The 72,089-nt window shown below is 36.3% G+C and overlaps 2 protein-coding genes and 1 pseudogene across 2 annotated transcripts; all 3 read left to right on the top strand.

Annotated features, from left to right (window-relative positions):
• The first annotated feature begins 21,620 nt into the window (after positions 1–21,620).
• LOC124236778 (olfactory receptor 2T6-like) lies at positions 21,621–22,543 on the top strand (annotated as a pseudogene).
• Positions 22,544–31,594: 9,051 nt separating this feature from the next.
• On the top strand, positions 31,595–32,550 carry LOC124237482 (olfactory receptor 2T1-like). The gene is given in 3 exon segments (XM_046657154.1): positions 31,595–32,041; positions 32,043–32,167; positions 32,169–32,550. Coding segments are annotated over 3 exon segments (954 nt in total).
• Positions 32,551–51,915: 19,365 nt separating this feature from the next.
• On the top strand, positions 51,916–52,844 carry LOC124237483 (olfactory receptor 2T7-like). Its single transcript, XM_046657155.1, is given in 2 exon segments — positions 51,916–51,969; positions 51,972–52,844. Coding segments are annotated over 2 exon segments (927 nt in total).
• The last annotated feature ends 19,245 nt before the right edge of the window (positions 52,845–72,089 follow it).

Consider the following 72,089-nt stretch of genomic DNA (forward strand, 5'->3'; position numbering starts at 1 on the left):
TGAAGAATGTCATTGGGATTTTGATTGGGATTGCATTGAATCTGTAGATTTTTTTTTAGGTAGAATGGACATTTTAACTATGTTTAGTCTCCCAATCTACGTACATGGAATATCTTTCATTTCTTTATGTCATTTTTTATTTCTTTCAATCATGTCTTATAATTTTCCTTGTATATGTATTTCATCTCCTTGGTTAAATTTATTCCTAGATATTTTATTTTTTTCATTGTGATTATAAATGGGGTTATATTCTTGAGTTCTTGTCCTGTTAGTTTGTTATTAGAGTATGGAAATGCGGCAGATTTGTAAGTTGACTTTGTATCCTGCAACTTTGTTGTAGTCGTTGACTATTTCTAATGGATTCTTAGGGGTTTTCTATATATAAAATCATGTTGTCTACAAACAGCGAGAGTTTCAATTCTTCACTGCCTATTTGGATTCCTTTTATTTCTTTCTCCTGTATAATTGCCCTGGCCAAAACCTCCAGTACTATGTTGAATAAGAGTGGTGAGAGGGGCCAGCCTGGTGGCACAGCAGTTAGGTTTGCACATTCTGCTTCGGCAGCATTGGGTCCACTAGTTTGCATCCCAGGTGCAGACCTACGCACCAGTTGCCAAGCCAAGCTTTGGGCAGGCGTCCCACATATAAATTAGAGGAGGGTGGGCATGGATGTTAGCTCAGGGCCAGTCTTCCTGAGCAAAAAAGAGGAAGATTGGTGGTGGATGTTAACTCAGGGCTAATCGTCCTCAAAAAAAAAAAAAAAAAAAACTAGCGGTGAGAATAAGCACCCTTGTCTTCTTCCTTTTCTCAGAGGGGTGGCTTTCAGTTTTTCCCCATTGAATATGATGTTGGCAGTAGGTTTGTCATATAAGGCCTTTATTTTGTTGACGCATTTTCCTTCTATACCCATTTTCTTGAGAGTTTTTGTCATGAACGGGTGTTGGATCTTGTCAAATGCTTTCACTGCATCTATGCAGATGACCATGTGGTTTTTATTCCTCAATTTCTTGATGTGGTCTATCACGTTGATTTCTGGATGTTGAACCATCCCTGGGTCCCTGGTATGATTCCCACTTGATCATGATGTATGATCCTTTTAATGAATTGCTGAATTCAGGTTGCCAATAGTTTATTGAGGATTTTTGCATCTATGTTCATCAGTGATATTGGCCTATAATTTTCCTTCTTTGTGTTGTCCTTATCTGGTTTTGGGATCAGGATGATGTTGGCCTCGTAGGATGTGTTAGGAATATCGCTGTCTTCCTCACTTTTTTGGACTAGTTTGAGGAGAATAGGTAATTAATTATCTTTGAATGTTTCATAGAATTCTCCAGAGAAGCTATCTGGTCCTAGACTTTAATTTTTGGAGGTGTTTTTGATTACTGTTTCAATCTCTCTACTTGTGATTGGTCTATTCAGATTCTCTAATTCTTCTTGATTCTGTTTTGGGAGGTTGTAGAGTCTAAGAATTTATCCATTTCTTCTAGATTCTCTAGTTTGTTGACATATAGTTTTTCATAATATTCTCTTATAATCTTTTGTATTTCTGTGGTATCAATTGTAATTTCTCCCCTTTCATTTCTAATTTTGTTTATTTGAGCCTTCTCTCTTTTTTACTTAGTGAGTCTGGCTAAGGGTTTGTCAATTTTGTTTATCCTCTCAAAGCATCAGCTCCTTGTTTCACTGATCCTTGTAACAGTCTATGTTTCAATTTCATTTATTTCTGCTCAAATTTTTATTATTTCCCACATTATGCTGCGTGTGGGCTTTGTTTTCTCTTCTTTTTCCAATTCGGTTAGGTGTATTTTAAGATTGTTTATTTGAGCTTTTTCTTGTTTGTTAATGTGGTCTGTATTACTATAATTTCCTTCATAGGACCACTTCTGCTGCATCCCATAAGTTGGTATGGTGTCTTTTCATTCTCATTTGTCTCCAAACATTTTGTGATTTCTCCCTTTATTGCTTTGATGACTCATTGGTTGTTTAGTAGCATGTTGTTGAGTCTCCACAGTTTTGTTCTTTTTCCATGTTTTGCTTATAGTTGATTTCTAGTTTCATGGCATTATGGTTGGAAAAGATAGTGGATATGATTTCGATCTTCTTAAATTTATTGAGGTTTGCCTTGTTTCCCAAACCATGGTCTATCGTTGAGAATGTTCCATGTGCACTTGAGAAGAATGTAAAATATGCTGTTCTTGGATCGAGTGCTCTCTATATATCTATTAAGTTCATTTGGGCTAGTTTTTCATTTAATTCCTCTATCTCCTTGACGTTTTTGTCTGGATGATCTATGTATTGATGGCAGTGGGGTGTTGAGGTGCCCTACTATTACCATCTCATCATTGAGATTTCATTTTACGTCTGGTAAAAGTTGCTTTATATACTTTGGTGTTGTTTTGGGTGCATACATGTTTATAAATGTTACGTCTTCTTGGTGGAGAGTCCCTTTTTCCATTATATTCTTCCCCCTATGTTTCTCTTTATCAGTTTTATAGTGAAGTCTACTTTGTCTGATGTAAGTATGGTGACACCTTCTTTCTTTTGTTTGCCATTAGCTTCTATTCCTTCACTCTGAGCCTATGTTTGTCTCTAGAGGGGACATGTGTTTCCTGGAGGCCATATATTGTTGGATCTTTTTTTTTTTGAGGAAGATTAGCCCTGAGCTAACTGCTGCCAATCCTCCTCTTTTTGCTGAGGAAGACTGGCCTTGAGCTAACATCCATGCCTGTCTTCCTCTACTTTATTATTTGTGGGACACCTACATAGCATAGCTTGCTACACAGCATAGCTTGCCAAGCAATGCCATGTCCACACCTAGGATCCAAATGGCAAGCCCCAGGCTGCCAAAGCAGAACGTGTGAACTTAACTGCTGCACCCCTGGGCCTTTGTAAGTTATTTTCTACTGCCTTGCTGCCCTTAGTATATTTTCTTTGTCCCTGACTTTTGCCAATTTCACTACTATATGCCTTGGAGTGGGTCTCCTTACATTGGCAAAGTTAGGGAGTCTGGAGGACTCTTTCACATGGATTTCCAGCTCCCTCCCCAGGCTTGGGAAGTTCTCAGATATTATTTCTTTGAACAAGCTCCATTCTCCTGCTCTTCTCCCTCTGGAATACCTATAATCCTTATGTTGCACTTTCTGATTGAGTCAGATATTTTGCTCAGAGCTTCTTCATTTCTTTTTGGTTTTAGTTCTCACTTCTCCTCCCTCTGAAGCATTTCTGTAGTACTATCCTCTAACTGGAGGATTTTCCTTAATATTGTCTGCTCTGTTGTTTAGGTAATCAGAATTTTTTTTTCCATCCATCATGGTTTTCATCTCAAGCAATTCTGATTGGTTCTCCCTTATGGTTTCAATATCCTTTGTTTTGTTTTGAGGAAGATTAGCCCTGAGCTAACATATGCTGCCAATCCTCCCATTTTTGCTGAGGAAGACTGACCCTGAGCTAACATCCATGCCCATCTTCCTCTACTTTATACGTGGGGTGCCTGCCACAGCATGGCTTGCCAAGTGGTGCCATGTCCACACGCAGGATCCAAATTGGTGAACCCCAGGCAGGCAAAGCAGAATGTATGCACTTAACTGCTGCATCAGCAGGCCGGCCCCTCAATCTCTTTTGTGAAGAAGCTCCTGAATTGGTTTATTTGTCTTTCTGTGTTTGCTTGTAACTCATTGAGTTTTTTTATGATATCTGTTTTGAATTGTCATTTAGGATATGGATTTCTGTTCCTTCAGGGTGGGTTTCTGGGTACTTGTCACTTTCCTGCTGGTCTGCAGATTTAGTGTACCTACTCATACTGCTTGATGGAGTAGGTTTTTGCTTCCTCATGCTGCGCTTATATAGTCACAGCTGCCATGTATTGCTACTAGTTGGGGCTCAGGTAGTTTGTATTCTGAGCCTGGCACAAGCAGGTGCTGCCCAGCTCTGGTCAATGACTGTTTTTCTCTCTGAGCAACTGATTGATGGCAGATCTGCAGCACCAGGTAGGGGAACAATACTCTCCTTCCCAATCACTTCCCCAAGGTCTCCCACTCTCTCTCTGTATGTACCTCTGGGCAATTTCAGGGCAGTGCACTTTCTTTTTCCCCCAGCCAGTGATCCCTCACTTACCACTGTGTGCTCCAGGGAATAGAGGGGCTGGAGCACCAGGTGGGGTTGTGTACCTCTCCTCACCTTCACACTTTCCAGGCTGCCACTGCCAAATGTTCTCTGCACTGTGCTTCAGATGACTCTGTGGCCACAGTGCCAGGCAGGGATGGGTAACTCTCCTCACCTTCACAATTTCCCCACCACCACTGACAAGCTCTCTGCATCTTGTTCCAGGTGATTCTGCAGCTGGAGTTCCCGATGGGGATGGGGTACTTTCCTCACTTGCATACTTTCCCTGCCACTACTGACACACGCTGTGCACCATGCTCCAGATGATTCTGGGGCTGGCATAGCAGGCGGGGGCTGGGAGCTCTTTTCACCTGCCACAGTTCCTACTACCATGGCCTGTCTCTCTCCATGGAGCTCCTGTGGATCAGTTTACACTTCCTCTGGAGGATTCAGCCCCACCACCACCATAAGGCATATGGCTGTGTGATTATCTCAGATGTCTTTTGTGATGTGTATATGTCCTCTGTTGGTGTAGGAATGTCTTTTTGGTTGTATCTTAGAGGGCAAAGTACAAGGGAAGAGCTCACTTTGCCATGATGCTGACATCACTTCCCAGGGTCATCTTTTCTTAATCACCAGACAAAATACTCTATTCAAAAAATAGATGAGAAATATATCAGGGAAGAAACAGTAAGAAAATATACCTGTAGTCCTGGAGGAATTCCCTATAAACAGGCGATTTAACATGGGGTGGGTAATATAATGGCAACTAAACTCAGCCAATGGAGGGAAAAGGTGTTCTCTCAAATAGCAGGGACTTAATATTTTAGTCAAATAATGAGGCTGAAACCATAATTTTCTTAGTTCTTATTTTGTGGACATAGATTTCACTTTCCAGATGGATTGCAATATTATTTTTAAGTACATATATATTTTAGATTATTATTTATTTGGGACTTCATTTGCAATTTCCAAGTATTTAAACTCATTTAATTGCATATAATATTATTTAAATAGTTACTTCACCTATTTTTTGATAAACAGTGGCACTTGTAAGAGACTCCGTATTTGATTTATTAAGATTTCCTTTGAAGCACTAACAACTTTGCTAAATGTTTGAAAATTCATAAACCTATTCTATTCTGAAGTGATTCTCAACATATACATTTAGTCACACAACCACTCATTAAAGTATGAAATTTTTAAATATCCTTGCTCAGTTCACAGAGAACAAGTGGAAAGAATACAAAAAATAAATAGAAGATCAATGACTTGGGTCTCTATGAGACCAAACACAAGCATCTTCATTTGCTCAATGCACACAGAAAGGCTAGATACGGTGGCAACAGTCTTTTGAAGAAAGAAATGGCTTTATTACAGCATGGCCAAGCCAGGAGACAGGATTCAAAGGTCAGATCTGTCTGCAAAATTGGCTTTTGAGTGGGATCTTTATCCTGGGAGTAAGAACTCGGAGTATATGGGGGCTGAGACATGATTGGGAGAAGGGTAAAAGGAAGTTTCAAGATTCCCCTGTGCTGGTGTGTCTCTCTTTCATGTCTCTTCATGGGTTGCATGTGCAAGGTCAAGGAGTGCTGTGTGTTACATGCAGTGGATTTTCAGCCTGTGATGGACAGAGTTCACTGAGCAGTGATTGTAGTCCTTCAATGCACCTGTGCAATGTTTAGTTGAAGGTGGCTGACAGCAAACTCTTTCCTCACATGTAGTTTTCCCGTTCTACAAGATAAGCTCAGAAGTCTTAGTCAATCACCTATTGTTTTAACCTTATTTACTATGGATCTGGGGTATGGTTTCATCAATAGAGTGATTTTGGAGTGGGGAGTGTAACGTACCAAATCAAGATAAGGGGTATAATTTTTTTATTGAGTTCATAATAGTTTGCATCAATGTGAGATTTCAGTTGTACATTATTTCTTGACTGTCACCACATAAGTGCTCCCTTTAACCCCCTGTGCTCAACCCCCACCTTCTTCCCCTGGTAACCACTGAACTGTTTGCTTTGTCCAAGTACTTGTTCATATTCCACTCAGAGAAGTCATCTGGTGTTTGTCTTTCTCAGACTGGATTATTTCACTAGCATAACTCACTTTAGGTCCTTCCATGTTATTGCAGATGGGATGAACTTGTCTTTTTTTCTGGCTGAATATTATTCCACTGTATATATACTCCACCTCTTCTTTATCCAATCATCGGTCAATGGGCACTTAGGTTGCTACCACGTCTTGGCTATTGTGAATATTGCTGCAATGAACATAGGGGTGCATAGGTTACTTTGGATTGTTGATTTCAAATTGTTTGGGTAGATACCCAGTAGTGGAATGGCTGGGTTATATGGTAGTTCTATTTTTAGGTTTTTGAGGAGTCTCCATGCTGTTTACCATAGTGGCTGCACCAGTTTGCATTCCCACCAGCAGTGTATGAGGGTTCCCTTCTCTCCACACCCTCTCCAACATTTGTTTTTTTAGTCTTAGTGATTATATCCACTTTAACAGGCGTAAGGTGTATCTTAGTGAAGTTTTGATTTGCATTTCCATGATGACTAGTGATGTTGAGCATCTTTTCATGTGTTTATTGGCTGTCTGTATATCTTCTTTGGAAAAAATGTCTGTTCGTCTCCTCTGCCCACATTTTGATCAGGTTGTTTGCTTTCTTATTGCTCTGCTGTGTGAGTTCCTTATATGTTATGGAGATTAACCCCTTGTCAGATACAAGATTTGCAAATATTTTCTCCCGGTTGATGGGTTGTCTCTTTGTATTGATCCTAGTTTCTTTTGCCTTGCAGAAGCTCTTTAGTCTGATGAATTCCCACTTGTTTATTTTTTCTTTTGTTTCCCTTGTCTGAGATGACATGGTGTTTGAAAAGATCCTTTTTAGTTCAATGTCAAAGAGTGTACTACCAATATTATCTTCCAGGAGTTTTATAGTTACAGGATGTATCTTCAAGACTTTGATCCATTTAGAGTTTATTTTTGTGTATGGTGTGAGATAGTGGTCAACCTTCATTTTTTTGCATGTGGCTGTCCAGTTTTCCCAACACCATTTATTGAAGAGACTATCTTTTCTCCATTGTATGTTCTTGGCACCTTTGTCGAAGATTAGCTGACCATAGATGTGTGGTTTTATTTCTCGGCTTTCAATTCTGTTCCTTTGATCTGTGTGCCTGTTTTTGTACCAGTACCATGCCATTTTGGTCACTATGGCTTTCTAGTACATTTTAAAGTCAGGGATTGTGATACCTCCAGTGTTGTTCTTTTTTCTCAGGATTGCCTTAGCAATTCGGTGTCTTAGCTTGCCCCATATGAATTTTAGTATTCTTTGCTCTATTTCCATGAAGAATGTCATTGGGATTCTGATAGCAATTGCATTGAATCAGTAGATTGCCTTGGGTAGTATGGACATTTTAACTATGTTTATTTTTCCAAGCCATGAGCAAGGAATCTGTTTCCATCTCTTTAATTCATTATCAGTTTCTCTAATTAGTGTCTTAGAGTCTCCTTTGTATAAGTCTTTCACCTCCTTGGCTAAATTTACTCCGTGGTACTTTAACTTTTTAGTTGTGATTGCACATGGAATTATATTTTTGAGTTCTCTTTCTGTAAGTTCATTGTTGGAGTATAGAAAAGCAACTGATTTTTGTAAGCTGACTCTGTACCCTGAAACTTTACTTTAGTTTTTAATTATTTATCTTAGTTTTCCATCGGATTTTTTGGGGTTTTCTACATATAAGATCATGTAGTCTGCAAACCATGAGAGTTTGAATTCTTCACTCCCTATTTGGATTCTTTTTATTCCTTTCTCTTGCCTAATTGCTCTGGCAAAAACCTCTAGTACTATGTTGAATAAGAGTGGGTGATAGTGGGCATGCTTGTCTCATTCCTGTTCTCAGGGGGATGGCATTCAGTTTTTGCCCATTGAGTATGATAATGGCTGTGGGTTTGTCATATATGGCCTTTATTATGTTGAGATAATTTCCTTCTAGCCCCATTTTGTTCAGAGTTTTTATCAAAAATGGCTGTTGGGTCTTGTCAATGCTTCCTCTGTATCTATTGAGATGATCATGTTGTTTTTATCCCTCAATTTTTTGATGTGGTGTATCACGTTGATTGATTTGCAGATGTTGAACCATCCCTGTGTCCCTGATATGAACCCCACTTGATTGTGATGTATGATCCTTTTGATGTATTGCTGAATTCAAGTTGCCAAAATTTTGTTGATAATTTTTGCATCTATGTTCATCAGTGATATTGGCCTGTAGTTCTCCTTTTTCGTACTGTCCTTGTCAGCATTTTGTATCAGAGTGATGCTAGCCACGTAGAATGTGTTAGTAAGTGTTCCATTCTCCCTAATTTTTTGGAATAGCTTGGAAAGTATAGGTATTAAATCCTCTCTGAATGTTTGGTAGAATTCCACAGGACAGCCATCTGGTCCTGGGGTTTTATTCTTTTGGATGCTCTTGATTGTTGTTTCAATACCTTTCCTTGTGCTTGGTCTCTTCAGATTTTCTGTTTCTTCTTGACTCAAATTTGTGAGCTACTAAGAGTCTAAGAATTCGTCCATTTCCTCCAGGTTATCCATTTTGTTGGCATATAGTTTTTCATAATATTCTCTTATAATCCGTTATATTTCTGAGGAGTCTTTTATTATTTCTCCTCTTTCACTTCTGAGTTTGTTTATTTGAGCTTTCTCTCTTCTTTTCTATGTAAGTCTGGCTAGAGGTTTGTAAATTTTCTGTATCTTCTCAAAGAACCAGATCTTTTTTCATTCATACTTTCTACTTTCTACTGCCTTTTTTGTTTCAATAGCACTTATTTCTTCTCTGATTTTTATTATTTATCTCCTTCTGCTGACTTTGGGCTTTGTTTGTCCTTCTTTTTCTAATTCAGTAAGGTGTAATTTGAGATTGCTTATTTGGGATTTTTCTTGTTTGTTAAAGTGTACCTGTATTGTGATGAATTTCCCTCTTTATACAGCTTTTGCTGCATCCCATATGAATTGGCATGGCATGTTATCATTTTCATTTGTCTCCAGATATTTTTTGATTTCTTCTTTAATTTCATTAATAGATAATTCTGAAGTCTTAACCAGTCATTTTTCAGCCCAAGTATGTATTTAATATGTGGCCTGAAGCCCATTCTTTGAGACTTTGATGAGAGAAACTATTTATTTTTGAAACCAGCAAATCCTGAGTTCTCAGATTAACATCTTTTTCTTTAGCCTATCTCACCCTCTCACATTCTATCACAGGCCATGAAAAGAAAGGTGGAATTTTCGATGTTCCCTCTGAAAATCATCTTAGCAAGGTCATTGACTTTTTTAGATTCCTTTAATTTCTTACATATTACCACAGACTTTCTTTCACTAGATAAACATGGTTCCCTTTGATGCAGATTCCAATGATACTTTTCTAACTTCCCTCTAAGCCCTCAGCAAGTCTTCTCAAGGCCTTAGGTTTTCAATTAACACTATCTTTGAGGTCCTTTTTTGCTTGGTCTGGCACCTGAATCTATGAAAACATTACATGATTGTAGTATCAGTTTGGGATGCATCCCTCCTCCAACTACCAAAATACATCCGAGTTACTGCTGTTTCATAGCAAGCCACTCCAAATCTTCATGGTTTAAAACAAAAATACCAATTTATTTTGCTCAGGAAACTGCTGTTTTGGTAGGGTTTATTGGACTGTTCATTTTTGCTCTACATGATATCAATTGGGCAGCTCAACTGAGAACTGGAGATTTACTTCCAAGATGGCTCATGTACATGGCAGTGAGATGGTGCTAGCTGCTTTCTGAGAGCTCACCTCTCTGTAGAGCTTAATTGTTCTCCATGTTGGCCTTTCCACAAGCTGCTTGAGCTTCCTCATAATGTGGTCAATGGGTCTGAGGGTAACCAAGCTAGAAGATAAGGAGACAGTCAACAACATTTAATTATGGAAGTCACATACAGTCATTTCTTCCATACATTAAAGGTAAAGGGAGTCATAAAGTGCTTCCCAGGTTCTGAGGGAGGGACTGCATACTTCATTTCTTAGTAGATTAGTTGCTGTGTTCTAGAATTTGTGGAATGGTAGATTTTGCCACCTTCTTTGGAAAATGCAATGTATCACAACTACCCTATAGCACTGTGCTTTTATATAATAGAAATTATGTCACATTTTTCTCTTAACTCTCAATAGTGCCTAAAACAGCATTTAAAATGTATGCTGTGCCTCTAAATAAGCAATTCTAACCATCCATTGCAAATAAAGTATGTGAAAATTATGTCCATTATTTCTGCTATACAATTAGTATATTTTTAATATACTGCAATTTGGACTTTGTGTTTTCATGAAGTAATATATATCGATATTTTATATATTACGTATTTAAATATAAATGCATTATATATGCAAAATCTTATATATTTATATCATATATATGTAAACATTTATAAGCTTAGTTAGATATATGTAATTATATATACATATATATTTACATATTATATTATGTATATAAATTGTAAATATAAAAAATTACATACATAAATATATGTAATCATTTATCAGCATAGTTGTCGTTAGGGCTGTTGAGTCAATTCAGACACCTCGTGACATTTCTGTACAGCAGAGCAGAATCCTACCTCACCCTTTTGCATCATCCTCTCATCTTCCAACTCTGTATTAGACAAGACTGCTGGCATTCATTGGGTTTTAATGGCCAATTTTATTGGAAGAGGGTGTCCAGTTCCTTCTGTTTAGTCCGTCTTAGTCTGGAAGCTCCACTAAAGACTGTCTACCATGGGTGACCTTGCTTGAACTTGAAATATGGCTGGCATAGTTTTCAGCATCACAGCAACACAGCCATCACAGTGTGACGATCATCTGACAGGTGGTGTTGTTCTCTGACATGATGGACACAAATCTGAGCCATGGCAGTGAGATAATTAGATCTTAATCACCAGATCACCAGGGCTGGCTATCAGCACAGAATACTTCATAAATACATAGATTCCAATCTGTTTATCACTCAAAGTACACTCTCACAAATAATTATCAAATGACTCAAGTCTAAAGCATACAGTTTCACATGACCTGGAATATAGTGTCAATTCCGATGTGTATGTATTTAGAATTAACTATGTTTAAGACTGATGTGTAAAGTCATAATTTGGCATCCTGCCTCTAGTTTTATTCTAATTTTTCATTAAATTTAAAGAAGAGAAATATGAGCAAATAAAAAATTTCATTCCTACATTTCTGTTTCAAGGATCTGACATTCTTTTAGCAGCAAAATCTTACAATTATTGAAACTATGGAAGAGCATGTTTTCTTCACTCCTTGAAGACCTGCAGATACGGTGCTTTATTTTAAGTTGATGCATGACAGTTAAATAAACTAGCTGTGGTAGCTTGTTCACACATCACCAAAACTCAGATTTTAAGAATTTTTGACAAGACTATTTTAATTTGTTTTTCTCATTTCTAAACTGATGTTTCTTTCAAATAAAAATATGTATATCATAAGTCTTTTTTCCTTTTTTTTGAAAAATAAATTACCCTAAATCAAAGTTGCAGAGAATTTATGTATTAAGACTTCTCCAAAACCGTTAGATACACTCCTTTCAGTTAATCCCCAAAAAGCTAAAACCTTCAGCCCTTGGCTTTCTTTGTGCTTTAAAATCACTTTTAAACTGCATAATATTTAATAATAAGTAGATATTTATTCATTTTAACGTGTGAAAAATACTTGGACTTTTTTCATCTTAATTAGTACGGTGAATAAATATACAATCTGTATTAACTTATGTGGTAAATTTTACCACATGTGAATATTTTACTTAGTTTTGTTTCACCAATAAAAATTTTGACCACTTCCTTTCATGGTTAACACATATTTTAATAATATTTAAATGTGTATAGTCCAATCTGTTAATCTTTTTATTTGGGAATTTTTTAATCACATATATTGACAGAAAATCTTCCCCTAGAAATCATTTTGCCAAATATTTACTGCAACTTTCTTATAAGTGTTCTGCTTTATATTCATGCTGCTTATTTATTAATTTGATATTTGTTGGATCAAAGTTATACGAAGTTAGAACTGCATTGCTTTTTTCAAAATAAAAATGCACTTTTTAAACAATTCATTCTATCATAATTAGTTATTTTCATTATATATGCAAATAATATACATCGCATTATTGATATCTAGCATGTCTTGTGCTACAGTGCCTCAATCAGTTACTCTTATTAATGAGATCCAAATTTCAGAATAAAAATAATGAAACACAGTATAAAAGTGAGACAAATATAATTTTTAGTTAATTTACCAAATGTAAAATAATAATGAAGAAAAAAACAATGCAAACTAGCAAAGTGAGAGCAAAATATAGCTACAATATAAATTTTATTAGCTAATTCCAATTTGGGTGATACTATATTGGCGAATTATGCTCAGTATTGAAATCACAGAAAATATCTCTCCAGTCACTTTCTCAAGGCCCTCTTGACTTCTTTATTCCTCACACTGTAAATAAGGAGGTTCAACAAAGGTGTGAAGATGCTGTAAAAAGCAGAAACCCCATTTTCATGAGCCACCGAATGGTAGGACTTGGGCTGCTTGTAGATGAATATGAGGGTGCCATAGAAGAGACCTACAAGAGCCAGGTGAGAGGAGCAGGTGTCAAAGGCTTTCTTTCAGGCAGCAGTGACCTGCACATGGAGCACAGCAGCCAGAAAGAGATTGTAGGATGCCAAAGTGAGAAATACAGGGATCAAGAGCATCAGGATGCAGCACATACACATGAAAAACTCAAAAAGCTTATAGTCTGCACAGGCAAGATGCATGGGTGATGATGCCTCACAAAAAAAGTGTTTGATTTCCCAAGAGTCATAGTAAGGGAAGCTCAGAGTGGCACCAGTCTGCATCAGCCCATCCACCCCTCCCAGCAGTCTCGGAACCTGAAGTCATGTGCAAGCAGAGCTTCTGATTCATGAGGATGTATTGCAGGGCATGACATATGGTCATGTAGTGATCATAGTCCATGACCACTAGGATAAAGCACTCCCTCCTTCCCAGAGTGAGAAACAGAAAGATCTGAGCTCCACAGCCAATGGGAGAAATGGTTTTTTGTCCATCAGATAGTTGGCTGCCATTCTGGGGACAATAGTGGAGACCAGCATCATGTCCATGAGGGAGAGCTGGCTAAGCAGGAAGTACATGGGCATGTGCAGCCCGTGATCCTCATGGATGAGCATGATCATGAGGGCATTGCCCATCAGAAAGGTGAGAATGATCATGAGCACCATGGGAAAGAGGAAAAGATGGGTCTGTGTGTGTGTGGTTAAAGAGCCCGAGAAGAATGAAGTTTATCCCTGTGGTTTCATTTGCATTTTCCATGGCTCCAGTCATGACTGGAAGACAGTGAATGAATAGGAAATGAGAACTGCTTAAAAGTAAGCTTGAGCATTTCTTTAAGAAAACTTGGTCAAATGACATAGAAACAACTGAAACTTGTAGGAATGAGCATGACTTTAATCTTTCAATTCACAATAACATCCCGTCATCCATCTCTTTGGAATTACATATTATTTTTGATCAAAATAAACTGGAAAATGTATGTGTGTATATATATATACATTTACATATATATATACACATTTATATTTGTATTTATATATATATATATATATATATATAGTACCAATTATATTTCTATCATTTTTGTATATTTTTTCAGTATTCCACACATCATTTACTCACAATGTTGGGAAATATTGTTGTGCAATCCCAATTTTCTCTAATTTGGCTACTTCTATCTTGAAAGAGCTTCAGATTTACACATTTTGGTTAGTATTGATGTGATATATCTCATACGACTTTTGTATATTTTTTGCCTATTTGTTTGACTATTTCACAAGATATCCTTCAATGTAATGATGAGCCAAATTTTAAAATTAAAAAGTATACACAAAAATAAATATAGAATTGCTACAGCTCAGTTTCCTGGTGAGGGAAACAAAAACGGCTAAGTTTCTCTATTTCACACCTGCAGGCAGCCTGTGATCTCATTTCACCGAAGTTTCAGCTACCATAGATGTAGCTCTGGGGCAGCTACCGCCACATGACACCATGACCTATCTTCCTGCATACAGAGACTTTTCTCGGTTTAGAATCCTCTAAACAGTTAACATTTATACTGGACATGGACTCACACAATGTGTCTGAATCTATTCAAATATGTGCACTAGAAAAAGTTAATAATTTTATGCATGAATTAAAGGAATATAAAGAAACTGCTTTTACTTGCAGCTTTCACACTTTACCAGTAATCACACATTCTTAAATGTAGGCAAAAGATTAACTGATTAACCAGTTTTATTATTAATTAAAAGATTAATTATCATACTTAATTATTGGTTAATTATGTATTCAGTTAATTAAGATTCACCCAAATTAATTTGTTGCACAAAATTAATCTGAGGTATAGCATCAACTAAAAATACAATATGGAGCATTTCTGTTACTTCCAGGGATTAATTCTTTTTTCACTAAAGACTTTAGCTTCCATTTTTCCTTCCTGTAAGTATATAGGGTAGTAGAAGTTGATGTATATGCAATAAATTCCTTCTTATACTTATGTGACATTCGCCGTGTCTTTACAAATCAAACTTTCAAAGAGATTAATAGATTGATTATTTCCAAGAGGGTTAAGTTTGGGCATTATTCATAATCTATGATGTAGCACATCCTTTTTTGGTCTCTTTGTTAATTGATAAGCAGTGCAAATTATGTCAGTGGGCACCATATCTTTTTTTTTTTTAAGATTTTTAAATTTTTTCCCTGTTTCTCCCCAAAGCCCCCTGGTACATAGTTGCATATTCTTCATTGTGGGTCCTTCTAGCTGTGGCATGTGCGTTGCTGCCTCAGCATGGTTTGATGAGCAGTGCCATGTCTGCGCCCAGGATTCGAACCAACGAAACACCGGGCCACCTACAGCGGAGAACATGAACTTAACCACTCGGCCACGGGGCCAGCCCCAGTGGGCACCATATCTTTAATAAATATTTCCATTGTTTATAGTGCCTAGTTTATACCCCCAATGTCTATTATATAATTCAAAGATTATAGACACTTTGTTCATCCAAATAACTAAAAATAAGATATAATAATGAGCATATCATTATCATGCTCTATTACTTCAATAATATGTATATTATATATATCTAGCTTAGTAAATTGTTAATTACTACTCCATTTTATTACATCCTATATAGATAGCATAAATAATTATGAATATTTAGGCTCTTTTAAATTTTCTAATATTATAGTCCATGGCCATGAGCATGTGATGAGTTTCTCTAGTAAGGAACCTGAAAGTAGCAATTTTGTATTTTGGATAACTGAATTCTTAACATTTCATTCCCATCAACTGTTGATTTTTGTGTCAATTCCTCCAGGTGTGGAACTTTTAGATATTTTTAGTGCAACAACAATGAACAATCATAGAAAAGTGAAAATTAATCTTGTTTTAATTTATAAGTTCCTTAATGATATTGAGCAGAAACTCTTGAGCAGTGATTCATGTAATATCTTTGCATATAATCACGTCTTCATGCTATGTGTTTCCTTAAAATAAATTCATAAAGGTAGCTAAAGTGTAGATGTTTCTTAAAGACATCTGATAAATATTGCCAAATACTTCCAGGAAAATTGTTTTAATTTGCACTCACACCAGCAGCGCATAAGAATGCACGGACCCACTCCCTCACATTGAAAACCCTAAATGATATCATCCTTTAAACAATTATTTTCTTGCATAATAATATACTTCTTTGTTAAAAATATTCAAACACTACATAAAAGTTTTATTTTAGAAATGGATTTATTCCTTTTATTTAAGCTTTTTAACCAGCTAGTCTAAAAATTGTGAATTGGAAAGAAAACTCTTATTCTTTACCTCTAAATTGCAATTTTGTCTCTGTAGAGGAGGCAGAACTTTACTTCTACCGATGTTAGGTTTTCAGCTGAGACTCTCTAAGAAAAATTCAGGTTAACCAAAGAAAAACAGTTTACTACTGCATGCAGGGTACACGCAGCATACAACATTCAGGATAAACCTCAACAAAAAAGCAACAAAGCAGGGGCTTAGAACTGTAGCTTATGCAGCATCTTCAAAAAAACCAATATGTATATTAAAAAATGACAGGACAAATGCAACCTTTTTTTTTTTTTTTGAGGAAGATTAGCGCGAGCTAACTACTGCCAGTCCTCCTCTATTTTACTGAGGAAGCCTGGCCCTAGGCTAACATCCGTGCCTATCTTCCTCCACTTTATATGTGGGACGCCTACCACAGCATGGCATGCCAAGCGGTGCCATGTCCACAACTGGGATCCCAACCTGGGAACCCTGGGCCGCAGAGAAGGGGAATGTGTGCACTTAACCACTGTGCCACCAGGCTGGCCCCTAAATGCAAGCAGTTTGAAGCTTCCATTAGCAAACTATGGGAAGGTAAATATGTGGGAGGGAACTAACGGAGTAAAGTTATTTTGCAGATTCCTCTAGTGCTGTCTTGGGGTTGATAAGAGTCTGGCTCCAGTAAAAGGAGGATGGGATCCTCCTTTTAGGATGAAAAAGGGGAACTTTTCCTGAGTTTGTTGCTTCTTAATTGCTTTTAGCTCAAAATAACTTTTATGTCAAAGAGGTATATTTTGGGGTGACATATTCTGTTTTCCTTCATCTCCATCTACACATTGTGAATTCCATCTTTCCATTTCATTGAATTCTTATGTAAAACATTCACTTACATCCTATGATTTTTGACTGTGTTTTTTTTGGGGGGGGCGGGATGTTTATTTCTAAACACTCTTCTCTGTCCAGTTATTCAGTCTCTGTATTTTACACTGATCCCACAGAGGTTTAATAGTTAACATTTTTCTGTCAATACTTACAATTTTTCTCCCCTGGACAATTAACACATGCTCATTCTTTAAGATTAAATTTAGAACCACTTTGCCAAGTTTCTCCAGAAAAAATCTCTATTCGAATTTTAATCAGAATTGCATTTTATTAGTTTTACATTCTTCTCCAAGTTTAATACATTACCAGCTGTGTCGTCATTTTTGTTGGTAATATATAGAAGTATTTTGTTGATATTTTTGTAGATATTATGAACAAATATGTTAGCATGTAATGAGGGCATTTTACACTATTACTAACAATATAGGGGCTCCCCCCTCTGAGAGAACTATATGCAAGCTGAGACCTGGGGCTGCAGAAACCAGATGAAGATGGGAGGATTGTGCTCCAGGCAGCCGGAGCTCCTGAGTTGGGCTACTTTACAGAAGGCAAGTGCCAAGAACTGAGAGAGCACTGGAGAGCACAGGACTGAATAGCCAAGCCATGGAGGGCCGCACAAACCACACATGGGACGTTTATCTTTAGTTCACAACCAGTACAGAGCCTTGGAGAGTGTTAAGAAGGAGAGGGAGTGGGTTTACATGAACAGGTTTGCATATATGTTATCCTCAATTTACTGCTGGATTTAATAACATATTAATTTAGGCAATTTTAATCTATATTTATAAATGAGATTGGTTTATTCTTATGAGAGTTGTTTTGGAAGTTACACAGGTTTATAAAATAAATGAGGATTAATGTACACACTACAATAATTTTGAAATTATCTGTTCTTAGAAGATATTCACAGAATGCTTTCTGAACTAGAAATTTGGGGGAGAAACCTGTATTAAAATCTTAATTTTTCCAAATTTTAGGGGTCTTCTCATTATTTTCCCTTAGTAATTTCGCTATACATATATATACATACATATGTATGTATCGTATTTATTTGTAGTTATACATGTATATTATGTATATAGATACAGATGTAACATATATTTTGAAATAATCTTTTTCATTGAAATTTCCAACTATATTAATATAGTGTTAAAATAACATCTTAGACTATAAGTATTTTGCTATTCTTCTCATATTTGTGGTTAGATCATTTCTGTTTTATTCTTAATGATGTTCCGTGTCTTTTTTTCCCCCAAGTTTCATAGCAATAACCAGGAGTCGGTCCATTTGTTTGAATTTCAAGGAATCACCTCTTTATATATCTGGTCTACTTATTTCAGAATTCATGGATATCTATTTATGTGTGTTATATTCTCTTCCTCTTACTTAAATTTATTCTGTTGATATTTTTCTAAATTCTTGGGTTAAATCTTTATTTGCACCACATTTTCTATATAAAAATTATATTTTGAGTGCTATAAAATTTTGCCTAAGTACCACTTTGGCTATGTCACATAAGTTTCTATGTGTGATATATTTTTTCCAAGTACAAGTTTGTGCTTCCTTTTATCCTGAGTAGTGTTTTAGGCATATGTTTAAATATTTCAATTTCTCTAAATTAGAAGTAAATCTGTTATTATTATTTCAGAGTTCTAATATATTTTACAAAAAAAGATTGTTCTTTGGAAGCTAACTGAATCTCTTAAGTACAGAAAGGACTTCCATTTAAAATTTGAATGATAGAATTATTTACATGCTTCATTTATAATATTACCATAAATTATATTCTATATATAGTTAACTCACTATTTTTTTTTGCATCTTTTAAGTCTACCTTTTCTGTTTTGTACCTTTTCTGATTTGCTTTCTTAAGGAGTGAACCTTCACTTTAAAAGGGATGGTGTTGTTACTAAATTAATGTTGTCACTAAATTAACATAGTTGTTTTCTATCTAATCTCATTACATGCTTTTTTTTCTCTTTACCCCCTGCACTTTTATATGATGCATTTTTTCCTTTCATATTTTTCAGTGTTTTAGAAAATACATGCACACCAGTAAATTCTGGCTCTGGAGACCTTAGTTTGTAACTCCAATATTATATGTCTTCTGTTTAGACATTTATTCACTTTTATTTGGATTTTATCAATATCAAGAAAATGTTTGTGGCCAGCGTGAATTTTATTCTATCGTAGGTGCCATTTTTTCCTTTTTTTAATTCTGTCTGTATGCTTCTAGATGTTTTTTCTTCTTCACTGTCATTCTCTTTCCTCTCTTTCTCCTTTCCTTGCTTCTTTCTTTCCTTTCTTTCATATTGCTTTTACTTTAAAAATTTTCCAGGACATACTTAAGAGCAGGTATCACTTTACTAAATGAAACTTATTCATATATTAAGATTTTTTGTTCTTTTCACAGAAGTTTTCTTCTCCTAAATTTGTTATTAATAGTTGTCTTATACTGGAATCCCTATTTTAAAAGCCACCAATTATTTATAGCTTGCTTTGGTATTGTTATTATTCCTCATCTATCACTTTCTTTCTTCTCATTTAATCTCTCTCCTTCTGCATTCCTGGAGAGCTACTCAAGTTTTATTCTCCACACTTGTGAGACAATTTCACATCATTTGCACTGTTCTTTCTTGGCTTTCCTGTGACTTTCCATCCTGGTACCATGTTATTTAATTGCCATGGGTAACCTCCTCTTTCTCTTCCATGCAGTAGTGCACTGATCTAGCAGCATGTTTGTCCTTTCCTGAAGAGTCCCCTAGCATCATAGGCTTCCCTTGGCTTCACTGCAGGCCCCTTCTGATTCTGCAGATCATCACTAGGAACTCATTAGACCAGGTGGTATACCTTTCTGGAAGAGCCTCACCATGGATGAAAAGGGTCAAATAAGCCAACACTTGTTCCCTTCTCCTCATCACTCAATCGATTCAACCTTCCCCAAGCTGGCAAGCAAGATCATAGAGTTATGTTTTGATTTTTGTTGAAAGATCAGAATAAACTTAGAATGATAGAGATTCGATTTCTAGTTTGCTTGCATTTTCCCTTAAGTCTGCATATTTTCCACTTTCCTAAATTGCGTCTCCAATTCACTGTGCTGACATCCTTAAATATATATAACTGGCATCATACAGAACCCCTACTCCAAAATGCTGTTCCTAAAACAGAAAAATGGCTGTCAATTCCATGCACTTATGGCCACATCACCTGTTTCTTTCAGTGCATGCAGTGGTTAATGTGATATCCATAATTCAAAATGTATATTTAGCCTTTGAAGAATGGTAAAACTGATGAGGAATTTTTGGAAAATATTATCTTATTTTTATATATATTCAAGATGCAAATGCATCACCTACAGTGTGGACACCCTCCATGTCCTAAGACCTTGCAGAATTTCCTGTTGCCCTCTTACCTACGTGTCCTTCAGACATTTTATTCAGGCACCATGTCTAGGTTTATGATGAACCAAATCAGGATGCTATTGAGAGTGAAAGGAGATGGAAGAAATGCTAAACCAGATGAGATCCTGGACAGAAGATGCAAACTGGAGTTCCCCAAACTAACCTGGATGGAAGTCCCTTCTTGTAAAGCCTTCAAAACCCACAACAATGCAGGATCAAGGGAAAAGAATTATTGGCTCAAATGACCAAAAGAGAAACTAAAAAAAATCAGAATGAACACATATTTAAATGTTAAACCATTACAAGTTGTCAACTACACCTCAATTCTACTGATAATATTTAGAAAATAATTTTGACCTTGTTACCTTTGTTAACATGTCTTAAAATCAGATCTCTGATGCCTCACTATACCTTTCATTCACAATGCTCTCCATGAGCTATCTTGAACATAACAAGTTCATTTCTTCTTTAAGGATATTAAATTTGCTATTCATTCTGCAAGAATACCCTTCCCCAAATTTTCACATGGCTACTCTTTGTCATCCTTCACTAGCCATGTTGCACTTTTCCTCACAGCAGTTATTGGTATTATCCAGAACCATCATCATTATTTACTTGTTTACTTTGTTTCTCCCACAACTAGAGCCATAAGTCACAAGATGTCTCCTTTTGTCTACAACAGTATTCCTAAAGCTTAGAACACTGTGCTGATAGCATCCCATAAATAAAAGTCGGTATGTGAATGATTGAGAAATCAGCAAATGAGTGAAGGAACAAATAAGATGATCAAGGATCAGAAGAATGATACTGTGATCTAATTCACTACAGTTCATTATAGTTTTCAACTATATCTACAACTTAATTATTATTCATAGATAAGGTTGATTAGTTTTAAAGTTGTCACAAAAATTACGAATTCAATAAAACATCTTACTGAATTATTTGGTTATTTGAACTGATTGAATCAATTCTTTTGCAGTTGTTTGCATATTTGAAATAAATGGAGCTAACTCCAGGTGAAGAATCCTCTCTCTTGGGCCCAAATGTTCTCCCATAATAATTAAACTCCCTTAAACTAATCATCTACTGCCAAATGTCCATTTATCTTCAAACCATGGAGATCTAGATTTAGAGTTACTCTTTAACAGCCAAGAAGGAAGATGCTGCAAATCCACACCCACACAAAAAATACTTGATATTAGTTATATAAATGATTTTAATTTAGCAGTACATAACAGACATCTTTAAATAGTTCATTTCATCTACTGCAATTTTCATAAACCCCACACTTTTCTTCTTAGGCCTCTGGGTATAACTCAATGCCATGGATGGAGATACAAAGAACTTTTCCAGTGATTTCACCCTCTCAGGGCTCTTTACTCACAATAAAGCCTCAGGTTTCCTTTTCAGCATCATTTGTGCCATATTCCTTATGGTCATGATAGCTAATGGAGTCATTAGCTTTCTGATCCACACAGACCCTCACTTCCACACTCCTATGTCCTTCCTGCTCAGTACTTCTCTTTCAGCAACATGATGTATATTTCAACTTTTGTACGCAAGATGCTGGTTGATTATCTCATGGACCATCTCCTTTGTCTCCTGAACAGTCCAGCACTTTCTCTGCATGGGGTTTGTGGGGGCTGAATTCTTCTTGCTGGGACTTACAGCTATGTGGCCACCTGCAACCCGTGCTGCTATCCCATCCTTTTGAGTCACCATGTCTGTTGGATGATCTTGGCCAGCTCTTGGTTTGGTGGTACTTTTGACAGCTTTCTCCTCACCCCTAACACCATGAGTCTCCCATTTTGTGCTTCCCACAAGATCAACCACTTCTTCTGTGAGGCTCCCACCATGCTGAGGCTGGCCTGTGGCAACGAAATGAAATAGTGATGTTCCTTTGCTGTGTCATAATGCTACCAATCACTTTCTCTATGGAGATTGCTTGATATGCCAAGATTCTCATCATGGTGTACCATATGAGGTCAGCAGAAAGGAAGAAGAAGTCCTTTGACACCTGCTCATCACACATAATTGTGGTGCCCTTTTTGTACAGGGCTTCCCTTTACACATATATACTTCCCCAATCTTACCACACTCCAGTCAAAGACAAGGTTTTCTCTTACTATTATACCATCCTCACCCCATTGTTAACACAGTATGAGATACACAGATGTCACAGGGGCTTTGAAGAGGGTTTTGGCAAGATGCCAAGGGACCTGTGGCATGACAAGGGAAGAATTCTGACAGTTTAAATCCTCTCAGAGTAGTATGGGTGATGTTATATACATATTATCATGCGTTATATGGATGACACCTGCATCAACTGCCAATGCCAGCTATCTTAGAAGGTTATCAGCAGTACTTTTGTCAAAAATGCGAAGTCATGGTAACATCCACATGTGAATAAGGCTGTAAACACCACTGGTGTTTATTCCTTCTCTGTGTCCACTCATTCCAATTCTTCTCTCATACCACTTCTCAGATAGTGATTCATGTATATAAATGCCCCAAAATGTCTATTTAACATTACATGCTCTGACCATCTTCAGTGGCCTCATATGATCCAGTGATTTGATGACATTATTTAAATGATCCATTGATGGAGTTTGCAGAAGGGCTAGATGTGTGGACATTTGAAAGAATTTGAAAGAGACTAAACGACCATAAAGCTTCAAAGAGAAGAGTTACATGGACTCAGATTAGGATTTAGAAAATCCAGATATCCTTTCTTTGAGTAACAATTGAAAACATGCTTCCTTTATCTAAATTTGGAACTGGAAAAAATGAATTGTGTTTTTTAAGAAATGCAAAGACTCATTCTCTATGGGCAAAGACCCTATGATGTTGTACTTGTTGTGTGGTAGATAGTTGTTACATCAGAAGACACAGAGGTAGATGAGGAAGAAGTGCTCTATTAGTTCATAAATTCAATAATCACTTTGCAACTTCTTCTCCAATTCGTTAGGATTGTTAGATTTATGGAAAACTTCTCTAGATTGTAGCAGTGGTATGGATCTTTCTATCGACCATTTTCTTCCAAAGAAATAGTGGACAGTCCCTTTTGTCCTTCTCTAGAACACTGGATTTTACAGTAGAGAACATTGCTAAATGGAAAGGAAAGAATTAGTTTTTCATTTGAGAATTGGAACTGGAAAATTCTTTGGAAATGACTTAGTATAATTTCTTTTTAGGAACCTGATAAGCAGAGAATGTAAATGTTTAGCCTAAATCATATACCCAGTTGTAAAAGCCTGGACCATATCCCAGGCCTCTTGGACCACCTCTAAATGGTGCTCTACCAGGCTTTGGGCTCCCACCAATTTGATGAAACCCTGGCTGGGTTCAGCACTGTTTTACTGTGGATAGACACTGGCAGTGGTGGGTGAGGTGCCTCCAATGCCCTGAAAAAGCTGCCGGGTGGTAGACAAAATATTTGACCAAATGAAACAATTCACATTGAAACACAGTGGGTTGAACTGACCAGCTAATCAGGAAAGTAGACTTGCTCCCTTCTCAGTCAGCTGGCTTATCAATTGCAAACCAGGTGCAGCCTTCCTCTGGTTCTCTATGTCAGACTAGCTTGGAAAGCATCGCATACAGGGTGATAGGAGGGGGCATTTCCAACCAAGAAGGTGATGGGGTACAAGAAACACAGTAAACAAGACAGAATAGAAAGAGATGGCTGACCCTGATAACTTGGGATCCATTTCAGCTCCACTTCTCAAGAACTTCTGTCCGTCTTGTAAGATAAATGAGGCCCAATTTCCTATTATGTGAAATTTGAGTTAATATATTTTTTCCTAAATTAAATATAAGGATGTTCATCATCACATGATTTACTACTGCCACAATTAAAACAATGTGTGCATTGAAAATGAAACATTGATTAAATAAAATAAATTATAGCCACAGGGTAGAATACCCTATGAATATTGTAAGTTGCATTTGGAAGAATATTTCACATCTACTTCTTAATAAGTAGTTCATGAAAAATAAAAATTGTCAAATTATACATAAATACACACACATATGCCCATATATATGTTGGTATGTAAATGATATATATGTAAGTATATATGTTGTATAAATGTATGTATGTATGTATACATGCAGTGGGAATGTAATTTTGTAAGGATAACCATCTATATGATTTTTTTTGTGACTATCTCTGAGTATTATGGATTCTTCTAAATTTTTAAACTTTTTCCTATTTTCATCAGATTATGTATTGACTTAATGCTCAGGTAAAATAATTATTATTAGATTATCAATAAAATGCTAAAATAAATAAAACAGCAATTGGGCTACTTTTCATTTTTTATGACTTTTCACATTTGTTCCCACATTTCTCCAGGAGCAATAGCTGCTAGAGGAAATTTCTGTTGAAATGCTAAGAAAACCAGGGTCTTGCACTTTGGAGCCCAGTGGTGGAAACACTATTCTCAAAGCTCATGTGACTTTAGGGCTCCCTCTCCTACACCTTAGGAATATACTTTTAATTAGCTGCGACAAATCTGTCTCACTGAAGTCTATTGAGATCTGTAGGGGGAGACCTGCTCTTTCCAAGAGCACTTTACTTCATGACCTTCTCTGAAAACTATTTAAACTCCTCCCTCTTCTCACTCAGAGACCTCCCATCGTGCCAAGGAACCCAAATGCAGAGCAACCAGAGATAATTCATTGTTCTTTAGTAGTCTACCGCTTTCTTCCTGTATTTTTACTTTTTCATAATTGCCCCTCTTTGGTTTCTAAATATTTTCTTGCAAAGAGAGGAAGCAAGAGTTAACATACTTTTCTAGAAGGCTGGAGAATTTGTATGGTATATCCTGTCAATGTAAAATGTGTCATGGATTTTGGGGTGGAAATTTTTTAATTTTTAATTTTTAAAAATAATACTTCATTCTGCAGATATTAAGAGCAATATTACCAAATTGTTCTTAATAACTTGCTGCATGTCTGTCTGTGCTAATTCTATCGTCAGTCAATATCACAGTCCAAGTAAAAACCCTCTGCATGCTGGATCTTAAGGGGTAAGATGCAAAGCACACAGGCACACGGGTGGGCTTGAAAGTTTTCTTGTTATGGATACCCATGACTGTGAATCAATTTGTGTTCTTTTCTGTCTCAACATAAACTGAAGAAATTAAATCTACTAAAGAACCATTTTCTCTTCTACTAAGAGATCATCTTCTTTCTGAAAAGCCTCTGTTCATTCCCAATCTCTTTCTTAGTTACATAAAGTTCTTATAGTTTGCTGGTGAGTTTTTTTTTTTTACTAAATTTTGTATGACTAGCTCTACCTTTGGATAATGCACTCTACTCTGAATGACTATCTGGAGAGGATTCAGCTATAAGTAAGTGACAATGAGGATCTTCTTTATTTGGAACAAAGTTTAGGATAAAATTAGGCATTTGGGTGATTTTTTTTTTAACGATTGGCACCTGAGGTAACAACTGTCGCCAATTTTGTTTTTCTCCTTTATCTCCCCAAATTACCCTTGGTACATAGTTGTATATCTTAGTTGTAGGTTCTTCTAGTTGTGGCATATGGGACGCCTCCTCAACGTGGCCTGAGGAGCGGTGCCATGTCTGCACCCAGGATCCGAACCAGTGAAACCCCAGGCTGCCACAGCAGGGTGTGAAAGCTTAACCACTCAACCACAGGGCTGGCCCCCTTGGGTGATTTTTTAATATAAATGATATGTATTCCATTCCTTTATGCATACCAAGAGATGTGTAATATGCTGCTTTTACTATGCAGTATTCAGATTTCATGGATAAGAAAAGCCTTTGAGGAAATGAGGTGATGAGTTAAACAAGGGTGGATATAGGAAAAACAAATCATTTTAAAGATTTTTGAAAATTAAATGATTGGATTTAATAGTTTGAGATTTTGTCTAAACAAGGCAAAATCCTTAATTAAATTTAAGCAATTCAGTGAATCATCTACAAGCTTCTGCAATATTTAGACCAACTCTGTATGTTCTTCTCTCTCTCTTATTTTAATGAAAATCCAGGTCTTTTGAAATTAAGGAAGATCCCAGGTTATAGATCAAATGCTAATGAGCACCTAGCTTGGCTCATCTTAATGACACTTTAACTATTTCATGAATAAGGAAATCACTGAGTTTCTACAGCATTTCCCAGTGGTCTGAATCATCTTTCTTTATATGATGTAAACAAGACTTATGCAAGCTAAATCTAAGGAAATGGAGGCACGGTGTCTACAACTGATGGGTTGCAAATCTCAAGTGCAAGTTCAATGGGAGAAGACTGCCCCATACCACCCCCTCAACTGCAAGTGCACCAAGAAGCAGATTGCCTGATTATTTCCGGGAATTTGCTGGAGTATGCTTTGCAAATCTCCTGCTGTAAGGGTGCTGTTGAGTGAAACAGTACAAAGAATCTTCTTTATAAAACACCTTTTTATGTCTGTGTGTGCAATTTTAACAAAACCTTTCCTCCCTTTTTTTTCTTGTTTGATAATTCAAGCAAAGCTTGACCTTGCGAGTTAGATGGGATAGGGACAACACTATTTGAAAGATACAAAAGGACTAAATGAAAAACTTGCACTTAGTCCCAGTTTATAGGGCACAGACTATGAAGAGGCTTCCTGATTCCCTGCTGGTGCTTCTCTTCTCCCACCAACCACTGGCATGATTGCCTTTTTATCCTTGTCCTTTTTTTTTTTTTTTTTTTACAGATAAGGACACTGAGGGTCTGAGAATTGGATGTGCTTGTCTTAAGGACATACAGGCAAAACAGACAGACTCCTGGAGGCCCTCTAACTTAAAGCCAGGCCTCATGCCTTGCTTTCAGTGATGCACGCATTGTACATATGACTTTTTTATAATGATATTAAAGGATGTGCAGACACCTGCATTCCTCAACCTCACTCTACCAGTGGTTCCAAAACATTTTTTTAGTGCCTGCCATACCATAGAATAAATTCCCATCTGAAATAGTGGGTCTCTCTAGTTGTGGGGCATGTGATCTCTTTAGGGGTCCTGGCAAGAGGGGTATGTGGTGAACAAAGGAATGTGGCCTGAGTGACTCCCTGGAGTGATGTCCCAAACAGTAATGTATGCTTGGTGAAATTGTCTGAGCACATTTGCATTTTTATCATGTTATAAGCTTATGATTCTTATTTGAATTTGATTTTATTCTTAATGATTCCAACTTTTTGAGATACTGGGCATAATTTTGGAATACAGAGAAGATTTAGGGATATATCTAAGGTTTTGTATTTTGTTTCCAAACTGCACAACAATGTATTGAACTGGCTTGAGAAACTCTCATGTGAAAATTCAACTGGGAGAGATTTTTACCCAAGATAAATAATATTTTAATGCAATTTTTTTTTAAAAAAGGCAAAAAATCCATGATAAATGAAATACAAAATTTTAAATAAAGATAGAATCAACAACAGTATCATACAAGATAATGGCAGAAAAACAGATGCTTAGATCAATAAAACAGAATTAGAATAGTTTTAATATGTATATAATGTGCCAACAATGTGATGTGTTTGATATAAAATAGAAAAGTAACATCCCCAGTTATTCTGCACTGAAAAAACTCCATCTAAAGTAATTGTTGAAATAGAGATTGTATTTTAAAATGGGCATGTCCAAAGATTATCTCAAGTTAATACCTAGAACTTGGACATTTTGGCAAAGAGTTCATAGATGAATGCATACAAAAATAGGGAAGCATAACCTGGCACAGAGAAAGATGGAGAAAGACTTTATGGGCATATTCAAATTATGAACAAATGAACATTAAAAAGGGAAGAAACTGCTTCTGAGTGGATCTAGAGGGCAGAGAAGGAGGTTTCACGAGGCAGCTTTTAATCCAAGTGAGCACAGAGCTTCCTAGCAACAGGGCTGTTGCGCCAAAAGACCATGGACTATGCTCTTCATTTGGCAGAAAGTTCACCAGTAGTCAGAGAGAATCAGGGAAAGGAAGCAACTTACAACTTAGAGATACCATTATCACTTGATTTAAAGGATGAGCTTGCTGATCATCCTAGTTCTAGGCAGAAATCACATCCTAACTTCAAGTTAAGTGGGAAGAAGTAATTTTAACCACTCTACTCAACCAAATGTGTACCCCTTACAAAATAAGAGGGAATAATTTCAAATGTCAGAATGGAATAATTGTGTTGCATTCTTTTGATATGTGGTATAGTGTAATAAAAAATTAATTTAAGTAAAACTTAAAGACAATTTTATCCAATAAAGTCATGACAATTTTATGCAATCTTCTGTTTCTTGTGTTCTCATAGTTTGCAGGCCAAGCATATCTATGTGTCTCAAAGATATTTAGATTCTCTTCAGGCTTAAATGTGATTCACCCATATTTCTGAGAATTTATGCTGAAGACCATTTCCTTCAAGTCAAGAGATATTTAGAAAAGAATATAGAATTTGACAGCTGAAATATTTCCACCAGGAGTGCCAAAGTCTATAGACCTGAAGTTCAAGAGGTACTTATAACTCAAATTCACAGATTTTAGGTGAATGTGTAGATTGCTTAAATGAGAGATTGAGGATTCTCACACACTTATAGTTTTGCAATAAACATATATGGGTATAACATTGGTATTTTACCTTGCATTGTATAATATATTTTTCGCTTGTAACTAAGAATTTATTTGATCTATAGAATAGCTCTGATGTCATATCATCTAAAATTAATGTAAATGGGAACCAAGGCTCAGAGAGTTTGGGGAGAGAATACAGGGTAATAGAATTAATTAATATCATGTCAAGGAGAACGCAATTCATTTGATTCTAAATTTGGTGTTACTTTATGTCCACTGCCTCATTTCAGAAGAAAAGTCCTGTATAAAGTCACAGAATTATTCCAGACATTTTATGATAGCTGTCACTTGTACTAAATCATAGGAAAGCAGTACAATCTTTGTTCAGCAGAAATTCAACAAGTATAATTCCTTCTCATTATGATTCAGCATAGTGAGACAGCAGATAATAAATTTAACCAAATGGGGCTTCCTGTCTGACAAATTAGACTTTTTATGTGCAATTGGGAGAGTAATGTCAGACAGCTGCAAAATAGAGAAGACTTTAGAGTTTGCCTTTGTTATTGCAAGGACTATAGAGCTGAGTGGAAAAACTAGGCAAAGGTAGATTTTTAAGAGATTTTGGAATGAGTGTAATGGAAAGCAGAGAATCCTATTTGACTTTGTAAAGCAATACATCATTTTCTCTCTCTTCCTGGCATCATAGGGTGTGATAAAAGTTAGACCCAAAATGTGAGAGGTGTGGAAGCAGTTGAAATACTACTAATATTTAGGCTATTCCAATATCTGGAGAGCATTTTTCCTTCAGATACATATTATAATAGGCTACATTAATCAAAACTAGGAAGATAAAAGAAAAATGAGATCGATTTTAAATGGTGATGAAATGGTACATGGTGTCAGGGAAAAATCTATGAAACCTGCCATCAAAGATTCTGAAATTGGAAAAAAAAAACTAAACATGAGAAACAGCATTTTCTCCCTCAAAAATAAGCAGTCCTGGAGCTGGCCTGATGGCATAGTGGTTAAGTTCATGGATTCTGCTTTGGCAGCCCAGGGTTCTCAGGTTCTGATCCTAGGCATGGACCTAGCACCACTCATCAAGCCATGCTGTGGTGGCATCCCTCATAAAACAGAGGAGCATTCACACAGATGTTAGCTCAACTACAATCTTCCTCAAGGAAAAAGAGGAAGATTGACAACAGATGTTATCTCAGGGCCAATCTTCCTCACAAAAATACAAAAAGTAGTGTTGATTTATACTAATTTATGTCATGTGGTCTTGTTTATGACTAGTTTTCACTAGTCACATTACTAATTACATATATTTAAAAATTTAACAGATTCATGTTGTTGTGACATTTTATTTGACAACTACAATAAATGTCTAGCTGTTTTTCTGTCTATTTTTCTGCAAGTAAGAAAACAGAGAGAATTGAGACTGCGTAGTTCACACACCCCTGCACTAACAGACTGTGTGACCACAAGAATATCACTTTCAATCCACCGTTGGTGAAACGGGGTTTACAGTTCCTCACTGCTTAGCTTTATTGTGAAGCTCAGTGATTCAATAGATGTGAAGAACTAGGCACAGGTAAACTCTTCACAATGTCATTATCATTGCTCTTAATAGTAAGTTTTTTTCAGCTCAGTTGACTGAAGTGTTCATATTTTTAGAATATTTTGAGAATAGACAAGTTTTATCAGTTTAATTCTCAAGCGTATTGGTAAAATATATCTTGCCTTATCTTATTTAATTCTAAAACCCGTGGAAATCATTCTTAACATTCAAAATGTTCTTTGTGGATATTTTTTTCTTCTATCATAACCTGAATTTATATAAAATGCAGCTACTCAATTTGTTTTAATTTACAAATCACATTGAAAAATTTCCAGTTTCTAAAAATAATAGCTGAGTTATAGTTCAGGATGTATGTTCATGTGCTATTTCCCCTGAATCCTAATTGTTAGTGCTGATTGCTAATAGGTAATGCCAATCATAATACCAATGCTAATTACTCATCATCCTAAAATTGAAATTTCTTTCTTAAAAAGAAATAAAAACTAATTCTAGATCAGTGAATGCCTCTTGCAATGGATAACCTTTTCATGTCTGAATTTGCAAGAGTAGTTTCCATTGCCCACTTTATTTCCTCCCATACAATTTTATTTCATCACAGATGAACTGACACCAAAAAAAACACTTATAATGTAGGCAGTGACTCATGGCCCAAATGGGAGATCACACCTATTTGTGGCTAAACGGTAGACATAGACTACCCATAGCCAGACTTAAATATTCTGAAGATGATGGTGATGCTGATTATAATAAACATTTATTTAATAAAAATACTCATTTAAACACATCTAAGGTAGTATGTTCACACACACATGTACACACACACCATGCTAGGGTATGTTTAACTGCCGCATGCCGCATAGCATGCTATACACCTTTAGGTGGTGTTGTGTGTATCACTGTAGTACAATAGCATCAGCTGGTATAATCTTGTCCAATCCATTTAAAGAATTATTGATTTTAAATAATCAATTTTACTTAAAAGCATTCTAGAAAATATTGTTTGCAAGGTGTCAGTGCCAAAGTACCAAGAAACATATTTTTAAAAGTTTTCTTCCAAGTTTTATGAGTTCGCTACATAACAGTTAACCCATATTTTCTTTTCTTAATTGTGCCTGAGTGATCATTTTATTCTGAAAATTTTAGGGCACAGCAGAGCCATCATGGAATCAATGCAAGTGGACAACACATCCTCTACAGACTTCACTTTCATGGGGCTGTTCAACAGAAAGGACATCTCAGTCCTTCTGCTTGTCATCATTTCTATCATCTTTTTCACTGCGCTGATGGCCAATGGGGTCATGATCTTCCTGATCCGCACTGACTCATGTCTCCACACTCCCATGTACTTCCTGCTCAGTCACCTCTCCTTCATTGACATGATGTACATCTCTACCATTGTGCCAAAGATGCTGGTTGACTACCTGTTCGGTCAAAGCACTATCTCCTTTTTGGGATGCACAGCTCAACATTTCCTCTACCTCACCCTTGTGGGAGCTGAGTTCTTCCTACTGGGCCTCATGGTCTATGACCGCTATATGGCCATCTGCAATCCCCTCTGCTATCCTGTCCTCATGAGCCGACGGGTCTGCTGGATGGTCATAGCAGGTTCCTGGTTTGAGGGGTTCTTTGGATGGCTTTCTCCTAACTCCCATAACCATGAGCTTCCCCTTCTGCAATTCCTGGGAGATTACCCATTTCTTCTGTGAGGCACCTGCAGTCCTGAAGTTGGCATGTGCAGACACAGCTCTATGAGACAGTGATGTACGTGTGCTGTGTTTTGATGCTGCTGATTCCTTTCTCTGTGGTGATTGCCTCTTGTGCCCAAATCCTGACCACAGTTCACCACATGAGCTCAGGGGAAGGGAGGAAGAAAGCATTTGCCACCTGCTCATCTCACATGATAGTGGTTACCTTGTTCTATGGGGCTGCCATGTACACCTACATGCTGCCACATTCTTACCACAGGCCAGACCAGGACAAAGTCTTCTCTGTGTTCTACACCATCCTCACACCCATGCTAAACCCCCTCATCTATAGTCTGAGGAACAAGGATGTGACCGGAGCTCTGAAGACGGCACTGGGGAGAATCAAGGGTACACAAAGAGCGTCAGGGGATGCCTTTTGACAGTTTCTTCCCACTTAGCTGGTGAATGGAAGTCTCTGTGACCAGTGTGGCCATGCTCTCAATGAACGATTAAACTGGAGGGTAGCGTTCAACTGTGTAGATAAAAAAAAATGTCAGTATAAGACATGTTTCCCCTTGGTCTCCTTCCCTTCACTCTTCATTCCTTTCTATGTCTTCCTTTTCTCCTGTGCTGTTCACGTGTTCAAAATAAATGCACAGCGGTTTCCAGAAACACAAACTAAAATTTTTTGCTCTTAAATTTTATCTTTTAGAGACAAAATAAATTGCATGAAATTTTAAATGGCATGGATTATGCTGATGAGTGCAGGAGGGAAGATGTTACTTTTTGGGTATATGATACTACTGTATAACTCTAGTTCACCATCTAAGGATAAAAGAAATATCCTCTTTTCTATTTATTAGAGTAATACTTTGACACAGCCTTTTAGCAAGATGGCTGGGTAGCTATCTACATGTTCCAATTTGTCGGTTAGTATGAAGAATCACTGAACATAATTTTCTTGAAAAGCCATTGCACTTACTACAATCATTAAGTGTTTTTAAAAAAAATTTTAGAAGAAACACAGTATTTAACTTTTGTTTGTTTGCAACATATTTGTGCAACCTATTTGTAGGATAAGTTAAAACTCATGGATGAGAGTGAGGGATATTTCCCAGACAGACAACATGTGAGCACTGTGTGGCTGAGAGTGTTTCTGAGATGTTGGAGAAACACACATGGATATGAGTTGGGAGAATACTAAAATTATTTTTCAAATATGTCACAAAGTCATCAAAGTTAAGCGTACATGCCAGGTTATAGGAGTTAGCTCATGATTCATATCCATGCTCCCCAACAATCCAGGAATGGAGGACAGAAAGGATGTGACAAACCATGTTAATTGTCCCATTTGATTATATGAGGAGTTTACTCAGGGACAAAAAAGGGTGACTTTATTAAATTATTAATGATCATAATTATAATCATATTGGTCAATCTGTCTAAAACTTAATAATTTATATGCTTTATCAGGTTTATTATCCTCTAACAACCTCATGTGAAAAAGAAACACATTTTATAAGTTCTAATTTACAGATGAGAGCAATGGAGGTCAGGGACACAAGGAACCTCTATAGGGTAAACATTTTTAATTAGTGCCCTAGATCACAGGATTTCAAGGAATGTGATTGATAGAGCACTGTATCTTTCAGATACAGCTTCCTCATTCATTCTTCCATTCATCATAGCTATTAGCTAGATAGTCAAAGCACCTGCATTTAAGAAGTTTGTATTCCAATGGAAGAAAGACAATGAAAATAAAGAAAAACAAGGAAGCAAGTAAACAAATGACTTATATTCCCATCATAATGTATGTGGCAGCAAAGACTAAAACTGAACATATCCAAAGCTTTATATTTTCAAGAAATTCCTTGCACCCAAGAAATTCCTTAGGTGAATTTCCAGCAGATATGTATGCCTGGTCTTCAGCAAAAGACACACGGTAACAGAAAAAAATTAGAAACTACTTAAAAAAATACTGTGAAATGGATAAGTAAATTGTGACACATTCATACAATAAGAATAGATGTTCTAATACTACTAGCAACAACATGGATTAATCTTGGAAACATAATGCTGAACTGAAAAAGCAAGTCACCAAAGAATATATTTATATAAAATACAGATCCAGAAAAAACTATGTTTGGGAAAGGTTAGTGGCTGGAAGGGTACATGATGGGCTTCTGGGGTTTTCTGTTTCTTGAAGTAGATGCAGATTATACACCTATGGTTCACATTGAAAAGATTTATCAAGTTCAAATTTATTTGTTTAATATTTTTGTATTTTAATTATGCTCCAATTAAAAGTTAAAATATAGCCTATATATATATATATATATATATATAAATGTGATTATATATATATATATATAATCACATTTTCTTTGTCCATTCATCCATCAGTGGATGTTTAGATTGCTTCCATTCCTTGGTTATTGTAAAAAATGTTGCAATAAACATGAGGGTGCAGATATCTCTTTAAGACAGTGATTTAATTTCATTCAGGTATATAATCATAAGTGAAATTGCTGGATCATAGTAGTTTTATTTTTAAGTTTTGAGGAACCCCCTACTGTTTTCCATAGTGACTGCACAAATTTACATTCCTACCAACAGTGTACAAAGTTTCCCTTTTCTTCATATCCTTGCCAACACTTATTATTTCCTGTCATTTTGATGACAGCTATTCTAACAGGTGTGGCATAACATCTCATCTTGTTGTACACTTTAAACTAATACAATATCATATGTCAACTATATCTCAGTAAAATTTGGAAAAATATAATTCATAATATAATGTTTTGTGTACAAGAAATAAAATAGCACAATTGGATAATGAAAATAAGTGGAGGACTACTCAAACTATGGTGTTCAAAGAAGAAAATTATGAGCAGGCAATCTTTGAGCAGGAAAGAAAAAGGCATAGGAAGATCCAAGCAGAGAGCATTCCAGGTAGGAAGAATAATAGCAAGTGTTAATGTACTGACACAGGGAAGGTAAGTTCAGAAGGTTAGACAGTGGTGCTGGCCTGAAAGAAGTGAGGAAAAATGGGTAGGGACCAGATCAGGAGGTCCTTGTATGCTGTGGTACAGAAGTTAGCACTTTATTTACATTGTAATAAAATATCATTAATGGATTTCAGGTAAAAGAAAGGCAGATCATGACTAACATGCTGATGACATTACTCTGGCTACTTTATAGAGAATGGACTGTAGGTAAAAGCATTAAAGTAGGAAGAATTTTTTGGAGGGTTTTCATTGGTTCTGAGGAGAGATGCTCCTGGCATGGGTTAGAATTTTAGGTGTGAAGATAAGAACTGCTATAACCGGGGATGTATTCTTAAGACATGGATAATAGAAGTTGATGATGAGTAGAGGGTAGGGTGTAAGGGAAATAGGATAATCAAGAAGAGTCCCCAGATGTTGGGACTGAACAATTAAGTGGATGGTAGATATATTTGATGAAATAGAGTAAAGCAGGGTTTGTGAATAGAATTAAGAATTTTCTTTCAATCACCTTAAGTTTGAAATGTCTATTGAATATCTAAGATAAAAAGTCAGATAAGAAGCTAGATATTTTTGTCTAGATATCTTTTGAGTTGTTAGGTGTGAAGAAAAGTTTTAATAGTCAGTGGTAAGCAGATGGATGTAAGGACAGGAGATTAGATAAAAAAGAGATCACGTAAGAAGGGATTGTGTAGATAGAGATGAAAAGAACTGAAGAACTGGGTGCAGGGAATTTAAGAGGTGGCAATAAAAGGATGGAAAAGATGTAAAACACCCAGGGGATAATGATGTGCTAGAAACTTAGAAAAAAATTTCTTTCTAACAGAAGGGCGATGTCCACCATGTGAAATATTGGGCACAGTTCAAGTACTCTGAAGCAGAAAGCTGATCACCTGAGTAGACAAGCTAATAGTCCATTTTGTTCTCCACAGAGGGGTTTCAATGGAGTGTTGGAGAATACCCTATGAAATAGATTAAGCACAAAAAGAGGTTTACAAATTGGAGAAAAGTACAGGAATTTGCTCTGAATATCAGAAGAAAGATGAACTTATATCTGGAGAGTTATGTGTGGTTAAAGGAAGATTTTTAATTCTTTCAATATAGATAATATTAACACTTTTTTTGGATTTTGACAAGAATAGTCTGGTGTTGAAGGATGAATCAGTGATTCAAGGGAGAAAGAGGGGTATTTCAAGAAGAGCACCTGTTAATTGGGTGAAAGAGGTTCCAGAACCCCATTGGAAGGCTAAATTTTGTATGAGAGCAGAAACAGCTCCTCATGAAAAACAGAGATACATGCAATAAGTTGAGGGAAAACAAAATGGAATATCTTCAAGTATGTTGCCTCATTTTCATTATTTCTGCCACCTAAACCCTCACTGTTTTGCAGCTACCTGCTTGTTTCTTTTAACACATGCCTAACAGATGGATTGCTCTTATTGTGCAGACACTATCTACTAGAGCCAAATTTTTCTTTGAAATAATTGACCATTTCATTTCACTGCTTAAACTTGTTTAGTCTATGCGATTGATTTCAGTAGATGCATGTGAAAACTTTTAAATCTCTTCTGTTTTGGCCTGTCTCTTTGACTGGGAACTCTCAGTAAAGCTCAAATAGTCTGCAGTCCAACTACAGTTGCTATTTGCTTAGAGTCTCTAGATTTCTAACTTCCTGAGTTTAGCATCATTACAGAGGACTGTGATGCATGGCAACACTAAGGATGGGAATGAACAGCCAGGTGAAGAGAAACATAGTGTGAGGTCTCAAACATAGGAGCTTATGATCTCATGGATCTTGGGCCCAGCACAGCGGTGTGTGGAAGTGTTCTGGTTCCTCAATGTGGCCGCTCTCTGAAAAAAGAGTCTGATGAGCTGTCCTTTCAGGTTTTTATGGAGGCTTCATTACATAGTCATGATTGATTAAGTCATTGGCCATTGGCAATTGATTCAACCTCAAGCCATCCTCTCCTCTCTCAATAATCAGGGGGGAGTACTGAAAGTTTTAATTCTCTGATCACATGACTGGTTCTCCTGGTGGCCAGCCCCTACCCCTGGGTGCTCCCAAAAGTCACCTTTCACATAACAAAAGAACCATTATCAATCTAAACACTTAGAAAATTCCAAGGGATTTGAGAGCTGTGAGCCAGGAACTGAGGACCACTATCAAATATATGTGAGAAGTATATATTTTAATTATCTAAATGACCAAATACATATAAATCACAATATTGTACTGCTCAATAAAGTTTGAATTTTTTTATCTGATGTGTAATGAGGTTGAGTAACTTTTTATTGGTTTGTCAGTCATTTAGAGTTCCTTTTTTGTAAAGTGCCTATTCAAGTGTTTTGCCCATTTCTTATTAAATTTCTCCCTTTTAATATATACATATTTTTTAATAAATATGCTGATATTTTGTTTTTAGTTTATTATATGATGTGCTAATTTGCAACTTATCCTTATATTTAAATCATGTTTGTATATGTATGGAATTATCGACATTTTCCTTTACGTTAGTGTTTTTTGTGTCTTAACTAATTCTTCCATATCCTAAAGTCATTGAAGGTATTCTCCTATCCTATCTTCTAAAAGCTTCATAGTATTTTCTTTGTTCACATTTTCATCTTTACCCACCTAGATGAGATTCATGGTGTATAAGAGGAAAATCTTCCATATGAATTAACAATTTTCCCAGAAAAATGTAATGATAACTTTTTTCCTTTTTTCTGATTTGCAGTGACATCTCCATCCCTTTTGCAAACACACTCATAAAAAATTTTCTCTATTTTTGATATCCCCAATTCTTGTCCTTCCATGCTTTCATATGCTCTCTTTATTGAGAATTTGTGCCTATTCCTTTAGTGTTAACTACATGGGTAAATTCAATAATTAATTCTGTTTTCATTGCATTTGATCCATCAGAAGCACTTGACCCCCAATTGAGAATGTATGGGTTTTGTTGTTTGTTTGTTTGTTTTTGTTTACTTGGCTTCAAGTGCCCTATATTGTGATAGTTTCATTCCTACACCACTGTTTGTTTCTCTGAGATTTCTAATTTTTTTTTCTGGCATAACTTCTCCAGGTTCATTTCTAAATATTGGAGTGAACCATCCTCAGTCACTGGCCACCTTCTCATCTTTTCTATACCTATTCCCAGGTAAGCTTATTTAGGTTTTTGGTTTACCATGTAATATGTATATAGTGATGACTCCAGTCCAGAACTCTTTCTTCATTCCAGACCCATCCACCAAGCTGCTTACCCAATGTGGCCACTTGGATGTCTAATTGTTTTCCCTAACATGCCGTTCACCAAACTGAACAGATGTAGACTTTCCTAGGCCCACTGAAGGCAACTCCTCCCTTCCAGTTGGTCTATGTGAGCTCTTGGACCTGTTTATCTTGATACCATCAAATCAGTGAGCAAATCCTACTGGTTCTTATCTCCATACTACATTTAGTCTCTAATCATTTCTTAAATAGGTTCCAGTTTTATCTCAGTCCTCTAATGGTTATTTCTAAAGTAGCAGCTAAGGTGAAAACACATCAGAGCATGTCAGTGCTGTGGTGAAAACTCTGCTATAGCTTGTTATTTCACTGGGAGTGAATTCTAAATTCCTTACTGTAAGCTACAAGGACCCTTCCAACATGCCCCCTCCCATAACTTCTTGGCATCTGCTCGTGCTACTCTCCCCTTCACTCACTGTGCTGCCCCACTTGCCTTGTCCTTCCTTGAACAAGCCAAGCGCACTCCCACCTCAGGACTATTCTACTGGATGTTTTCTCTGTTTGGGATTCTCTTATCCCAGCTATATTCTTGATTAAAACCCTTATCTCTTTAAGATTTTTCTCAAATGTTATCCTCCTAAAATGGTCTATACTGTCCATAATACTTTGAAAAGCAACAAACGGGATCTCATCTTCAGCAATTCCTCTCCTCACTTATTCTACTCTACATTTTCTATAGCATTTGAAACTGTTTATCATATTATAGCTAGCTTTCCTATTCTATTTAATTTTAATGTTTGTTTCCCTGTTAAAATGGCAGCTCCTTGAAGACAAGGGCCTTTGCCTATTTTGAGAAATAATATTCCAATGGTCTTGAGCAATGGCTGCATACAGTAGAAACTCAGTAAATAATTATCACATGAATTAGTCACAGAATGCCCATAAATTCATGGATCCATTTCTCAATTCTTTATTTTGTATATTTGTTGTATTTGTCTCACAATGTGTCAATTTCATATTGTTTGAATTAGTGTAGTATTGAAATAAATCTTGATTTCTAGAATGACAATTTTACCTTCATTGTTCTTATTTAGCATTATTTTCACTGCTATTGTTGGCCTTTTGATTTTTGTTAGAAGAGTTAGATTTTCAAATTAAATATATATGTATGTTTTATTAACATTACATTGAATCTATATCCCTATTTCTATCTTTATCTCCATCTACCTAACTCTATCAATCTCTATATCTATCTCTATCTATTATCTCAATCAATTTCATGTTTAACATATGTCATTATTATGTTGAAGTATTTAAGATAAATAACCAATGTCTTGACATTCTAGTCCTTTTATGCATTTGTAAAAAGCAATAACAGTGCGCAGTCTGCTTGTACTAGGCCCTGCCATAGGAGTTACTTACAATCCACAAAATCTCAGTGGCTTACAGTATGAGTGTTTACATCTCAGCTTATTGAAGATATCATTCCTCTGTCTTTTGACTTCCTTTATTTATTGTTGAGAAGTCAGGTCTCAACTTAACTGTAACGACCTTAAGTAATCTCTTCTTTCTGTAGTTCATTTGGTAATTTTCTCTTTGTCTTTGATGTTGCACAATTTCACTGTAAGATGCCTAGCTGTGGGTATCTTTTTATTTATTCTGCTGGGTATTTATTAGGTGTCTTTCATAAGTATATAGATGAATTTTAACAGTTCTTGAAAATTATTGGTGATTTTCACTTACGGACCATTAGCAGGGGCCCTGGCAATTTGTTCACGTGATATACCTTTTTGTAACATAAACCATGCTTCCTTTTGCAAATGTGCAAAAGAAAGATATTTAAACTACCTCCATTTGCATTTTTATATCTTATAATTTGAAGAATAATCCACAGACATGCTTCTCGCTCTGATGCTTCAGGAATTTTAAAATTCATTTGCAATCTCAAGGTAACCTAAGATCTAAAACAATTTTTAAAATTAAGAACAAAGCTAAAGAACATTTTCCAGTTTAACCCAAAATGGATCAAAGCCCTAAAAATAAGAGCTAAAATTATAAACTCTTACAATAAAACACAGGAAATCTCTATGACATTTGATTTAGCAATGATATATTGGATATGAAATGGAAATCACAGGAAAACAACAAAAAATAGATAAGTTGGACTAAGTCATATTTCAAAAAGTCTGGTTATCAAAGGTCACCATCAAGAAAGTGAAGAACCAACCCACAGAATGGGAGAAAATATTTGCATATCATATATCTGATAAGAGATTAACATCAGAGTCCATAAAGAATCTACAACTCATTAACAACCACCACACACACACATACAAAAGTAAAAAATAAAAATTGGGTAAGAGACTTGGATAGATATTTCTCTGAAGAATATATACAAATGGCCAATAAGCACATTAAAAAATGCTCAACATTATTAGCCATTAGAAAAATGAAAATCTGTATTAGTTCTTTGTATATTTTGGATATTAACCCCTTATCTGATACATGGTTTGCAAATATCTTCTCCTAATTGTTAGGTTGTCTTTTCATTTTGTTGATGGTTTCCTTTGCTGTGCAAAAGCTTTTTAGTTTGATGTAGTCCCATATGTTCACTTTTTCTTTTGTTTTCCTTGCCCGGTCAGACATGGGACTTGAAAATATGCTGCTCAGATCAATGTCAAAGAGCGTACTACCTGTGTTTTCTTCTAGAGGTCTCATGGTTTCAGGTGTTACATTCAAGTCTTTAATCCCTTTTGAGTTGACTTTTGTGCATGGTGTAAGGGAATGGTCTACTTTCATTCTTTTGCGTGTGGCTGTCCAGTTTTCCCAACACCATTTATTGAACAGACTCTCCTTTCTCCATCGTATGCTCTTGGCTGCCTCGTCAAATATTAGCTGTCCATAAACGTGTGGGTTTGCTTCATGCTCTCAATTCTGTTCCATTAATGTGTGTGTCTGTTTTCGTGCCAGTACCATGCTGTTTTGGTTACTATGGCTTTGAGTAAAATTTGAAATCAGGGAGTGTGTTACCTCCAGCCTTGTTCTTTTTTCTCAGGAATCCTTTGGCTATACAGCTCAACAACAACAACAAAATAACAATCCAATTAGAAAATCGGCAAAAGATCTGAGCAGAGATTTCTCCAAAGAAGATATACGGATGGCCAACAGGCATATGAAAAAATGCTCAACATCATTAGCTATCAGGGAAATGCAAATCAAAACTACAATGAGGTATCACCTCCCTCCAGTCAGAATGGCTATAATTAACAAGACAGCAAACAACAAATGTTGGAGAGGATGTGGAGACAAGGGAACACTTGTTGACTGCTGGTGGCAGTGCAAACTGGTGCAGCCACTATGGAAAGCAGTATGGAGTATCTGCAGAAAATTAAGGATAGATCTACCATATGATCCGGCTATTCCACTGCTGGGTATTTATCCAAAGTACTTGAAAATACAAAGGCATAAAGATACTTGCACCCCTTTGTTCATTGTGGCATTATACACAATATCCAAGACATGTAAGTAACTTAGGTGTCCATCAAGGCATGAATAGATAGCAAAGATGTGGTATTTATACACAATGGACTACTACTCAGCCATAACAAATGACGAAATCTGGCCATTTGTGACAACATGGACGGACCTTGAGGGTATTATGCTGAGTGAAATAAGTCAGAGGGAGAAAGTCAGATGCCATGTGATCTCAATCATAAGTAGAAGATAAAAACAACAACAAACAAACACATAGCATTGGAGATTGGATTGGCAGTTACTATAGGGGAAGGGGAGGGGGGGAGGACAAAAGGGCTGATTAGGCTCACATGTGAGGGGATGGACTATAATTAGTTTTTGGGTGGTGAACATGATTTAATGTACACAGAATTCAAAATATGATGTACATCCAACAATAATAAATAAATAAATAAATAAATTGAACAGTATCAAGAAGAAAAAGATTAAAAAAAAAATGAAAATCAAAACCACAATGATATAACACTTTGTACTCATTAGGATGGCCAACAAAGAATAAAGAAAAAAATAGGAAATAAGAAATATTGGTAAGAATGTGGAGAAACTGGAACCCTATGCATTTCTGGTGGGAATGTAACATGGTTCAGCCACTGTGGAAAAAGTTTGGCAATTCCTCAAAAAACATATAGAATTACTCTGTGATCCTGTGATTCTACTTCCAGGTATATATGTCAAAAAAATCAAACCAGGGACTCAAACATATATCTTTACAAGGCTGTTCATAGCAACATTGTTAATGATAACCAAAAGGTGGAAGCACCCCAATCGTTCATCCACATATGAAAGAATAAACAAAACATGATATTTACAAACAAAGTGATGTCACTCAGCCTTAAAAAGAAATGCATTTCTGATATATGTCACAACATGCATGAATCTTGAAGACATTATGCTACGTGAAATTAGCATAAGAGCAAACATAACCGATTCCACTCACAAGAAGTAACTAGAATAGGAAGATCCAGAGAGACAGAAAGTAGAATAGAGGACATCAGGGACTGGGGGCCAGGGTATAGTGAGTTATTGTTTAGTGGGCACAGAAGTTTTATTTGGGATAATCAAAAAGTTCTGTTGATGCATAGTAGTAATAGTTGTACAACATTGTGAATATACTTAACACCTCTGAATTGTACACTTAAAAATGGTTAAAATGATTAATTTTATGTTTTGTACATTTCATCACAGTAAAATATTTAAAATTATTTATTTAACAACAAAGAAAATTCAGATGCAAACACGTGGACTATTATGTAAAGGCAATAAATGTGAGTTAATAAGTATCCATATAAGATATTCTTCAACTGAGGAAATAATAATAAAATATATTTACATCATATCATAAATGGAAGAGAAATATTTTAGTAAAAATAAGTACTTGTTTCTTGGAATTTTTAAAATCCAATTAAAGAAGTCATTCATATGATTGAATGATTTATATTATATGCAGATATAAATTTCTCAAATATATACTGCATATATACCTGATTTGACACCAATTATGATGTATAAGTAGATAATATAAAATATTACATTCTCAACACCAAAAGTAAGAAAGGTCACTGCACAGGAGAAGTTGAAATATCCCAAAATCTTACACTACACATATACACACATGGAACATATTTTGAGAATTCTCATGGTTTTACCTGTTTCTCCTTCCATCACTGCTGCATCAACATTTTTGTTTTGAGCTGACCAGTTTCATACTGGCAAGCCAGATGGGGCCCCATCATGCCAAGCCTCTCTTTCTGCCCTTTACCATGAAGGGGCCACCAGGAACAATATTCTGAGTTTGTACAGGCACAGCTTGGAGGAGAACATCATAAAGGACTGGGTGGCTGGTTAGTGGAAGCTGCTCCTTTTTTTCCTCATGAAAGGCAGTGCTAAGATGCATCTGACCTGCCTTCTCCAGGGTCATCTGGAGGGTGCTTCCACACAGCCTTGGTAACTGTCACCATAACAGATCATCTGGGCACGGACTTTTTTCCCCTGCTTTAACCACTATTCTTCTCCGCCCATCCCATTTGCTCTCTGGATCACATTCCTCAAGAAAATACTTGCAATTCAGTACCTATTTCCCGAAATCAATTTTCTGGTAAGCTCAAGCTAAGGAAAATTATATATGAGAGTAATTTAATAGCAGTTATCGCAAATTGAACCCCAATCCTAAAATAGTAGGAGACACAGAAACTGTTCTAAAGTATCAAATTAAAAAAAAAATCCTCAACCAACCATACTAGAATGATTGAATTGTCTTTTTCTTTTTCCTATAGAAAATGGTACTGTCTTATAAAGCACAATCACAGAATATGCAGCACAAAATTGTTGGAAAAAAATGGTTAAAGTGTTATATCAAGCAGTTAAATAACAAGATTATGTTAGTGTTTTTCTGAATTTCCTTTCAGTATTTGTTGGCTTTTTGAATTTGTAATTCGAAGGGATTTCTTTTCTCATCAAATGAAAATATTTATGTTTGAAACTATGTAATCATGCTTTTATATCCTTTTTCTTAAGGAAGTCTCCCCATATTACATAAACTTTAGGCTCAGAAAACTTGAAATCCCACTGTCATTTATGCACATAGCGGGGAGAGGTAAGTGTGAATTGCATGATAAAGGGCCAAGAGATAATGCAGAGGGAGATATCAGCATAGCAATACACCTTGGCCTAGGATTTTTTTCCAGAGTGTGAGCATTTGGGATAATATTGGAAAAGAGGGGAAAGGGAATCTTATTGTTCTTTAAGTAACTCAAAGATTTCATTTTCTTATTGCTTTTAGTTGTTTCATTACATATTTTGAATCCTTTGCAGCAATGAAATTTTTCTTATATCATTATGAGTGAAACTGGTGGCCAAATGACTATTAATGATTATCTTAAAAGTCATGTGGGATAAGCAACTATTATCAGACTCCCACTAGGCTCCTAATAGATAACTTCTCTGACATCTGGGTCACCATGGTAACAGTTGCTTAAGTTGTTTTTGAGGAACTGAGAGTTGACTCCTTGTCCAGTTCAGGCTGATTGACACCACTGACATGTCAAGTTTGCCTACAGGAATGTTAGATAGGTGACCCTTTGACATCAGGGGGTGCCAAAAACTCCACCAGTCAGATCATGCTAAGGCCACCATTTTATGAAAGTGGATCGTATGAAAAGCCATGTAGCTTTACTACATTTACATAGATCATCAATTATCTCACTTTTCCTTACCTCCAATCATCTATCCCCACACTTCGGAGCACCTTGCCCCTTTATCCCATAAATACCACTAATGCCCATTTTCAGGTAGCTGTATTTGAGACGTGTTCTCCAATCTCCTTGCTTGGCTGCCTTGTGAATAAAGCCTTTCTCTGCTGCAAAATTTGTCTCAGTGATTAGCACACTGTGCAGTGGACAAAATGGTCCTGGCTTGCTAACACAACTCATAAGAGAGACAAGATGTTTACACATACCAAGTGAATCCCTTAGTAACAGAGTGGGTCTAAAATGTAGCATTTTCAGGAAGACACTATTTCCCTATGAGGGGTGGATTTTCCTTTAATCTTTGAAGAGAGGAATGCATAAGAATTATAATTGTGAAAAAGGAATTTTCTAAAATAAAGCCATGGAGAAAAAACACAAAAGTAATTAATTTAACTTGAGTGCAGAGTGCCACAGTCTGATTTATTTGAGGGCAGTTTAATTACTGTAATTCTTTATAAATTGAAAGGTTACATTTTTATGAATTAAAAAAAAATGAAGGTGAAAGACCTTATCATATTTACATAAACTGTATAATGGCAGGCTAAGGATGAATTACCCCAGGGAATGATATTCTGATGTCAATTATTCTGTCAAATGGGAGTACTGATATAATGTGATGATTCAAGCTCTCTTATTTAAGTTGCTTATTTCTTTGTTTTTAGCAGCCTACATGAAGTAGCTGGTGCCCACTTTCATGCACCATCTTTCTTAGGCATTTAAGGACTTGGGCTTGTCCATATCTAGGTTATGAATGTATTTGCTTATCCTTGACTATTTTAAAGCATCTCACACTGATTAGGGACTGACTCTTAACCTTATGCCAACAATATGTAATTCCATGCTCAATCCACAGCACCATTTCATTATTTTTTTCCATTGATGGCCCCTCCCTACCCTCATCCATGCCCTTCTCTTCGATTCTCTTTCCCCTCTTTGCTTTGCTTCTCTTCAGAATACCAGCTCTCAGTTTGAAAGGTCTGAATCATGTCTCTTAGTTACCCACGCTTGCTTAAAAAATGCTGAGCAATTCCATTTACTACTTCAGTTCTGTAAGATTTTTCTCCAAAAAGTAGGTATTTGAACTTTAGTTCAGACTGTTGGGTTTGGTGGAGGCTACCATGTGAGGTAAGTAATTTTGAGAACTTTTTGTCAGTTATGGGTGTTTGAAATATCAGATTCTGGAGTTAATTAATGGGAAACTGGTTCAAACTAGGGACATACTAGGAAATCTTGAGGTTGATATGCCTCAGTATTCTACTTATAGATATTCATGAATCAGTGCTACTCATGTAAATTTTATACATTTTGATTTCATGTCTTCTCTCAGCTGACATTATAGATTCAATTCTTTATTGTGTATTTCACAATGTAGGTGATTTTTCTGCTCAGGAAAGTTCTGTACAGATTTGGTTCAATGTAAAACTTGTCAACACAAATAAACCATAATCAATCCATAAATCAAAATTGGGGTGAGTTTATTCTATTTGCCAGTTTTGGGGACTATATCCCAGGAGAACAACCTTCACCAAAGAAGGAAGCCCTCCAAAGAAGTGGGTTGTACGGCACAGTTATATTTTTGTCTTGGAACAAGGAACCCACAACTATGACAGGAATATCTGTCTTATTACAGTCACAAGATATTTTGCTAACACAGGTCAATGGTCACTAGATGAGCACAGGAGGACAGTAATTAATCCTTAGTTTCTAGGAAAAATGCTTCTCTTTAAGAAATGCTGATATGAGGGAGACATACATCCCCATCTTTAAGAGCATCATTCTTGGTTTTGGGACAATGTAAATGTTTAAAGTAGATGTGTAATGCATGCTTGACAGGCTATTTCAGTCTTTTCTGGGAAAACAAGGTTGGGCCAAATTAGTTTTAAACCAAATAGCTTCCTCATATACCACAATATATTAAATTTTCTTATTGCTTTTCATTTATTCACAAACTTCAAGAAAGTTCTCATTGTTGAAAAAGTATATTCACTTATATAATTTTAAAGTATTTATAGGGACAGGAGTTTATCTAATTTAGTTGTACTATTACGTCTTCTCAGGTAATTTATTAATTTCTTGAAAGATAACAGGTAGAAAAATCTTAATATCCTACTCTAAGAAATTATCCCACCACATTTTCTTATTTTATGCTTAGAAACTACCGAAGGTAGACAGGACAAAAATATATGAGTGGCTTTCCAGATATCAAGAAACTCATAAGTGATGAAGATAGGCAGTAAAAACAGGTCCCTGATCCCAAATATTGTTTAATGTTTATAATATTCATACAAAATGCCAAGGAAAATAAGTTTTAAGGGTGGGAATATACACAGGAAGACCTAGGTACAATTTTTCTTAAGATTTAGCTGAGAAAGTGATTAGGCCATTACTCTGGTTTCAAAATGAAAGATGGTCCTTTGCTTATGTTAAAATTTCTCTACCCTTCTGAAGATTCCCCAAATAACTTTACATTAAAAATGAAATTTTATCGCACAATTAGAGGTGAGGTTTGATATGAAAACACTACTGGGAAGGAAATAAAATGGATTAGATTATACATAGGACTAAATGACTTACAGTGAAGGTCAGTTTTTATCCCTGTTTGGCTAAGTCAGTCCCAATTTATGCCAATTGTCATCACGTCTTGTCTGGTTTAGACTTTTAGCACTTTCAAACATCATCTGAATTAGATGGTTACTTAGGGTTGTGCCAAAATTTGATATAGAGCGGAGTTTGACAGTGACAATATAGAAAAGGAAAGAGAAAAAGAAAAAGAAAACTAGCTATCTGCTATTGGACACTCTATTATTGGAGAGAAAAAATTTGGAAAGCACAGGCTAAGATTCCAAAATTTAATTGTCGCTGCTTTTACAGTTTTGCTTAAGACTAACCTAAGACCCATCTGTTTTTAGTATCCATATTTTATGCCAGCATTGACACATGCAACATGGGTGAAGATTGACTCCACCCATGCTGATATTGCCCTCACCAACACAGAGAAGTGGTGGACCTCATTGAAGTTATTCTGCATTTGCATCTGAACTATTTTGCTTATTTGAATAAGTAGAAATAGGACTTCTTGGCACCATCTGAAAGTACAAATTTATTATATATTTGGCCTTGTAGAGACAACTATAGTCCTAAATTTTTCAACAAAGAGCAAAATAAATTTATTTATGTATTAAAATATTAGACATTAAAAATTTTGATAATTGGATTAAAACAGAATTACATATTAATCAGAGACATGTATGAGGAATAATGTTCCAAACCAAACTCATAGGTCAAAGGAAAAAATAAATGTCTTAATTAAGTAATTAAATATTTACACCATTTTTGGCCTAAAAATCAAATACAGTTACAATTTCAAGTAAAGGTTTGGATAATATCGTTGCAATAAATATTATACATAAAGAATGTGCTTATCCTATAAAGAGAAATGCTAATTTTTGAGAAACCTCCAATATAGAAAATAAGTAGGATCATGAACATTGAAAGCCCACAATAGAAAGACAAAATATACATATACTAATAAGTTAAAATTTTCAATAATCAAAGGAACTCATACTAAACTGAGTTTAGATACAATTGCTAAATGCTGCAGTGAGCTCTATACTACAAGTAAGCTCCATTGTTGTTATTTCAGCATTACTGGCCACCAGCTGTGTATACAAATTTGGCTATGCACTTCAAAAGCCTAATAACCCATCTTCCATGACCTATCCCATAAAATTAGCACCATAGTATTTTACATTATAAGCAAACTTAGAAGCAATGTGAATGTCAACCAACTGAGGAATAAGAAAATGCATGATACATCATTTAACTTTAACAATATTCTGTGTAAAGACGGCACATCTACATGGAAATGGTATACTTAGATTTAAAATTTATGCATAGACACAGACATAGATATTACACGGGGGCATGGAGTATTTCGGTTGATTCCTGTCTATTTTCTCATTTTCTAAATATCTTTAATGTTCCTATACCGCCCTGTAATTTTTTAAACACAGGCATGAGTCAACACTGACTCATGGGAGGGAAATGTTTTTAAAATCTGGGGAATTATGGAACTGCTGAAATCTCCCTTTCCCTTTGTGAAGAATGTTGGGGAGATCTCTAAGGCTTCAGTAGTGAGTTTCGGCACCAGGAATATTCATGGTCAAGGCTAAGGACATTCATGCTCTGAAAGGGAGATTTTGGGGCCCATTTGTCCCTCTTGGGCTTTAACATTCCCTGTGGACCAATAGCAGCCACTGTGCTTGGTCTCCACTTACCATCTACTATCCTCATAAATTATAGTGAAATAATGAGCAAAGCCCTCCAAGGAGCTTGCTATTATTAAACTTCTGATGGGCAGGGCTGAGCGGGCATTTCCCTCTCTCTCCATTCTGTGCATTGCTGCTGAACACTTGCTTTTAATTTCCCCAGTGGTTGCGAACAGTGAGGGAAAAAAAAGAGAAACACAACAAAGATATCTTTTAGGAAAACAATTCATGGAAGTCCTGGTGTAAAACTAGTAATATTTCAAGAATGAAAAAGCTTAAAAATTTATAAGTATGCAATGTGGGTCTCCTCAATAAAAATCTGACTGATAATGTACTCTTCATAGTTATAGATGAATTTATCATGAAGTAGCCACTGGATTTCAGGTTCGATCACTTCCATTGAACTCTTTTCTCAATGTTCTGCCCTTTTCATGTTCTCCATTATACACTAGCTGGGTCAAAACCCCAGAGATTCTAATCAAAACCAATCATAAAGTGCACATGGGGCCAAACATATTATAAGGATTCTTATTTGCCTCAATTCTAGGCTCCTTGAAGGCAGAGACCACATCTTGTACATTCTTTTACATCTCTTCAGAACTTTAACTCATGCAGTGTGCCCTGGGAAATGTATGTGTAATGAATGAATTGATATCTATTTAGGATTATTGCAAAACCATATAGAGTGATCATACTGTCACTTGTTAACTGGAGCCATGTGCCTCTGAGAAAGTCTCTTAACCTGTTTAAATCTCATTAAATAGATAAAGCAGTGGCATAGTATTTCATAGGGTTGTTGGGGAAAGTAAATCAAATAAGACATGATAAACTAAGCACTCTGTCATTAATGTGTTCTTACTACTATTTGTAGGTGAATGCATATAGAGGTAATTCCTTTACTTTATCTAATTTGCTTTTACTCATGAATTTTTTGCTCAATTATTTCTAGTTCGGTTTGTGTTCAATTCTGGGAGACTTGGTTTGATGGAGCAATGTAGAGCCATCATATCCTGGAAAAGGGATGCTCCCAAATGAGTGATGCCCAGTAGAAATCTGATGGACGCCACAAGGGTGATTTTAAATTTCATAGTAGCCAAATTATAAATGTAAAAAGAAACAGACAAAAATAATTTTAATCTACGTTATTAAACCAAATATTATCTATTTAGCATGTAATCAATATAAAATTTTAATGAGATATATTGCATACGTTTTTATCAATATAAATATTTAATGAGTTATGTTGCATACTTCTTTTATACTGTCTTTGATTCTTAATGCAATTTGTACTTAGAGCACATCTCCCTTCAGAACAGCCATGTTTCAGGTGCTCAACAACCTCATGTGGCTTCCAGCTACCATACTGGACAGTGCAGATCTATATGATGCTGATATAAACTGTTTGTCCAAATAACCTACCAGTTTATAACTGTAGTAATCTTATTTAACTAAATAGCTATCTATGCATAATTAAACTTCAGGTTTAAGCAGAAATTTTCCTCTTTGGGAAGACAATACTCTATAGTATTATTTAAATCAGTTTTTTCCTTCTTTTTTCTATTAAAAAGTTACTCACTAGTTTTTGCTCCCATCTCACTAATCATGTTAATATGGTATGTTATTAATCAGCAGTTTTCTGCTAAAAGAAGGAGAGTAAACACCACTTTATCCTAAAGACTTTTGCCTTTGATTGTCTTCTTTCTCCTAATTCTTAGATTGTTTCTCAGAGCTCAGAGCTCTTGTATTTTATTTTTCAACGTGAAATCATTATTTTCAAATATCCAACACCTAATAAATATAAGCTAAACACTCAAATCTTACAATGTACAAGTGAGTCAAGAATGTTGTAAATTAGGCAAAATATGTCAAGGTCATTATCATTTCATAGGCAAAATGTATACTCTTGATCAGTGGTTTTCAAACTGAATTTCAAGTGTGAGAACTAGAGCCTCATGTTGGGAGAAAAGTGTATGGTAAGGATCCTCTCCCTTCCTTACCCACCACTCTATCCCCATTCAATCAAACAGGTTGCATATTAACTGTTTTATGTGTATCTTCCCCAATGAAAGATTATGCTTGAGCAAAAGTGAACAAATTAATTAATTAATTAATGTTCTTGAGCCAAAGGACATAAAATTGTTTCATCATGACATCTAAATTAAGAATAGTCAGCAAGTCAAGCATATCATCCTTGAGTGAATGGTGTGACATAACATAATCCTGCTGAAGATGTTCTTCCAGAAATTAAAAATTCTGAGATTCATGAATGGATGTGGATCATACTTAGAACCCAAAGGTAAAAGGCTAATTTCACAAAGCAAACCATTAACTGGAATCAACCACAGTAAGTATTAGAAAAAGGAGGAAATTGCACAATGAGATGTGATTAATTTGCCTTGATTTGTGCAGGGCCACACAGTAAGGTTTTAATAAAATCAAACATTTATCTTTTGTGTCCAGCTTTGCCCATCATATCCATCTCTCTTTTGTGTAACCTACAGAACTATGGAGTGGGGCAATTAGTCCATGTATGCTGACTTTGTCCTCCTGGGCTTGTTCAGGAACTCCAGTTTCCCTTGGCTTCTCTTTGCCATCATCCTCCTGGTCTTTGTGATCTCCATAGCCAGCAACAGTATCATGATCATTCTCATCCACATAGACCCCCGCCTCCACACCCCCATGTACTTCCTGCTCAGCCAGCTCTCTCTCATGGACATCCTGTACATTTCCACCATTGTGCCCAAGATGCTGGTTGACCAGATGGTGGGCCAGAGGGCCATTTACTTTGCAGGATGCACTGCCCAGCACTTCCTCTACTTGACTTTGGCAGGAGCTGAGTTCTTCCTCCTAGGACTCATGTCCTATGACTGATATGTTGCCATCTGCAACCCACTGCACTATCCTGTCCTCATGAGCCACAAAATCTGCTTGTTGATTGTGGTGGCAGCTTGGCTAGGAGGTTCCATAGATGGCTTTCTGCTCACCCCAGTCACCACGCAGTTCCCTTTCTGTGCCTCTTGGGAAATCAACCACTTCTTTTGTGAGGTCCCTGCCCTTCTGAAGCTCTCCTGTGTGGACACATCAGCGTATGAGACAGCCATGTATGTATGTTGCATCATGATGCTCCTCATCCCTTTCTCTGTTATCTCAGCCTCTTACACAAAGATTCTCATCACTGTTTATAGGATGAGTGAGGCAGAGGGAAGGCGAAAGGCAGTGGCCACTTGTTCCTCACACATGGTAGTTGTCAGTCTCTTCTATGGGGCTGCCATGTACACCTATGTACTGCCTCACTCTTACCATACCCCTGAGCAGGACAAGGCTGTGTCTGCCTTTTACACTATCCTGACTCCCTTGCTCAATCCACTCATTTATAGCCTTAGGAACAAGGATGTAACAGGGGCCCTAGAGAAGGCTCCAGGGAGATGCTTGTGCTCAGGAGGGGTAATCACCTTCTAAAGAAACTGCATTTGCTGCTAGAGATTTGAACAAAAGGATACAGGAGTTTTTCATCACTTTTGGACTTAAATATTCTCCACCTGGAAAATTAATGTAACTCATATGCCAGCTACTGTGAGGCATTCTTGGGATTTGGAAGATGACTGTGGTATTTTGAGGATATGGTCATTTTTTGAAAAGTGTGAGGGTTCTGAATAATGGGCAATTTTGGATGGAAGGGGAATAAAGTTGGGGTTTCAGTAGTCACCCATCTGTTTCCCATAAAGCATGCTTACCACTGGAGACCATACAGTTTCCTGTTTGTTGCTGTGGTCAGTCACAGCAAAGAAATACTCATCTTCAGCTCCTTCTCTTACTTTTCACCAATGTCTCTCTTTAGACGCTCTACAAATTGACCACTTCAAATATATAAACTTGTAAAATATTATTTTGATTGTATTTCAAATGTTATTTAAATATTTACTTGATTTTTTCTACAAATGGTACTTCTGGTCATCAAAAACATTGAATTCAATCAAACCAATATTGAGATCATAATTGTTGAAAAAAATTGATTTGACTCTATCTAACTTTCTCAATGGAATTTCATCATAATGGCTTGTAGATACAATAGTATACAACAAATTTTGGAGGATATCTTCACATTTATGTTTCCCCTATAAGATTTTGCTAAGCTCATTCCAGAAGGAAGGATTCAATGTAAAAATAAATGTAGTTTTGAGGCATTGATAAAAATGTATGGCTCCTACGTTTTCTACCCCTCATGTTCCAACCTCCTAATATAATTTAAGAGAAGTAATCAGGACAGTTTTAAATCACATCTTTTTCACTGTATTTAAATTGTGTGGTGGCATAATACATTTCATTTCAAAGATTCTCATGCAGAAGAATGGGAGTTTTTTGAGTGTTAAAGATTGAAGTATTCTTTTGGAATTTAATATAAGTACTTTGTTCTATTTTAATAGTATTTTAATTCAGTTTAATTTATTTAAGCAATTCAATGCTTGAATATTGACTAACATTTTTCTGAAGTAGAGAAAATTTTTATTTCCTCTTTTCCATGCCTTTGCCGAATTGACTAAAACTCATTCTAAGTCCTCGGTCTTTCCATCTTCCGACTTTTATACCTTGGAGTTTACTTATCGTATATTTCATTCTCTAAGAAGGAAATATTTTGCATTACAAAGAACAACATATAATTATAGATAAATTCATTTTTATTTTTTGAGGAGGATTAGCCATGAGCTACCATCCACCACCAATCCTCCTCTTTTTGCTGAGGAAGATTGACCCTGAGCTTCCTCTACTTTATATGTAGGACACTGCCCACAGCATGGCTTGATAAGCAGTGCATAGGTTAATGCCTGGGATCTGAACCTGTGAACCCTGGGCTGCTGAAGCTGAGTGTGCAAACCTAACTTCTATGCCACTGGACCGGACTCTATAAATTCATTTTTAAAATGTAAAATATTAGGGTGGTTTAAATGTGTTTAGACAAGTTAGCTGGGGTTTGACATATGTTTTAGAAAATCCAGTGCTTCCATACTCAGGAAAAGAAAAGGAGAAACATCTCATTATAGAGCTTTCAAAGGCGCCTTATTTTTTATCTTGCATTTCCAAAGAGGATACATGGGTCAAATATGATATTGTTTATTATCCCTAAATGTAGGCATCTGTCCTATTTTCCCGCAATAACACCCAGATTGGAACCTAGCTAGAGTCCACCACTGTATCCTAATCCCCTAGGATTCCTCAACTCAGTCCTTTACTCTCCTTGAACTTTATTTTCTAACACCTGTGTCATGGGGAGGATGACTGAGATCAGGATTAGAATTTTTGCCATTTTCTGATTTAAAAACTGTGAATATGCCTTAAAAATGGATTCTAGATAGGAAATAAATAGTGAGATTAGGAAAATTGCATTTTCAAAATAGAGAAGCTTTGCTGTTATAACTCTTGTGAAGCTCTAATTATAGATGTGTTTACTATGTCAGGTTGAAGAAATTAATTCAACTTTTTGAACTCCTCTTTCTCAATATATTAAATTATAATATTCTAACCTGTTTCTTACCTTGGAGGGATAGTTTTACAAGAATATGATAACTTGTAAAAGCAACTTTAGCTTTGGAAGGTGCTTAAACCATGAGGTATTATAACTAACTCATCACTACACAGAAGGGGCAGTGAGATCTGCCTCCCTCACCCACTTCTATTCCAGGACTGGGATTGTCTCTTCACCTTGACCTTTAGGCAGAATTATTTCTTGCATAGATGAAGCTATAGAGGTTATTAAATTCTTCCAATTACAACATAATACATTTTATAGAACATACAGAAAATATTTCAAGGACCAGTGTTAATCTGACTGGCCATTACACATCCTTGTACTAAAATAATAGCCATTGCCTCTAGTGTGGCATGAGGAGCTGGACAGCATAACGTCTTTTCACACTTATTTCCACCTAATTTCGGAAACTAAAGAAAACAGGCAAAAAACACCCCAACAAAAAGAAAATTTCTTCTTGGAAGGAAACTACTCAACCAACTGTGTATGGCTGACCCCACCTTTCCTAACCCAGTGAATCAAAATGGGCCACATGCTTCCAGGCATATTTCTCATATATGTTTGCTGTCTTTCTTTTCCAGCTTAGTTTTAGGCATATAATTGGCACTCAAATAATATAAATTGAAAAAAAATAAATGTTGTGTGTTCTATAATACATTTCTTTAAAACATCACCTCATTCTCTCTCCTCTAGAGTAGTGTTATCAAATCTATGCCTCTCTGTCTTTCCCCAATTTAAGCCCTTTTTTCCTCCCTTTCTTCTACCTCTTTTTCTCTTCCATAATTTGTAACCCTTCCTCTTACATACTTGACTAACAACCCCTACCTCCAAACCCGTTTCCTCCTTTCTTTTTTCTCCCCTACTCTTGCAGTTTGCCCACTCTCCCTTTTTCTACTCTTTGACTGAGTTCCAGCATCCACTGCTGTGTGCGGTGATGCTGCTCTTCCCCGGTGGTGCGCTGGGTTTTAATTATCCTAGGTTAGCAGGATATCCAGGGACAGGGGAATTTCAGAATCTTTTAAAATGAGTTTCTAAAGTGTATTGGCCGTGATATGAGAAGGAAAGGAGATGTGGCTAATGAAGAGATATTTGTAATGGAAATTTATTTAACACAGAAGTGTTTCTCTTGGTCAGATGCAATTAGTTATAGCAAGAAGAAGGTTTTGCAGAATGGAAAATGTAGGTAAATCTATACCTGCTCCCTTTATAATGCACAAAATAGGTCTCTTTGGTTCTAGTATATTGATACAGGTAAATTGTAGTCTAAAACAGACAGAATTTCCCTAACATTCAGAATCTACTGTTTCATAGTGAGCTGGATAAGTGTAGAGAAGTGCATTCCCTAATCTGGTCAGACACCTGATTCTCAACTGTGACTCCATTCCCTCTGTCTTGGGTGCCTGATCCTTCATGCGTGCTCTGGTTAGGTTCTGGCATCTGCTTATAGTTATAAGCACACTATTTGTTTATAGTCATAAACAATGACTGCTCATTGTTACTTATATCAACACCTTTTGCCTTAGAGTATAGACTTTAATTTTAGTGATTTCCAGTCTTTGTTTCTTGATATCCAAGAGCACCTTCAATAATATCAAAAGAAAAGCCCTAAACATAATTTTATTCACTTAGTTATTTATATCAAATAAATATGTTAAGTCCACTTTAGTAATATTGATAGGATTCTTGGAGATGAAGTAAATACAATAAAGCAATAAGTATTAATATAGAAAAAAGGAAATATCATTTAAATTCTGCATCATAGAACACTGGAGCTTGAAGTAAGCTCAGAGAAGATTGTGTTGAATCTTTTCATTTACCAGATGGAAGAACAACTTCCAGGAATGGAATTGCATGCCCAAGAACACACAGGAAATGGCAGAACTATTGCTGCAGCCCAGGTATCCTTACCTCAAGTTCAGGGATCTTTAGCCTTTCCTCTGAGCCTTTTAATTTAATGATTCCTCAAAGGATATGGTAGAATTATATGCTTTCTGGGTCACTGTTTAGATCCAATATTCTGTCAGCTCACATATTTTCCTTCTCCCAGCTCTCCCAGTGTCTCCATGCCTTATTTGTCCATGTCTGAACCTCCAGCTAGGAAACCTTTGATATCTGTCTCTGTCTTTCAGGGACATGAACCGATAAGTAAAATCTTTAGGAATCTGGAAAGAACATTTTAAAAAATATATTAAATTAGTTCTTATCATGATAAACAGCAGGGTTTTATCCAAAGAGGACTCAATCTCAATGCCAGGTAGCACTTGGGCAGAGTGTGGGTGGACAAAATTATTTGAAATCAAACCAAGCTCTGGAAACATAAACAACAAGATTTTGGGAATTGCTGTTTTGGAATGTAGGATCCATGTCTATTTCTACCTTTATACAAGTAATATTATTTGAAAGGGCTGAAGGAGCTACAGGGTAGAAGGAGGAGGAGAGCTAAAAGAGAAAGATGAGCAAGAAACAAGAAAAGGAAGATTGAGAAGTCACAAATTATCTATCATATATAAATAATTTGGACTCCTATATATTTACAAGATGCCTAGTTTTAACAATAGATTAAAAAATTGTAATGTTTACAGGCTGTGATATTTTCCTTAACAAACTTGATAATAATAATAGAAGCCTGACTTAATTGTTATAGCAGCACTTCTCAAAAATTTTCATGACATGGATACCAAAATAAATGGTAGTCTTCTGCCACACTGGGGTAAACTGAGGTGGCTGTTGGCAGCTGACTCAACTACCTGCTGGTTGTAGACTGCTCAGGCATTACAGACAACTGGAGGACTGAGAGGGTCAATATCTAGTTTTCACTCATTCATGGCTCTGCAATGAACCCATCACACTGGAGGGAAAATTCTGTTCAAACCAATTTGATGTCCAATTGAACAACTTTTATATGTATTGAAGACTCATAAAATATTCTTCAAGAAGAATTAGTTATTGATTAGCAACCTAAATGGCTGGAAGTGTGTGCGTTTTTTCATCTGTAATATAGAGGGTATGAAGTCTTAGGTTTATGTCTAATGAACTTGTGATGATTAGAAATCATATAAGTAGCGTGCCCATCGCCAGGCCTACTGCACGAGAAGCATTCTATCATGGTATTTATTACTCTTATCATCGTTGTTATTATTGTTACTTAAGCTCTTCACCTCTCCAAATGAGACCACTTCCTTTTTCATCTACCTCTCTAGAGAAATAAAAGAAACCAGTTTTAGAAAGTTCAATTTATCTCATGTTTAAATCTCTTGATAAACTTACGCAAAATAACCTTTAGAAAATATATGACTTCTGTTTTAATTCATCACTTGTTCCTTTCTTCCTTCTTTGCTTTCTTATTTTTCCTTTCCTCTTCACTTTTCTCTTTATCATGTCTTCTTTATTTCTTACTGAATTTGAATTCCTCCTCCACTACTCCCCAGATGAAAGATTATTAAAAACAGTTAAATTCTGTGTCAAATCCATAATTTTAACGTAATTTTTCCCAAATAAAATAGTCCAATGACATGGCAGAGACCAATTTTTAGTTTGGCATGCCTCTAAAAAGAGAAAATTTTATGTTTTAACTTTAAATTTAAGGTGAATCATACCCTCACTCCTAGATAGCAATTACTTTTATTACTCTGAAGAGACTTCAGGATTAGATAAATAGTCCTATGATGAAATATCAAGAAATGATTACAACATTTCACTCAGGAAAACAACGCACCCTCTGGAAATAGGGATGGGCTTTGGCTGACCTTCTTCTAATGCACAAGGTAAACCAAGTAAATTTAGATTAATTATTAAGCTGTGGATTCCTCTTTTGGGATGCTGAAATCCACTATGAATAAAAGTTTTATTCTGACCTAGTTCTACTTCCATATCTCAGCATTTAAGAAGTCTGCCATTTCACTGTTGACTTATTAAGGCTTGGACTCAGCTACTCTGAGGTAGGATCTTAGATTTTCATGGAAATCAGAAAAAAACTTTCCCCATACATTAGGATTTTTTTTTTTTTAGGCATCACTCTATGACTATTAGGAAATCTCTTCAAGATGAAGAAGGATGAATTGTGAATTTACTTTTTGGCTACCAGACTATTGAAAAAGGGATACTGTAGCTTAAAATATGGGAAGCTAAAGAGAATCAGGCAATAGTTTAAAAAGGCATGAATAAATTTACTGAAGAGGAAACGGGCTTATAAGTGCTGATTGGTTGGAAGAGCGATCTTAGTATTCATTAAAGAGTTTCCAAATACTAACAGGTAGGTGACAAGTTCCTATATTACTAAAGGAGAAACATGAATTTCCCTCCATTTTTGTCTGTCTGACAGTATTTATGTCCCCATTAATTTGAAGGATAGGCATGCTGGGTACAATATTCTTGGTTGGCAGTTGTTTCTTTTTTCCTTTCAATACTTTTAATACATAATCTCACTCCCTTCTGGCATGAAAGGTTGTGCTGAAAAAAATCCACTGATAGTGGTTGCATTTGCACAGTCTGCTTGGCAGCCTGGGCTTTGCTAGTTCAGATCCCGGGTGTGGCCTACATACCTGTTGGCATGCCGTGGTGTGGCAGGTGCCCCACATGTAAAGTAGAGGAAGATGGGCACAGATGTTAGCTCAGGGCCAGTCTTACTCAGCAAAAAGAGGAGGATTGGTGACAGATGGTAGCTCAGGGCTAATCTTCCTCAAACAAATAAACAGAAATTCACTGATAATCTTATGGAGATTCTCTTGTATGTAACAAGTCACTTTACTCTTGCTGCTTTCAAAATTTTTTCTTTGTCTTTAACTTTTGACAATTTGATTATAATATGTTTTGGTGAGAATCTCTCAATGCATTGTTTTGTTTCTCTTGGAATTTTTTGATCTGCGTGTCCATCTCTTTCCCAGGTTTGGAAAGTTTTTAGACTTTATTTCCTTGAATAGTATTTCTACCACTTTTTTTTTCTCTGTTCTCCTTTTGGGACTCACAGAATGCATATATTGGTCCATCTGAGGGTGTCCCATGAGTGCCTAAACTACCTTCACTATCCTTCATTCTTTTTTCTTTTACTCCTCTGTTTAGACAATTCCCACTGGCCTTTTTTTTTGTGTTTGCTGCACCTTTCTTTTGCTTGACCTAGTGTGGTACTGATTCACTCTACTGAGTTTTTCAGCTCAGTTATAGTATTTTTCAGCTCTATGATTTCTGTTGGTACCTTTTACAGTTTCCGTGTCTGTGTTGAAATTCTCACGTGGGTCATGCTTTGCTTTCCAGAGCTCAATGAGCATCTTTATCACTATCATTTTTGGTTCTCCTTTGGTTACATCACCTATCTCTATTTGATAGAGTTGGTTTCAGAACACTTATCTTGTTCATCTTTTTCAAACATATTTCCCTTTCTGTACTTTGCTTGACTCTTTGTGTTTATTTCTGCACATTAGGTAAAACAGCCACCTCTCCCAAGCTCCACAGACTAGCTTTGTTTAGGACATGAAGCTCTCCAACCAGCACAGTCAGAGATTCTGGTTGACTCTGTAACCTTTGTTTTAGTCCAAACTGCTGTCACTGTTCGTAATGGCTCTCAAAAAACTAGAATTTTGTAAAGACCAGTCAGTGTCCCTCAGGTGGAGGGAACACACACACGCTTTCAGGATTCTAGAAAACTACCAATTGCCTCTTCCTTCAGCTCCTAGATGAAAGGTAATTGGAAAACCCACCTTTGGGCAGCATCTGAGAAAGTTTAGGTGTTAGATGTGCAGTCTAGCCACTTTCACAGAGAAACTAAGACCTGTATATTGGCCTTCTGCTCTGTGCTGGGGTAGGGGGAATAGCTGCTGTAACTGCTTATGTGCCCATTAAAAAACATAAATTTGTTATCTGTGGTCCTGGGGTTTCAGGAATGCCAACTTACATCAGCCCTCAGAGCTAGCTGATTTAGGAGTCACTCCCTCAGGTGGCAGTAATATAAGTTGGAGCCTGTTAGATGTGTGTCCAAACTTCTTCCAGGGAGAAGATGTAAAGTTTATTTTATCCTTAGGATGAGCCAGAGGAAGATGTGTGAAAGAAACAAATTAAATAATTAAAAATATATATTTAAAAAGAATTAACTGAATATTTGGAGAATAAAAAAAGCTAAAACTCTTCATGGGAGGAAAAAGTATGAGAAGAAAAAGAGGAAAAACAAACACATATCTGCAACTCATGGGTCAGCTAATAGTGAAACAAGCATCATTTCCTGCAACACCTTCAGGTTTTGAGTTCTTCTCCAGTTATGGGACATGACACCAGGGGTGGGGTTATGGCAAGACTGTGTCCTACCCTGTTCTGCCAGTTTTTATGTTGTTTTCTTCTCATTTGCCCAATAGGTAGTCATCACTCAGACAGCCTTTAGGGTTTTTCCAGAGGGAATTGTTCATATGTAGCTGTAGATTTAGTGTGTCCATGGGAAGAGGTGAGTGCAGGATCTTCCTGTATCGCCGTCTTAAACCAGAGCCTATAGCTTTATACTATAGCTTGAAATCAGGAAGTGTGATGCTCCCACCTGGTTCTTCTTTCTCAGAAATGCTTTGCCTATTTGGGGTCTATTGTGGTTCCACCAAAATTTTAGGATTTTTTTCTGCTTCTGTGAAAAATGCCTTTAGAATATTGAAAGAGATTTCATTGACTCTATTGATGGCTTTGAGAGGTATGGACATTTTATCAATATTAATTCTTTCAATCTATAGGCATGGGATACCTTTCCATTTATTTTTTCTTCTTTAATTTCTTTCATCAATGTTTTGTATAATTTTTTTATAATTTGTATTGTAGAGATTTTTCAACTCCTTGGTTAAGTTTATTCCTAAGTATTTTATTGTGTTTGATGATATTATGAATGAAATTTTTTTTATTTTTAAGAAATTATCTTATCTTTTATTTATTTATTTATTTTTTTTAAAGATATTATCTTTTTCCTTTTTCTCCCCAAAGCCCCCCAGTACATAGTTGTATATTCTTCGTTGTGGGTCCTTCTAGTTGTAGCATGTGGGATGCTGCCTCAGCGTGGTTTGATGAGCAGTGCCATGTCCGCGCCCAGGATTCGAACCAACGAAACACTGGGCCGCCTGCAGCGGAGCGCACGGACTTAACCACTCGGCCACGGGGCCAGCCCCATCTTATCTTTTATTTTTAAAGATTGGTACCTGAGCTAACATCTGTTCCCAATCTTTTTTTTATTTTTCCTTCTCCCCAACCCACCCCCCCCCCCCCAGTACGTAGCTGTATATTCTGGTTGCAGGTCCTTCTGGTTGGTTGTTGCTGATGAGAAGAGTGGATAGAATCACTGAGATGGATCCTTACCTAGTGAGGTTATAGGATGGCCTCAGTTGTGGCCTGGGTTCTCTGGTCAGGGTAATCTGATTTTTGGGAGTTAGTACTATACTCAGTAGTTGGAGCTATGAATTAACTTTTCTGCCCTGTTAGAGCAACAGAAAGAGCTTGAGGGCTCGCACAGCTGGCTTTTTGTGGACACAAATCAGGCAAGGTTGTGCACTGAATTCACTAGCCAGGCAGAACTTCTGTTTTTTCCTCACATATGGGTAAAGCCACCGACTGTGTGCTCAGTTCAAGTGCCACTGTAAGCAGGGCTATTGGGTCATCTAAGCAACTTCACATGTGATTTGCTTAGATTCCCTGGCTAGGGACTGAAGGCTGTATCCAGCAAAGGGTAGGGCTACAAATTAGTTTCCCTGGTCAGGGAAAGCAGGAGAATCAACTCCAAGACTGTCTAGCTTCTTTGTGATTATGATTCAAGGTGACTTGTGCCCCAAATTCCCTGGCCAAATGAGGCCACTGGGTTTGTTCTGCAAATGATCAACTCTTCCTGCTTAACTCTCTGCATGAGCATTGCTGGATTATACAGTTTTCTGGATGTTCCAGCCAAGCTTTCTGGTTTAGTGGGATCTGGAACTAAACTCAGCAGTAGGCACGGCTATTAGTTACCTCCCCTGCAAGAGCAGAATGGGAAGGCCAGCTCTAGGCAACCTCCAAGGTGTTCACAGTCAGGCTTTCTGGTCAGGAAGGACAAGGAGCTATACTCAGTGGTGGATAAGGCGATGGTTTTCCTCTCTTCTCTGGGCTGATGAAAGAACTTTCTCTAAGCCCAGAAAGACTTTTCGTTTATGGTCTTAACTCAAGCCAAACTGATACCCACGATTGTTGGCCCAAAGGGTGCCATGGCTTTGCTTGGTGGACACTCAGCTCTGCCTACCATACGCTCTGCTTGAGCATTGCCAGACTATACAGTTTTAAGGTGTTCTGGCTAGGCTTTTAGGTCAGATGGGGCTGGGAGCTATGCTCAGCTGTGAGCTGTGCTATGACTTAGCTCCCTTGCCTAAGTAAAGGCCAACCAGGCTCCAGTTCTAACAGGGCTTTTTTGTTTAAGGTCCTGAATCAGGCAGACTTGCACTCTGCTGAGTTCTCTGCTCAGATTGCACCACTATCTTGTCTGCAGGTGAGCATAGCTGGTGGTTAGGACTTCTACTTGGGTGCTGCAGGTAGGAATTTGGTGTGTCTAGATCTGAGTGCTTGTTGTCGAAAGCCCTTCCCTGCTTCTTTCTTTCCCAGTGGTCAAGCCCTGCAGATTCCCTTGCCAACCCCGTGGTCCAAGACTAGAATGGAGGATCCCAAGAAGTGATCTACAAGGCTGGTGAAACTGGGTGTCTATCCTGGTCTTTCTTTTCCCACTGGAAGAACTGTAGGCTCAGGGGAGAATTTTTAGTGTGGTGCTGCACCAGCCTGGGACAAAGCCTGATATTCTGACCCTTATAATGCTGTCCATCTCAGTCTCCGTGGTGCAGGGAGGTTGCTTCGGCTTCAGCACTGTGTCATAGGATTTTCTCAGTGGTATAGTTGTTAGCTCTTCTGAGGGGTGGTGATCAGGAATGACCTATGTTGCCATCTTAGTGACAACATTTTCTCTCTAATTTCTTAATATACATATTTATTGCTATAAACTTCCCTCTAAATTTCTGTTGCAGCATCTCATAAATTTTTGTTATTTGTTTCCATTTGGCTTGTTTTGAATTGGTCTTTGATTTCTTATTTTACACAATGGCTGTTCATGAATGCATGGTTTAGTTTCCACATATTTGTAGATTTCCAGCTTTCCTCACATTGTTGATTTCTATTTTCATACCATTTTGGTCAGAAGTGGTACTTACGATGATTTCAGTCTTTTTTAATTTGGTAAGATTTGTTTGTGATTTAATGTATGATCTATCCTGGAGAATGCCTTGTGTGAATGTGAGAAGAATGTATATTCTGTCACTGTGGATGGATTGTCTGGCATTTGTCTACTAGCTTCCTTTGTGCTAAAGTATAGTTTAAGTCTAATGTTCTCTTATTGATTTTCTGTCTTGACAGTGTTTCCATTGTTGATAGTGACCTATTGAAATCCACTACTATTATTGTGTTGTTGTCTATTTCTCACTTCATATTTGTTAGAATTTGCTTAAAGCATTTAGTTGCTCCAATGTTTGGTGCAAATATATTTATGATTGTTATATATTTTTGATGAATTCTTCCCTTTATCATTTTATATTGATGCCCTGTGTGTCTTCATATAGCTTTTGATTTAGAGTCTATTTTGTCTAATATATCTATATCTACCCCTGCTTTCATTTGTTTTCTATCTGCATTGAATGTCTTTTTCCATCCCTTCACTTTCAACTTTTGTGTTTTTTAAAATTGAAATGAGTCTTTTGTAGGCAGCATTTACTTCAATCTTTTAAATTATCTATTTTGCTACTCTATGCTTTTTATTGAAGAATTCAACCCATCTATATTTAAAAATAATCATTTATAGTTAAGGACTTACTAATGATGTCTTACTGTTTTTTTCTTGATTTCTACTTTCTTTGTACTTTCTTCTTCTCTTCCTTTCTTTGTGAATGATGAGTTTCCATAGTGATATGCTTTGATTCCCTTATGTTTGTTTTTTGTGTATCAACTGTAGGTTTTGGCTTTGTGTTTTCCTTAAGGCTTACCTAGAACATCCTATATTTATAACAGTGTATGTTAAGCTGCTAACTTATCTTGGATTGAATAAAAATATTCTACTCTTTTACTCCTGTCCTCTATATTTCATGTTCTTGATGTTACCACTTACCTCTTTTAATATTGTGCATCCACTGTAGCTTTATTTCTAATACTTTGTCTTTAACCTTTATACTAGAGTTAAGTGACAACACACCACTATATACAACATTGGAGTATGCTGATTTTGAATATAATAGTATCTTCAGCAGTGAGTTTTCTATTTTTACATGTTTTTAAGTTACTTGTCACTGTTCTTTTATTTCAACTGGAAGAATTTCTCTCAGCTTTTCTCATAAGGCAGAACTAGTGACGAAGAATCCTCTTAGCTTTTGTTTGCCTTGGAGAGTTTTTGCCTCTTCATGTTTGAAGGACACCTTTGCTGAGTAAAGCATTCTTGGCTGGCAGGGTTTTTTCCCTAGCACTTTGAAAATGTTAGCCCACTCTTTCTGACCTGTTAATTTTCTGCTGAAATATCCAGTCTTAACCTTACGAGGGTTCCTCATATGTGTGGATTTTTTTCTCCTTCAGCTTTTAAAATTTATTTTTTTATTTTAACAGTTTTAGTCTAAGTTAAATAACAACTTATGATTTAAATTGTTAAATAATAGCTTGGAAACTTTTGAGCTTTATAAACGTGGCTTAAATTTCCTACCCCACTCCCTCTGTTCCTTCTGGCACTCCAAAATGCATAGGTTGTTTCTCTGGATGGTTTCCAATAACTCATATAAAATGTAATCATTCTTTGTCTTTCTTTCTCCTTTGTTCTTCCCTGACTGGATAATTTTAAATGATCCATCTTTGACACAGGAATTCTTCTTTTTGATAAAGTCTGCTGTTGATGCTCTCTATTCCATTTTTAAATTCATTTATTGTATTCTTCAGATCCAGAATTTCTATTTGGTTCTATTTATGATTTTATGATTTCCATGTCTTTAAGGACATTTTCATTTTGTTCATGTATTTTTTTTTCTGATTTTTATTGAATTGCCTTTCCGTGTTGTTCTTGCCTGTCTAAACTTCTTTACAAACAACTATTTTGCATGATTTAATGGGTAAATCACAGATCTCCATTTCTTTGAAATTGATTGCTAGAAAACTATTATGTTGCTACTATGGTGCCATGTACCCATGATTCTTTATGTTCTTTGATATCTAGATTTAATGTCTTCACATTTGAAGGACTGTCATTTCCTCTAGTCCTTACTGCCTCAACTCCTTAATGAGTGCAATCTCAGAATTTTGTTTTTTCTCCAAGGATGTACTGGAACACTTATGAGGCTATTTTCCCACCTCTTTTGTGGTTACATGGATGTGTTCACTTTATATTGGTTCATCAATCTTGCCACTTCTAATTTTTGCACTTTTCTATATACAGATGGCCAACAGGAACATGAAAACATGTTCAGTGTGACTAATTATTAGGCAAATGCAAATAGAAACTGCAATTAGAAATCACCTCACAACTGTCAGAATGGCTATAATTAATGTGATTACAAATAATTGCAGAGGATGTGGAGAAAAGAGAGCCCTACTACACTGCTGGTGGGAATGCAACTAGTGCAGCCACAATGGAAAATATTGTGAAGATTTCTTTAAAAATTAAAAAAGAGAAATATCAGACAACCCAGCCATCCCATTACTGGGTATTTATCCAAAAATCATGACATCAACAATAACAAAAAGATTTATGCAGCCTTATTCAAAAAATTCAAGGTGCAGAAGCAACCCAAAGTGCTCATCAATGGATGAATTGATAAAAAAGATATGATGTATACATATATATATCTCACACACACACACACACACACAGTGGAATACTACTCAGCCACAAAAAAAACCCCAAAATTGTCCCATTTGCAACAACATGGATCACCGTGAGAGTATTCTGTTAACCAAAATAAGCCAGAGAGAGATAGGAAAACCTATGATTTCACTCATATGTGGAAGATAAGCTAATATATTGACAAAGAGAACAAATTAGTCATTACCAGAGGGGAAGGGGGTGAGAGGATGAGCAAAAGGGGTAAAGGGGCACATATGTATAGTGATGGACAAAAACTAGACTATTGGTGCTGAGCACGATGCAGTGTATACAGAAACTGATATATAATGATGTAAACTTGAAATTACACAATGTTATAATCCAAAACAACCTTAATAAAATAAACAAGTAAAATAAAATACAGAATTGCCTACAAGCATAGAATAACAAGTGAAAAACCCTCTTTACCCTGGCATCAAACATATTTCAAGATATTTAATTATTATTTGAAAACAAGGCAGAGTACGGTGTATATCCTATGCTAGATTTTCATGTGGGAATTACTGTAAATTTCTAGTTATTTTATATGCTTTCTGTCCCCAGCCTCCCACAAAAAAAATTTAGAAGAATATCAAGTAATCACTGGATCTATACACAGGGAGCCAATTTAAACTGTTTACTTATTTAGTCAAAGGTAAACAGTGTAGACAGGAAAAGTGAAATCATAATTTCTAAATATTTATCTTATATAGTTTTGGGGGTTTTGGAGGAAGATTAGCCCTGAGCTAGCATCCACCACCAATCCTCCTCTTTTTGCTAAGCAAGATTGTGCCTGACCTAACATCTGTGCCCATCTTACTCTATTTTATATGTGGGATGCCTGCCACATCATAGCTTGATAAGCGATGAATAGTCTGTGCCCATGATCCGAACTGGTGAATCCAGGGCCACACAAACAGGGAGTGCAAACTTAACGGCTGTGCCACAGGGCCAGCCCCTAGTTCTGGTTTTTGAGAGACAATATCATTTATTTTTGAAGTGAAATAAAATAAGTCAGTTAAATATCATGATCTTATAATCATACAGATTGTGTGAAATTGAAATTGTACAAAATTTGAGTGAAAGTTACATGGTGATTTGAAGTAGGTGATTTAGAGACCCATGAGTTTTAGCTGTGAGTTCAGGGACTCTGCCTTAGGAAAGTGATACCTGAGGGGAGATCCTAAGTAAGAGCCACATGCACTGACAGCTACAGGAGGGAGAATCCAATGTGAGCAACATGTGCACAGAATATGGGGGAAAGTGCATGGTAAGTATATGGTGATGAGACTGTCTACTGAGGTTTGAACTTTGACAACAGAAGGAACAAGGAAATAAGAAAGACCAGACCATACAGTGTTTCTAGTTTAGGATGAGTGATTTAATTTATATTCTTAAAAGTAGGAGAAAGACATTTATCTGTTTTAAGAAGGAAGAAAACATGTTCTGATTGACGTTCTAAAATGTCTATTCTGATTGTAGTATGCAGGCCTCATTGGACCAGGTCCTCAGAGGAAGGGATCAGATCCTTAAGAGAGATACTGTGCTATCCAATATGGACATTTCTAGGTCAGATTCTGCTATTGGTTAAGGAGATGAAAATGTGGTGATTCATTTGTGAAGAATTTGGTATCAAAAATAAGAATTTGCAATGGATTGGTTATGAATACTGATGGATTAGGGCATGACAGGGAAAACTCTAAGATGCCAGAATTTCTGACTTAAATAATGAGGGGCCACGACACAATATAGTTTATTTTTCCTTCAAGATGGTGGACTAAAGCTGACTTCATTTTTCTACAAGTAAAGTTGCACAATTTACACCTGTTTTCACAAGGGAATGTTCAGTGAGGCAGACAGATACTTTACATGGAAACTAAGTACAATGATAATTCAGCATAACAGGATTACAAAATTAACAGTCAAAATATAAATTTTGACATATGTTTTAGCAAATTTAAACCACAGAAAAATGTACAGCCAAACAAACAAGATGTTTACAATTCCTAAGTCAGGAAGTTGCTTTAATACTTATAAAATTTGCCCTTTATACACATTGCCATCCAGTTTGTAAAACTATGTGTATAAATGTATTGTCAGTATTTAGAAAATAACTTGTAAGTAAATGTTGTCTGTATAAAATATTTACCTACATTAAATTATGTAAAATTTCATTAAATGTTCTTCTAGTTTTATGAACAATATAAAATTAAATATTATTTGACTTTCCTTTTGGCTTTTTCACATTGAGTTTTTTACATTGCCTGACATTTGCCTCTTGTTTTATGCTATTACACAGCTTTATGAAGATCACCAGCAGAAAGGTCCTGAGACTCCATAATAATCTGCTTTAATGCAATCTGCTTAAAGGAAATGTAATAGTTATTATTACCAAAATTTCCCCTTTCCAGTGAAACCATCCTTATTGAGGTTTTTTAAAGTAACACCAAAGAGTTTGCAAACATATAACAATGGAATAAAAATAAGTGAATGTGACAGGCAAGGTTCTTTTGTATGATTTACATTGTAGATGGGGAAGGCAATGCACTCTTTCTCTTATGAGTGACTCCAAACCGCCCATGGCTCCTGGCTTGCTCTAGGGAAAAAAGAAAAAAGTTCTACTGAGAGCTTTATGATAAACAAAATGATAAAATGGGAAAGGTTTTAAACATTCTGCCAAGGAATTGGATTTGGAAAGATTACTATCACAAAATCTCTCTTCAGTTGTTAGGAATTAAGAATATGCTACAGCTGAATATGCTGCTTTGGCATCTTGACTGTTTTGAGCTGAAGACACTTGACAAACAGCAGAAGTAAGGAGGGCTCACTGACCTCCCCCTTTCTACCTAAAAGTGGGTCATATGATTTCCTATTGGATGTGCTCTCCCTGTGCCAGGAAGAGAGCATTCTTATCACTTCAGACTGTGTGTTGATCCCAAAATGGACCTGTAAAACAAACCAAGTAAAATAAACCTTTACTTTGTTTACTTTTTTTTAAGATTTTATTTTTCCTTTTTCTCCCCAAAGCCTCCTGGTACACAGTTGTGCATTTTTAGTTGTGGGTCCTTCTAGTTGTGGCATGTGGGACGCCACCTCAGCGTGGCCTGACAAGCAGCACGATGTCTGCGCACACGAAACCCTTGGCCACCAAAGTGGAATCTGTGACCTTAACCACTCAGCCACAGGCTGGCCCCACTTTGTTTACATTTTTATTTATTTATTTAATATTTTTCTAAGGTTGGCCCTGAGCTAATATCTTTTGTCAATCATCTTTTCTTTTTCTTCTTCTCCCCAAAGCCCCCCAGTACATAGCTGTATATTCTGGTTGTAGGTCCTTCTTGCTCTGTGGGACACCCCCTTAGCATGACTTGATGAGTGGTGCCATGTCCATGCTCAGGATCCAGACCAGTGAAACCCTGGGATGCCAAAGCGGAGCAGGAGAATTGAACCACTCTGCCACAGGGCTGGCCCCACGCTTACCTTACTTTAGTTTCTCCCATATATTTTATAGATACTCCCACAATTTACTGCCCCTTGCTCAAGCTCTTTTGTCTTGTCATATACCTACAATTTATTGTTCTTTGTTAAAAATGTATATATGCTTTTGAGACAAACTACTTCTTTGAGTAACTTTTCTCTTTGAAGACACTTATGTGCACATAAAAATGAAAATAAAATGTGTATGCTTTTCTTCTGTTAATCTGTCTTATGTTAGTTTGATACTTAGGCACAGATACAAATCCTAAGAGGGTAGAAGGAATTTTTCCTCCCCTACAATAGGATGGCATACAGATTTAGCTGTGTGTTGTTACAGAATGTTTCACTATTATTGTGAGAGTTTTCATATAGATTTCAATATTCTGATGGGAAAATGAGGTTAAAAAATGTTTTTGTATGTCTTAAGTTTTTCATTTCCATAGTAGGTAATTTTGACAATAGCTTCCATTAATGTGTACTGTTTTAAAATTAAAACTTAATTAGGCTTTCAGGAAAATATATTACAGTTTTCACATGTATTAGAAAATGACATGTCAAAGTTTAAACTAAGAAAAATTTTGAGCATTGGCATTTGCAAGAAACTCCTGATTTTATTATATATTATTGCCATAAAAATAGATTGTTTAAAATCTTGGTTGCCTAAAATAGTCCTTCTCATGATTTAATCTGCATACCAGTCAACTGGGGAACTTGTGGCAATGCATGTTCCCATTCAACATGTCTGGGATGCGGTTCTGCATTTCTAACAAGATCACAGATAACCCTGATGCTTCTAGTCCACTGACCACACTTTGAAAAGCAAGACTAGAGGAGATGATCAAGTGGAGGATACTTACTCTAGAAAGCTCTGATAGGATTTATTTTTCCCAGCAATCTAGTTATCCCATTTATTACTAAAATGTACTGAAATAATGGAAAATCATAAAACTACTTCATAAACATAGGGATGTGAACATAGTAATGGAAAAACATTTTTCTCTTTCTTTTTTCTATTTTTTCATCTCTCTCTGAATGAAATTCGTTTATGCTGAAATGATTGCCTATGTGAATATTTTATAACAATGATTGATACTTGTTTTACCATGTTAGATATCACATTCTTAAACTGACCAGTTCTAAGTATTTCCTCTTTTCCTTTCCAATTATTATTCTTATTACTTCTGCTAAAATTTTGAAATCCAGTTATATTATCCAGAAAAAACCTTTATCTAGTATTTTCCTACTCTTTTTCTTATGTCTCCATTTATGTTTATATTAGTACTTAAATCAACATTCATGCTTAAGAATAGTGCTTGGCTCATTATATATGTGTAATGAATGTTTATTGAGTGACTTATTTTGAGGTACCAAGTGATATTCTTATAATAAACCCATCTACCAGATGGAGTAACACTGCTCTACTTAACAAAAACAATTTTTCGCCCATACTGAGTCTTATGATATAAATTATGAAAACATTCAAATAAATGGGAGTAAATACGCCTGTTTTCTGATTGTTAATGCCTATGTTCAGGGAGCTTTTATTATCTCTTTATCCTTATGACATTGCACTAAGACATTCTTAAACACAGTAATTATGGAATATCAATTGCATTAGAATTCCACTCAAAATGTAAAGTGCAGAGAGATGTTCATATTAGGTGGTATCAATTTCATAAAATAATTATCAGCACCTGCCATTTGTAAATGTGATTTGGGAATCCATTCCAAGTTGCTCACTTTAGTTGATTTCTCAAATATCATGTGTGTTTCTGGTCAACAGCAATGTCTTTTGTGCTAGAGCTTTCCTGAAAGCTTTCTTCACGTCTTTGCTTCTTAGGGTGTATCT

The sequence above is a fragment of the Equus quagga genome, chromosome 3, assembly GCF_021613505.1.
Source record: "Equus quagga isolate Etosha38 chromosome 3, UCLA_HA_Equagga_1.0, whole genome shotgun sequence".
Lineage (NCBI taxonomy): Eukaryota > Metazoa > Chordata > Mammalia > Perissodactyla > Equidae > Equus > Equus quagga.